General features: G+C 40.5%; 3 protein-coding genes and 2 pseudogenes across 8 annotated transcripts in view; 3 read left to right on the forward strand and 2 right to left on the reverse strand.

Annotated features, from left to right (window-relative positions):
- Positions 1–4006: 4006 nt before the first annotated feature.
- OLR1 (oxidized low density lipoprotein receptor 1) lies at positions 4007–13678 on the forward strand. Of its 2 annotated transcripts, none has more exons than XM_036300545.1 (6): positions 4007–4250; positions 6774–6875; positions 8335–8580; positions 12114–12253; positions 12871–12986; positions 13219–13676. In XM_036300545.1, the coding sequence occupies exons 1-6, from the start codon at positions 4109–4111 to the stop codon at positions 13358–13360; spliced, it is 888 nt and encodes a 295-aa protein (XP_036156438.1). In that variant the 5' UTR covers positions 4007–4108; the 3' UTR covers positions 13361–13676. The 2 variants fall into 2 exon arrangements, with proteins under 2 accessions (XP_036156438.1, XP_036156439.1); XM_036300546.1 differs by having other exon boundaries at positions 4017–4250; positions 8324–8580; positions 13219–13678.
- Positions 13679–16588: 2910 nt separating this feature from the next.
- LOC118651404 lies at positions 16589–17655 on the reverse strand (annotated as a pseudogene).
- Positions 17656–36430: 18775 nt separating this feature from the next.
- On the forward strand, positions 36431–49135 carry CLEC7A (C-type lectin domain containing 7A). Of its 4 annotated transcripts, XM_036301366.1 has the most exons (6): positions 36431–36633; positions 39051–39149; positions 40876–40995; positions 42041–42192; positions 43321–43439; positions 47719–49135. In XM_036301366.1, the coding sequence occupies exons 1-6, from the start codon at positions 36531–36533 to the stop codon at positions 47849–47851; spliced, it is 726 nt and encodes a 241-aa protein (XP_036157259.1). In that variant the 5' UTR covers positions 36431–36530; the 3' UTR covers positions 47852–49135. The 4 variants fall into 4 exon arrangements, with proteins under 4 accessions (XP_036157259.1, XP_036157261.1, XP_036157260.1 ...); XM_036301368.1 differs by lacking the exon at positions 40876–40995; XM_036301367.1 differs by lacking the exon at positions 39051–39149.
- Positions 49136–51790: 2655 nt separating this feature from the next.
- LOC118652043 lies at positions 51791–52392 on the reverse strand (annotated as a pseudogene).
- Positions 52393–64664: 12272 nt separating this feature from the next.
- CLEC1A (C-type lectin domain family 1 member A) overlaps positions 64665–71510 on the forward strand; it is a 19284-nt gene continuing 12438 nt past the window's right edge. For both annotated transcript variants that reach the window (XM_036301561.1, XM_036301562.1), the window contains exon 1: positions 64665–65166. In XM_036301561.1, coding sequence (XP_036157454.1) covers positions 65052–65166 — 115 coding nt within the window. In that variant the 5' untranslated portion in view covers positions 64665–65051. The remainder of the gene's footprint in view (positions 65167–71510) is intronic.

Consider the following 71510-nt stretch of genomic DNA (forward strand, 5'->3'; position numbering starts at 1 on the left):
CTAAGACTTGTATGGTTTTGCAACTTACATTTAAGTTTTTTATCCATCTTGAGTATATTCTTGTGTATGGTGTAAGTTGGTGGTCTAGTTTCATTTTTTTGCATGTATCTGTCCAATTTTCCCAACACCATTTATTGAAGAAACTCTCTTGACTCCATTGTATGCTCTTGCCTCCTTTGTCAAATATTAATTGAGCATAATGGCTTGGGTCGATTTCTGGGGTTTTATTAGTTCTGTTCCACTGATATATGCCTGTTCTTGTGCCAGTACCAGGCTATTTTGATTATAGTGGCTTTGCAGTATAACTGGTATTGTGATCCCTCTGACTTTGTCCTTATTTCTCAAGATTGCTGCTGTTATTCGGAGTCTTTTTGGTTCCATATAAATTTTTGGAGTGTTTGTTCTAGATTTGTGAAATATGATGTTAATATTTTAATAAGTATTTCTTTGAATCTATGGATTGCTTTGGATAGTATGGACATTTATTTTAAAATTTATCTTTATTGTTAAAAGTATTACAGATGTAGCCTTTGTGTTTTTTTCTCATTGACCCCATCCACCCCACTTCTGCCCCTCCGAGGCCTTCACCACACTATTGTTTGTGTCCATGAGCTATGCATATCCTATATACTAAGAGAGGAATATGCTAATTAGCTGTTATGCCCCGAGGCGTAACGACTAAGGGCATTACAACCAGATCAGGGATCAGCAGGAGGGTGGGCCAGCGAGGTACAAGCCGGCTGGGGAGAGCTACAGGAGGGGGCAGGGCAGCAAGCTATGGGGGCGAGGGGGAAAAGAGGAAGGGGGGCTACAGGAGGGCAGGGTAGTGGGCAGAGAGCTACAGGAGGGCAGCAGCGACCTACTGGCTATAAGCCTGCGGCAGAGAGCTACAGTACAGGGCAGGGCAGCAAGCAGGTGGGAGGTGGAGACCTACAAGAGAGGGCAGGGCAACAAGCTATGGGGGGTGGGCAGGGGAGCTACAGGAGGGCGGCAGTGACTTACTGGTGCACAGCACAGATTCATGCACAGGGCCACTAGTATGCATATAAATTCCCTGGTTAATCTCTCCCCACCCACTACCCCACCTCTGCCTTCCCTCTGGAGTTCATCAGTCTGTTCCATGCTTCTATGTCTTGGTCCACCAATTCATGAACACAGTATATTCTTCCACTTGTTTATATCTTCCTCTACTTATTTTTTTCAATGTTCTGTATTTTTCTGAATACAGGTCTTTTACCTCCTTGGTTAAGTTTATTTCTAAGTATCTTTTTTCTTTTTTTTTTTTGTTACAATGGTAAATGGGATTGTTTTTTTAGTTTTCTTTCTGAGAGTTCATTATTGGTGTATAAAAATGCCATCAATTTCTGGGTGTTAATTGTGTATACTGCTACATTGCTGAATTTATTTATTAAATCTCATAGTTTTTTGGTGGAGCCTTTAGGGTTTTCTGTGCACAATATCATGTCATCTGCAAATAATGAGAGTTTTACTTCCTCCTTTCCAATTTGGATGCCATTTATTTTTTCTTCTTATCTGATCATGGTGGCTAGGACTTCCAGTTCTATATTGAATAGGAATGGTAAAAGTGGACGTGCCTGTCTTGTTCTTGTTCTTAAGGGAAATGGTTTTAGTTTTTGCCCATTGAGTATGATGCTGGCTGTAGGTTTGTCATATAAGGCCTTTATTATGTTGAGGTATGATCCCTCTATTCCCACTTTGTTGAGAGTTTGTATCAAAAAAGGATGTTGGACCCTAACAGGTTTGGCTCAGTGGCTAGAGCATCAGCCTGTGGACTGAAAGATCCCGGGTTTGATTCTGGTCAAGGGCATGTACCTTGCGGGCACATCCCCAGTAGAAGGTATTCAGAAGGCAGCTGATCGATGTTTCTCTCTCATCGATGTTTCTAACTCTCTATCCTTCTCCCTTTCTCTCTGTAAAAAATAAATTAAAAATATATTTAAAAAAAAAGGGTGTTGGATTTTATAAAATGCTTTTTCTGTATCAATTGATATAATCATGTGATTTTTGTCTTCCAAATTGTTTATGTAATGTATTACATGTATTGATTTGTGAATATTGTATCAGCCTTGCATCTTTGAAATAAATCCCACTTGGTCACGGAGTATGATCTTTTTAATGTATTTCTGGATTCAATTAGCTAATATTTTGTTGAGGATTTTAACATCTATGTTCATCAGGGATATTGGCCTAGAATTCTCTTTCTTTGTAGTGTCTTTATCTGGGTTTGAAATTAGGCTAATGCTGGTCTCATAAAAAAGGTTGGAAGTGTTACTTCCTCTTGGATTTTTTGGAATAGTTTAAAGAGTAGAGTTAGTTCTTTGAATGTTTGGTAAAACTCCTTTGTGAAGCCATCCATCTGGTCCAGGGCTTTTGTTTGCTGTAAGTTTTTAAATTACTGCTTCAAATTCATCAGTAATTATCAGTCTTAGGTTTTCCCATTTTTTCTGTTTGAGTTTTGGAAGATTGTATTTTATAGGAATATGTCCATTTTGTCCAGGTTTGTTCAACTTGTTGGAATATAATTGTTCATAGCATTTAAAAAATATTTTTATTGATTTCAGAGAGAAGGAGATAGAAACACCAATGATGAGAAGGAATCATTGATTGCCTGCATCCTGCACATCCCACATTGGGAATCAAGCCAACAACCTGAAATCGAACCATGACCTCCTGGTTCATAGGTTGATGCTCAACCATTGAAACATGCCAGTCGGGCATGTTCATAGTATTTTTTTTATGATCATTTGTATTTCTGTAATGTCAACTGTTACTTCACCTCTTCTTTCTGATTTTTTTTTTTTAATTTGGGTCCTTTCTCTTTATTTCTTAATGAGTCTGACTATAATTAATCTTGTTAACTGATCTTTTTGTATTGTTTTTATTTTAGTCTCCATGTCATTTATTTCCACTCTGATCTTTATTTCCTTCCTTTTACTTACTCTGGGCTTTTCTTGTTATTCTCTTTCTAATTATTTAAGTTGTAGGGTTAAATAATTTATCAGAAGTTTTTCTTGTTTTTTGAGGTAGGCCTGTAATGCTATGAACTTCCCTGTCATGACTGCTTTCACTGTGTCCCATAGATTTTGGATTGTTGTGTTCATTTTCATTTGTTTCCCAGAAGTTTTTTATTTCTTCCTTGATCTCTTTGGTAACACATTCATTGTTTAATAACATGCTATTTAGCCACCATGTGTTTTAATGGCGGGGCAGGGGGGGAGGGAGAAAGAAAAAAAGTGAAATGGTATTCACCTCAACAGAGTTTAGTGCCTCCTGGTATCTCTCTTTGGATCCTGCTCTTCTGATGACTGACTGACTGTTCTGTCCGCCAATTCTGGGCTTTCTAGGAGATACTTAGGTACTAACCACTGTCAGAAACTGTCCTCCTTTGGCTTCCACCAACCTGCTTGAAGTTCCAAGTGACCCACAGTTTACGTCTGTCTCCATAGGACTTGGCTGCATGCAGAAGGGGTCAAGCTGCCCTATAAAGTAGGTTTGTTAGCAGCATGGGGTGCAGGTCTGGGCCAGTAAGCTTCCGCAGGCTCTCCAGGCTCTGCCTCTGCCTGCCTTTGCTTGACAGGTCATTCTTAATCACTGAAAAATCTGTTCCTGAAAGGGGTTTAGGCAGAATCAGGAATCTAGACCTCTGGGCCTCCCATAAGGGGGAGGTGCTGTTCATATTTCAGGGCAAGTGGCAAATATGTTTCACTGTCCCAGAGCTACTCCTCTGGGAGTGGCTTGGAATGTTACTCTGCCCTTGGCTGGGCAGAGACCCTTGTAGGCAATCCAGTGAGATCAGCTGGAAACCTGTAGTTTCTATCAGCTCTCCCGCATGGGGGCGGCACCAGTCAGGTTCTGGGGATAATGGGGCAGATGGTCCCACCCCCAACCCAGTCACAGGCACTCCCTGAGACTGTTCAAACCCTTAGGCTTGGCCTCCTGCTGCATTCTCCTTTGCACACGTCAAGCTGCAGGGTGTGGCAGTCAGGGCTCCTGAGGGTGGGGCAGGCTATATCACCTAGGGAAGAGTTTTTCCTTTTCCTGAGCTTCAGCTATTGGGAGCAGCTAGCTAGCCCCTCTTAGGAAAAAAATGGCCCTTTCGGGTTGGGAGCCTGTGACGGAATGCAGCCCTCCCGACGGCTGCTTTTCCATGTCTCCCTCCAGCGCTTCCCACTCCACCCTCTCCTTAGTCACCTCGAGTCCACGCCGCAATCCCTGCACCAAAGCCTTGGGTAAGTAGCTACAGATGAAAATCCCTACGCTCTGGGGCGAGGCGTGGGGACAGACACTGAGGTTTTCTCTCCGACTGGCTCCAGTCTATGGGCTCTGGACTCCGCTGCAGCCAACGGCCCTGTCGCCTTTCAGGGCTGGATGTTACATGGGCCACTGGTCTTGGGTGTGGTGCTCCGAGCCGTGGAGCCCAGACTGGGTTCTGGGGCCTCCGTCTTGTAAGGGAAAAGCCCCTCCAGTAGGGATCCTTCCTCACTCTTGGCCTGCCGCAGGGCTGCTGGGTCAGCCCCTCTCAAGACGTCGCCCTTCCTACTGGTCTCCAGGTGTTTTCTGTCCTTCTTTTTTTTTTTTTTTTTTTTTTTTAAATATATTTTATTGAGTTTTTACAGAGAGGAAGGGAGAGAGATAGAGAGTTAGAAACATCGATGAGAGAGAAACATCGACCAGCTGCCTCCTGCACACTCCCCACCGGGGATGTGCCCGCAACCCAGGTACATGCCCTTGACCGGAATCGAACCTGGGACCCTTCAGTCCGCAGGCCGACGCTCTATCCACTGAGCCAAACCGGTTTCGACTTCTGTCCTTCTTCATACAAGTCTCCCCCTCAGCTGGACCTCAGCTGGTAATTCCAGGTGTATGTTCCCCACTTTAGCTTTATTTCCAGTCTGGCCCTTGAAAGAGGTACAAGAAAGGTCTGCCTATCCACGATTCTCTCTCATTGATGTTTCTGCCTCTCTCCCTCACCCTTCCTCTCTCTGAAATGAATTTTAAAAAATGTATTAAAAAAAAAAAGAGGTCTGCCTATTTGGCTGCCATTTTCTCTCCTCTCTCACATCATCCAGAAATGCTTTTGACACATGAGAGAACTCTGTGAATATATTTGATCGTTGATTGATTGATTTATGTCATTACATGTTTACACTGGATAAAGACCTAAGTAGGGATCTTAATGTATGTGTGATTTTAGCAAGTCACTAAACTTTTCAGTTTGCTTATTTGCATATACAAGGTAACATCAGTGCCTTACTTATTTATCTCACAAGATGAGAAGTCCAAATACATTATATGAGATGTTTTCCTGCTAAACCAAAATATCTGTGCTTTTTTAGTGGTAGAATGCATAATTAGTCATACACAAATATGTGAGTTACATAATTTTGCTTCTATATTAATAGTGAATATTTTTCTTATAACAACAGGGCCACAGCTGGTGTTAATATAGAACATGGAATTAATATAAGTCAAATGAATATTGAGGTTTCATTTCCAGTTTTCTTTGCCCAGTAATCTCAGTTCCAAGATGTAATTTTTTTTAATATATTTTATTGATTTTTTACAGAGAGAGGAGGGGAGAGAGATAGAGAGTTAGAAACATCGATGAGAGAGAAACATCGATCAGCTGCCTCCTGCACATCTCCTACTGGGGATGTGCCCGCAACCCAGGTACATTCCCTTGACCGGAATCGAACCTGGGACCCTTCAGTCCGCAGGCCGACGCTCTATCCACTGAGCCAAATTGGTTTTGGCCCAAGATGTAATTTTAATGAAGAGTTGAATAGCACAAAATTATGTTTAACTCTGAAATGATACCAGTTTATTGATTAAAACTTATTTGCTTAACATCAAATATTCATATATATTATCCTAATAAAGAGGGAATATGCTAATTGACCTTCATGCCATCGCAAAGATGGTGGCACCCACAGCCAATAAGGAGGGAATATGCTAATTGACTGCCACACCCTCAAAGATGGTGGTGCCCACAGCCACAAGATGGCTGGCAGGGGAGGGCAGTTGTGGATGATCAAGCCAGCAGGAAGGGCAGTTGGGGGTGATCAGGCGATCAGGGGAGGGAAGTTTGGGGTGATCGGGCTGGCAGGGGAGTGGTTAGGGGGTGATCAGTCTGGCAGGCAGAAGCAGTTAGAGGCAATCAGGCAGGCAGGCAGGAGAGTGGTTGAGAGCCAGCAGTCCCAGATTGTGAGAGGAATGTCCCACAGGGATTGGGCCTAAACCAGCTGACAGACATCCCCCGAGGGGTCCCAGATTGGAGACTGGGCTGAGGGATACCGCCCCCCCCCCCCCAGTGCACAAATTTCGTGCATGGGCCTCTAGTGTTTTATAAAACACTGTGTGTGTGTGTGTGTGCGCGCGTGTGTGCACGCGCACACACAGATTTGGCCTACATTGAAAACAAGTTGATCCAATCAAGCCGGACTGAGAATTTCATTGTCAGGGGGAGTAAACAAAGTATAAGCTTTAGAATCAGATACTTAGGGTCAAATATCTGGTATTGAATCCTGGATCTTCAGTTGTGTCAGTTGTGTGGCAGTAAACTATTTAAGTTCTTTAATTGTCCAGATTTTTCATCTGTAAATATGGATAGTGCATTATTTGCAGAGTCTTTGGGAGGACTAAAAGTAAGTAATGCAAAGTGCCAGGTATACCAGTAGACAAGATCCAAAGAGTGATTTGATTACTTGCCTCCATCTTTTTTGTTTTTCTGATTCTATTCTCTGTCATTCTAGGTCTTCGTTGTCTTTCTTCTCAGAAGTGGTGCCCTGTGGCTGTGACACTGGGGATCCTTTGTCTGGGTTTACTGGTGACCATCATAATGCTGACAGTGCAATGTAAGTGCCGACACAAGGAAGTGATGGAGGGAAAAGATGAGAGTTTATAAGCATGGTTTGTAAATTGGTTTCAGAATACCTATAAACAGCCTTGACTTAGATACATTTTAAGCAAACTGTTTTTAGAATGAGTGGGAAGATGAATGGGTATATGGTGCTAGTCTCTCAAATTGGGGCATGGAATGAAGATTATGAATTGCAGGTTTTTGTTTTGAGTAGTTTTCACAGCTTCATGGATAGAGCCTACATAAACCCTAAAACAATGAGGGTGAAAATAATTTGAAGTTAATTATCCACAAGATCATCTGAGAGACCCAGAAGTAAAAGAAGCCTCATTTAGCTCCTGTTGAGTTTTAATAGAGATGATTAAATGCCTAATTAAAGTTAAGAACTGGAAACAGAATTTTAATAAGGACAACATTTTAATAAAATACTTCAAACTTATTGTATGGATATATTGGAAAGAGGTTATTTCTGGGGAAAAGAAATGAAAGGAGGATGAAAGTGGCCAAGCAGGAAAGAAAATGATGTCGAGTACCCACTTCATCCGCCTGTGTATTGAGATTGTAGATCTGAGTTATTTTGACTGTCTAGACCCAGGTATTAAGGCTTTTCAAGTACTATTTGTTTTTCAATTGTTGTTTGGGGTCACAGCCATTTACTTTTCAATCTCTGTAACACTAAGGCCTTTCCCGATGATGGGAGAAGTGTCTTTGACCAGTGGTGGTGATTGGAAGAGTCTTACTCTGAGGCTCTGATTACTTTACAACAAGCTCAAACCTGGCCTGCAAGGCAAGGAGACTGCTTTGTTACTGAATCATCAAGCTTCTAGAACTGAGATATTTGACCCTTAACATTTTTTTTGCCTGCTTGATTTCACAACTTTTATTGCATCTCCACCCTTCCTAAAATATGCTGTGGCAAAAAAAAATAAGTTTGAGACTCTTGTGACATAGCCACTTAAAATAGTCCTGCAGGAAGGTGTCTCAAAAAGGGTATCTTAGTTCTTGAATAAAATCAGGAAGTCTAGAAAATGTAGAAAGAGATGACAGAAGAATGAAGACACAAATATAGTAAACGATTAATGATTTTCCTACTAATAGTCATTAATTCTGGTTGGTGACTATTTCTAGATTGTCTATACTTTATTAGTGCCATTGATACTTATCTTGGTATTGCTTTTAACTTGTGTGTAACCCTCAGTAACAAGTAAAACCTTGATAATTTTTTTTAATCACAAGTGTCTGTGACAGTTCCTGATATAAAAAAAAAAATACTATAGGAATATCAAAGAACTTTCAAATCCATAATGTTTGAGTGACTTTTGGTCATTCTACAGCAATTTATCTGTTATCAAAATAGATTATTTGGTTTAGTTCTTTGATTTCTTAAATATCTAGTGGAGGGACTTTTATTGGGGATTAGAAATGAAATCTTTCTTAATCCAGCTGTAATTTAGTATCCCAGGTGTCTGATCTTCTAAAGCAACAGCAAGCAAACCTTACTTACCAGGAAAATACACTGGAGGGACAGAGTTTTGCCCAGAAACAGGAGGAAAAGACCTTCCTTGAATTACAGAGGGAACTCAAGGAAATGAATGAAAACCTTACCCAGGAGCTGGATAAGAAATCCAAACAACAAATGGAACTTCATCACCAGAACCTCAATCTCCAAGAAGCTCTGAAAAAGGCAGCAAATTTTTCAGGTATAAAGTTGGAAGCTCCTCTAATTAATCTTAGCTGTCTTTTGGAAAAGCCTCTAGGCACAAAATTGGCATATTGATATATGTATCATCTATATATACAAAAGCTTAAGCAACCAGCCAACTGGCCAACCATTCCACTGTCTGCCCAGTAGCTAGGATGTGCACTGATCACCGGGGGAGGGGGGGGGGGCAGGTGATCAACGCAGGAGCGGAAATCATAGCCATGGAAACATGGAACTGACTGATGAATCTCAGCGAGAAGGGGGGAGGGTGGGAAGAGATTAATCAAAGATCTTATATGCATACTAGAGGCCCGGTGCCTGGTCTGCACCCTCTCGCAATCCAGGATCCCTCAGGAGAACTGGTTTTGTCCAGGACCCCACAGGCCAGGCCGAGGGACCCCACCAGTGCACGAATCCATCCACCAGGCCTCTAGTTATTTACATAATGTTATAACTTCATTTCATAATCTTCTACACCAGAATTTCTCTATTTCTGTCATCCCCACCCTATCCTCCCTCAAGTTCTTGAGATGCCTGATTTCATTAAGCACACTTTTGTTGAATTTAAGTTTGCTTTCCTCATAAGAGTCTTCTTCCATTTTAAAATTTTAGTTTTGAGATTTTTCTGGAAGAATCCTTCTTCCCTTACCCCTTGCCACAGATTCTTATCTGCTTTCATTCCAATGTATCTCAGTCATTTTTTTTTTTTTCCTAAACAATCTCCTTTGTCCCTGGAACTCCTACCTCTGCATTAGCTTTGTTCTATGGCAAAATTCCTTAAAGTGTACTACATCAATTTAAATTGAATCAATGAAGATACACTGGCTTGGAAGTGTTAGGTAGGTACTTCAAATTAGACAAAAATATAACAGGCCCAGGGAGTTAGTTTATATGAGAAGAATTGAATTGATCTCAGCTATATAATGGACTCAGACTCTAGGAGGCAGGTAGAAATGGTAGCATCTACAAGAAGGAGATGACAATGTGAACTCAGGTTGTTACAGAAATTATCTGATTTATTTCGCCTTCCTATAATATGTAATTAAGTCAGGCATATGCTTTTAGTCATAAGGAGAATTAGAAGGTGTGAAATGAAGTATGTGGCTTCCTCGAAGGCATTGAATGAGTCCTACTCTAAGCATTAATAACTACCACTAGTAAAAAAAGATATCTCCAGTTCTTGCTTGTATAGCTCAGTTAATCTTAACCATGTGATTTCTTTAGATATTAATAACAGTCCACAGATAGCCACAGATTTCTTTATTTTATAGATGAAAACTTGAAACCCAGATAAGTTAAATGATAATAATAACTTGTTTTCTATAATGTTTTGCAGTTTATTAATCCCTTTAACATTTACAAGGTTATTTAATTTTTAAAATATATTTTTGTTGATTTCAGAGAGGAAGGGAGAGGGGGAGAGAGAGATAGAAACATCGATGATGAGAAATAATCATTGATCGGTTGCCTCCTGCAACCCCCCCTTTCCCCTACTGGGGATCAGGTCCACAACCCAGGCATGTGCCCTGACTGGGAAAGAAACCATGACTTCCTGGTTCATAGGTTGATGCTCAACCACTGAACAAAACTGGCTGGGCTATAAGGTTATTTAAACTTCCAAAACCAGCAAAAATTTTTAGACAAAATAACCTTTAGCTTTTGTCAAACATATCTAATCTCTTTAAGAAGGGAGTTATCAAGGAAATAAAAGAATACCCCATGTCAAAGAAGGCTTAAAGGAAGAAGCCTAGTATATCAAGGATACGAATGTTTATATAAGCAGACATAGCTACATTCCAGCCAAAGATTTATTTCACAGGTGGATCCATAAAAACATGTTTGTTTTTATCAATTGCATGGGATTAAATTTACGTCAGGACTACGCAGAGCCATCTCCCAGAGACACCAGTCATGGATAACTAATTTTCTATCCCTCTCTCCCTCTCATTTCCTCTCTCTGAAATCAATTTAAAAAAAAAACTTATTTAAAAAATATATCCTGCCTAACTGCCCAGGACTGGTGGCCATGCCTGTGGGAACCACAGGGGTGAAGGGCCAGGGCAGCTAGGGAGGAAAGTGCCTGGTGAATGCCAAGTGTTGTTAACTAAACACATAGGCATTGACAAATATTGCCTATTGCCTAAGTCTTCAGTTGAGGTTTTTGGACTCTGAGGATTTTGCAACTGAAAACTCCGTTTTCTGAAATCTTACTGAAATTAAGATGTTCACTTTATGTCAATATATTTTTCTCCCTAGAACATGTTTATTTTTTTTAATTTTTATTTAAAGTGTAACTTTATTTTATTTTTTAAGTATATTTTTATTGATTTCAGAGAGGAAGGGGGAGGGAGAGAGAAATAGAAACATCAATGAATGATGAGAGAGAACCATTAATTGGCTGCCTTCTGCATGCCACACATTGGGGGTAGAGCCTGCAACCCGGGCATGTGCCTTTGACCAGAATCGAACCCAGGACCCTTCAGGCTGCAGGCTGACACTCTACCCACTGAGACAATCCAGCTAGGGCTAAAACATCTTTATTTAATAGAAATATAGTATTGTCACATATGCAACATTAAATATTCTAGTAACCACACTTAAAAATTAAGATGAAACATAAAATTAACTTTAGTAACATTTTCTTTCACCCAATATATTTGAAATAACTCTTATTTTTTTAATTTAATTATTTAAAAATTTTATTTTTACTTTTAAAAATATATTTTTATTGATTTCAAAGAGGAAGGTAGAGGGAAAGAGAGATAGAAATATCAATGATGAGAGAAAATTATTGATCGGCTGCCTCCTGCACACCCTTTACTGGGTATTGAGCCTGCAAACCGGCATGTGCCCTTGCCCTGAATGGAACCCAGGACCCTTTAGTCCACAGGCTGACGCTCCATCCATTGAACCAAACCAGCTAGTGCTGAACTAGTTTTTGAACACTAGTGAGTATAAAAATTATTAATGGGATATTTCATATGATTTTTTCATACTAAATTTTCAAAATTATGCCTGTGTTTTACACTAATAGCACATCTTAATGCAGACTAGCCATGATTCAAGTACTTAAGAGCCACCTATGGGCTACTGCATATACAGCATGTGTCTTAAATAAGGAGGCATAGTATTTAAGCCTAAACCCACTATTCAAAGACATGAAGTTTTAAAATACATAAGCATAAGTTTTAATAGCAGACTGGCTATTAATTATTCATTTCCCTACTGTTCACTTCCATTATTCCAAACTTAACTTTAAAAAAAATAGAGCAGATTCTAAAATTACATCACAGCCCAAGCTTTGCTTTTTAGCAGCCTTACTTCTAATTTAGTTTACTAAAATCAGAATGCTTTTTCTTTTGCTTCAGAAAAGGGAGGTATTTGCAGAGTCTGGGTATAATCTAAGAAGAGATGGTATGAATTCTGAGTGGACACTTGATTTAAGAATTATAGGAAAAAATGTTTTTAAAGAATTATGGAAATATTTTCCTCAGGCATAACTCCACTGATGAGATATTCTACACTTCTTAGGTCCTTGTCCCCAAGACTGGCTCTGGCATGAAAAAAACTGTTACCAATTTTCCTCTAGTTCATTTAATTGGGAAAAAAGCCGGGAGAACTGCTTGTCTTTGGATGCCCAGATGCTGATAATTAATAGCACATATGATCTGGTGAGTTTTTATGGATGTGTGTCAAGGTGGTATATTGGTTTCTCTCAGCGGTTCTCAACCTGTGGGTCGCGACCCCTTTGGGGGTCGAACGACCCTTTCACAGGGGTCGCCTAAGACCATCGGAAAACACATATATAATTACATATTGTTTTTGTGATTCATCACTATACTTTAATTATGTTCAATTTGTAACAATGAAAATAGATCCTGCATATCAGATATTCACATTACAATTCATAACAGTAGAAAAATTACAGTTATGAAGTAGCAACGAAAATAATTTTATGGTCGGGGGTCACCACAACATGAGGAACTGTATTAAAGGGTCGTGGCATTAGGAAGGTTGAGAACCACTGATTTAGAGGGAAATAAATCAGGTTTAGGACCTGAGTGGAGGAGCCTTGTTTGAGAATCAGAATACCCATGTACTAGCCTAGCCATGAATTCCATACATGACCTTTGATGGACAGGTTATGGAGTAGCTATAGTTTTCAGTAAACCTTTCTGTAAAACCACCGAGAAGATGTCAAAGATCTCCTTTGGTTCTTTAGTTTTGTGACTCTGTAAAACAGCCACACTGAACTCCAACACCAACTCAGAAATGTTGCTCCCCACAGGAATTCATCAAACAACTAACTGCTCATTCTAGTGCCCCATTCTGGACGGGGTTAAGTAAGAGGAAACCAAGCACCTCATGGAGCTGGGAGGATGGCTCTCCTTTGAAGTCCAACGTGTAAGCTTTCCCTTCTTTGCTGAACCCACTAGTGAAGTTACCGCAGCATTCCCCACAATGTGCTCCTCTTGCCAGAGAGAAGCTTGGGGATTTCTGAGAGTCTCCTCTGGAGACTACCCTTCTTTGGAGTTTTCCTTCCCTCTTTTATTACAGATTTGAAACGTTGAGACAGGACCACATTCCTGCCACAAGGTGGCAGTAATCGACTTTTCTTTTGTGTCCCCACCTACAGGTTTAGATTCAGAGCTCTTCCCCAGAGGAATCCTTCAGACACCTGTGTATATCTACAAAGTGGAAACGCGTTTGCCGAGAGCTGCATATTAACTGCAAACAGTATATGTCAGAGGAAGGCGACTTTGTTGAGAGCACAGTGAAGGCTCCGGAAGAAAGGGAGGAGCCCATCTTTCAATTCTCTTCTGGAATTTAAGCTATTCTTCCTCACTTGGTTGCAAACTGTGAGAGCCCTGAGAACAGGTATTAGCTGACTGTCGAGCTCTTTAGAGAAAGTGGGGCCCCAGTTGCCTGATACCTTTATAGCAAAAGTTTTGACTCTATCTCTGTCTACATTTTTTCTTAAAAAAAAAAAGATATTTTATTGATTTTTTTTTATAGAGAGGAAGGGAGAGGAATAGAGAGTTAGAAACATCGATGAGAGAGAGATGAGAGAGAAACATCAATCAGCTGCCTCCTGCACACCCCCTACTGGGGATGTGCCCGCAACCAAGGTACATGCCCTTGACCGGAATCGAACCTGGGACCCTTCAGTCCACAGGCCGACGCTCTATCCACTGAGCCAAACCGGTTAGGGCTGTCTACGTTTTTTCACTTAGCTTGTCCAAAGCCTCCCAACCAGCCTTTGGTCCCTCTTCTTTTTTTTATTTTAAAGTTTTCCTCCTTTCCAAACCTTGGGAAACCTCTCTACATCAGTGCCATCATCCCCTCGCCCTCCTAAAACTGCATAGAAGATAGAACAGAGAAGAGCTGCCCAACTGCAGATAGAGGGCAATAAAGGGGAAGCGTGCATGGGAAACAGCCATGAAGAAACTGAAAAAGGGAAAGGTCATACTGGAATCCAGAAACGCACGTTCTCAATGTTAAAAGTGATCACTTGGTGGTCTTTGAAATTGTGGTCTCTCTCCAGACTCTCTCGCTCACACACACACACACATACACACACACACACACACACACACACACACCCCATATCTTCACATTAGAAAGTAATTAGAAATTGGGTGGTCTTTTCTGTGACCTAGTCTACAATTAAGTATCAGTTCCTGAATTAGTTATTTCTTCATCTTTTCTCTACCAAAGGATAGCTTAATACCTTTATTTTGTATTTGTTAGATTCATGAGTAGGATGGCCCAGAGGGAAAAATAGTTGATTTTTTTTCACTAAAATACAAACCTTATATTGATGAACTTTTCTTAATTCTGTTACACTACGCTATAATACAGAAACATACAGGATCAGAAACAAACGACAATCAATTCTAAAACAAACTGAGCCAGGTATGGAAATATCACTGAACAGAAACAAATGGAATTAAAAATATTCTATTTTCAATGTTTTTACTACTTTCTCCCACATCCTTTGCATCCTATGACACATAATCTAGCACCAATTTATTTTTAAAAAATCTCTATCATTCCTAGAAAAACAAGAGACATTTTCTTTTATTAACAGATTTATAATAAACAAGCATATGTAAAGTGCACAATCAATAAGTTTTTTTTATTTATATGCTGCTTTTATTTTTGTAAGGATACACTGAAACATTAGATGATATTAGCTAATGACAAAATGTAGAAATGAGGCATTGGCTTCTCTAACCATAGCTACAAGAATGTTAATATGTATTGTCATTACATGTTCACTTTGATATCATCCCATTCTATTATGTAATACTAGAGGCCCAGTGCATGAAATTCATGCATGGGTGAGGGGGGGTCTTCTCCAATCCGGACCCCTCAGAGGATGTCTGACTGCCTCTCACCATCAGGGATTGCTGGTTCCTAACCTCTCACCTTCCTGCCAGCCTGATCACCCCTAACCACCTCTGCCTGCCTGATCACCCCTAACCATCTCTGCCTGCCTGCCTGATTGCCCCTAACTTCTCCCCTGCTGGCCTGAGCACCCCTAACCTCCTTTGCCTTGCCCCATACCTGGGACCCAGGATTCCCTCCTCTGGCCAGTTGCAGGTACCCAGGACCCGGGCTGGCCACGGCCACAGGGGACCATGGGCAGACGACTTTGCCTGGGCCATAGCCGCAGGTGCTGGAACCTGGGACTGCTGGGAGGATGCCTTGTCCCTCTCCCAGGCCACAGCCTGGCTGGTCCCCATTCCTCTCTCCCCAGTGTTGAGTGTCTGAGCCATTACTGTGTGAGGACATGATGACCATTTGCATATTAGCTCTTTATTATATAGGATAACAACTAGATAGAATACAGAAAGTTGGTGATCCGGCATCTCAGGCAAGCACTACATGGAAATCTGCCTATGAGGACAGTGACCTCCCCACTTCCTGAGAAATCGAGCTAAGCTCTTGAGGAACAGACCTAAGAATTGCAAGAGACATTGGTGAGCCTCTAACAGATCAACAAAAGAGCAACCACCACTATGTTACAAGGGATTCAACTTGCCACTGTTTGGAAATGTCACATCCATGTCAATGACCGTCCTGATGCCTGCTCAGCTACCCCTCTAGAGATTTACGGTTACTTCTGCAGGATGACTTCAAACTGCAGGAACGTTCGAGGGGGCTAAAATGTTTTCATAAAAGTCTCCAAACCCATAGTCTATGTTGCAATTAATTAAAACAAAATAGTATTAATCAAAAAACACACACCCAACAGCTGGGTTAGTTTTGTTAAGCTTCCAGAAGTATTCACTGTGACGGTGTTCCTCTGAAACAGGCTTGCTCTCTCAGATCCGCCTACACTTTCCTCATCACCTGCATGTTCCGTGCTTGAAAGTAGGAATGTTCAGAAAACACGGCACACGGGGAACTCAAATGTTAGTACGGGGGAAAGGTCAGTTTAGCATCACAGCTAAGTTCAAATGTTAATTTTCTAGAAATTGGTATTAGTCGATCAAAGCACCAAAGAACAGAAGGAAGGTTTTGATGAGGAAGTTAAACCCTGCATTTCAGTAAATTCTCTTTCTGCTCACAGAACACAGGGTGAGCAGCGAGTTGAAGCAGCCGCTACAACTCTTGTGTGTCGTGTGATGACACGGTGGGTCCCTGCTGAGTCACGGAGGGCATCTCAGTGGGGGCTTTATTGCTTAGGCTTGTTGCTTACATCACTAAGCAGCTGAATGGTTAGCACTTTTCTGCTCTATGATAAACATGCAGAAGAGTCGAGCTAAGTGTTCATTTTTTAATGCAGCCATTGCAAAATTAACTTTGCTGCAGAGTTGGTTTTGCTAAATTCTAGAATGATCACTGGGCCCTTACTTGAGTAATACTGTAAAATGGGAGAAAAAACAGGAAGAACTTTGAAGAGGTGAAAGGCCGCTCTTTCCCTGTGGGTGGTAGAGGGCAGAGGGCGAGGACACAAATAACAAGACTCAATTCCATTTTTCAGGACAGGAGCCCCTGTCATTTTACAGCTTTTTGGCACAGTCGGGACAGTACACATGCTCCTGATGGAAAACAAAGCACTTGTTGGCCAGATTCACCAAGCGTTTTTTTGCAGTGGAAGCAGTAGTCATGCCAGGATTGTCCTTCATAAGTCACCACACTGGAGCCTTTACCAAACCCAGTGATGGGGTTCTTGCATCCAGCACACTTCTTGGCCACAAGTCTTGTAGCAATCCACGCAGTAATACTGGTCCTCCACAGCGGTGAAACTGCCCAGCCAGCTTCTTAGAGCAGGTAACACACACAAAGCACTTGGCATGCCAGGGCTGATCCTGGTAAGTGATTCCTCCAGATGTGATGGCCTTATTGCACTTCACGCAATGCTTGGCAAGTTTGGACTCAAGGCAAATCATGCAGAAGTCCTCCCCTTTCAGTAAGAAGCTTCCAGAGCGGATGACTTGCTTGCAGTTGCTGCAGTGAAGCAGTCTTTGTGCCAGAGGGTCCCCTTGTGCTCCACATTCTGATCTCCTGCCACGATTGGCTTGAAGCAGCCCTTGCACTTGGGGAGTCCTCCCGAGTGGTGCACTTGCTGCACAGGATCTTGTTGTCCTTGGACATAAAAGTCTCGTTGGCCAAGGGGTGCTGGCACTTGGCACAGCGGCAGCAGGTGTCGTGCCAGCAGCGGTTCTTGTAGTGTACCTCTTTGGGGTCCGCACCGATGGGCTAGGGGCATTCCACACAGGTGTTGGCGCAGAACTTGTCAAAGCACTTCTCGTGGCCATCCCTCTCCAGGTACTTCTTCCCCTGCAGGGGGTCCCTGCGGTAGTGGCAGTCGAACTTCTCAGCCATGGTGCCCACCTTGTACCTGGAGGGACCTCACACTGGATGTGTGGACAATGGGATGTATTTGGCAAGGACTGGATATAGTTGTCAAGTCCCAATGTGCCTGCTATGGAGGAACTACAACTTCAAACTGGAACTCCAACATTGACACATTGTATGGTCCTGGAACAGGTGCATGACCTCTTTGAGCCTCCTCTTCCTCACTGCCTGGGGATGCTCGCAGCGTAGTTGTCCTGGCAGCCGCCGCTACCTGCACTGAAACTGAAGCCCAGAGGCGGCGGCAGCGGTGGTGGGGGCGGCGGATTGAGCCCCCTCACCCAGGCCCAATCAATACATTTTTACATATGTAAACATGTTCCCTTGAAACCATCACCACAATCAGGATAGTGAGCATATCCATCTTCCCTAAAGTTTCACCCTGCTCCTCCCCAATATTTCCTTCCCAGACAACTACCAATCCATTTCAGTTTGCATTTGGTAGCATTTTACATGAATGAAATGATACAGTATGCTTCTTTTTCCTTTTATCTTTTTTGCCTAGCTTCTTTCACTTACCTTAATCATTTTGAGATTCATCTATCTTGTGGTTTATATCAATTTTTCATTCCTTTTTATATACTGAGTATTATTCTCTTGTGTGGCTAGACCACAAACTGATTATCCTTTTACATGTTGACACCATTGAGTTCTTGAAAAGAACTATCTACACTAATAAAAGGGTAATATGCTAATTAGACCAGACATCTTCCAGAGGTCCTTCTGGAAAAAGCCACGGTGGTGGGCCGAGGCAGAGGCAGTTAGAGGTGATTAGGCCAGCAGGGGAGGGCAGTTAGGGGCGATTAGGCAGTTAGGGGTGTAGTTGGGGGTGATCAGGCCAGCAGAGGAGCAGTTAACTTAACTAACTGTTAGAGGGTGATCAGGCCAACAGGAGAGCGGTTACAGGGTGATCAGGTTGGCAGGGGAACAGTTAGGGGACAATCAGGTTGGCAGGGGAGCAGTTAGGGGCATCAGGCTGGCAAGCAGAGTGGTTAGGGGCAATCAGGCAGCCAGGCATGCGAGCAGTTAGGAGCCAGTGGTCCCGGATTGTGAGAAGGATTTCTGACTGCCAGTTTAGACCCTATCCCACAGGCCTAAACTGGCAGTCAGACATCCCCTGAGGGGTCGCAGATTGGAAAGAGTGCAGGCCAGGCTGAGGGACCTTCCCTCACTCATGTACGAATTGCATGCACCAGGCCTCTAGTTACAAATAAAGCTGCTATGAACATGTGTGTACAAGTCTTTGTATGAACATAAGATTTCTCTTCTCTTGAGTAATGTGTGGATCATTCATTAGATCTATGTTTAGCTACTTAGGAGACTGCCACACTGTTTTCCAAAGTTGTACCATTTTACATTCCTACCAGCTGTGTATGGATGACACAGTTCCACCTCATCATTGGGTACACTTAGAATGTTAGCCTTGTAATTTTAACCATTGTTATAGGTATGCACTAGTATATTATTGTAGTTTTAATTTGCATTTTCTAAATGAAAAATGATTTTGAGCATCTTCTTATATGCTTATTTATTATATTTTCTTGGATAAAGTCAGCTATACTTTTTTGAGAATTTTTATTTGTTATTTGTTTTCTTATAATTGAGTTTTGAAAGCTCTTTGTACTCTGAATAAAAGTCCTTTATCAGAAATTGTCTTGATAATTTTTTTCAGTTTATGACTTGTTATTTTTTTGTTCTCTGAGTAGTATACTCAGAGAACCAGAAGTTTTTTATTTTAATAAAGCCCATGTTCATGTTTCTATTGTTGTTTCTAGAAGTTTGTTACTTAACTTAAAGTCACAGAAATATTCTCCTGCCCGCCGGCATGGCTCAGTGGTTGAGCTTTGACCTATGAACCAGGAGGTCACAGTTCAATTGCCAGTCAGAGCTCAATCCCCAGTGTGGGGTGTGCAGGATTCTCTCTCAGGTGTTCAGTGATTCTCTCTCTTTCTTGATGTTTCCATCTCTCTCCCTTCCCCTGTAATATCAATAAAAATATATTTTAAAAAAGAAATATTCTCCTATGCTTTCTTCTAGAAAGTTTATAGTTTCAGATTATACAGAGAAATCTATGACTTATTTTGGGTTAATTTGTGAGTTATGTATCAAAGTTTGTATTTTGCTTAAATATATTTAATTATTTTAGCAATATTTGCTGAAAAGATTAATTGTTCTTCACTATATAACCTTTGCACTTTGTCAACAGTTATCCATATATATATGTTTTGGTCTATTTCTGGACTCTGTTCTGTTCCATTGATCGACTTGTATATTTTTACACAACCATGCTATCTTGAAGACTGTAGTTTTTTTTTTTTTTTTTTTATTGTTTCAAGTATTAGAAATAGTAGTAAATATGTCTCCTTTTTTTTTTTTTTCCCCAACTGAGCTTCCCCAGCCTCCCCTACCCCCTGGCACATGTCCTCACCTCCCTCCCAGTGTCTTGTGTCCATTGGTTATGCTTATATGCATGCATACAAGCTGACAAAATAGACTTTGAAGTGAAGACCATAACAAGAGACAAGAAAGGCCACTTCATAATTCTAAAGGGATCAATACAAAAAGAGGATATAACTCTGGTAAACATTTATGCACCCAATGCAGAGCACCCAAATACATAAAAAACAAACAAACAAACAACAAACAAAATCTTCTGGAAGATATTAGGGGTGAGATTGACAGCAACATTAACATCACTGGCTAAGACTGTAGTTTTATAGCATATCTTGAAATAACATAGTGGTAGTCCTTCAAATTTTTTTTTCAAATTTGCTTTAAATCATCTATGTCTTTGCAGTTCCATGTTAAATTTTTAAAGTATTGTTTAAAGTATTACATATGTCTCCTTTTCCCCCCATTGACCTCTCCTCAGCCACTCCCATCCCCCAGAACATGCCCTCACCTCCCTAGTGCCTGTGTCCTGCCGGGAGCCGGTCCATCTTGATGTTTCAAGGGACCTGGCATATATGGCATACTGTTCTTAATATGTTTGCTCACCTATTTGGCACTATGTGTTTTAACCAAGGTCTCTGAGAAAGGTTGTTTTCCCAGGTAGGGATTTTCCCCTGAAGTTAGGGAGGGAATAAAACCTCTTAACTAAGTGCCAGGCAGGTAATTAATCACTTTAACTACGAACAATCATGCTTAAGCTACATAATCTTTACTCCCTGGAATGGAGATAAGAAACACCCTAACCTTTGGAATAGAGATTGATAGGATTGGAATCAACTGGTATAAATACAGATGTAACAAGACAGAACTTAGAAGACAGAACCAAGAGACACAGAACCTACACAGAACCTAGAGACAGAAGAACTTCGCTGGAGAGAACATGGCAAAAGATCCTGGACTGAACCTGACCACAGAAATTGGCAAGAGAACCTGACTAGAACCTGGTGAGTGAACCTGGCTGGAGAACCTGGACAGAACCTGGCTGGAGAACCTAGCAAGAGAACATGGACACAGAACCTGGCTGGAGATCCTAACCAGAACTTCACTGGAGTTCCAGACCAGAACTTGGCTGGAGATCCTGGCTAGAGATCCTGGCTAGGCTGCTGATCAACTGAACGCTGTCTCCATGTCATTCCTTCTTTGCCGACTCTGTCTACACCTTTGGGGACCCTCTGGACCTGCTGGGGCAGGACCCCAGCAGTGTCCATTGGTTATGCTTATATGCATGCATACAAATCCTTTGGCTGATCTCTTACCCTCTCCCCTCATCCTTCCCTGCCTTCCCTCTGAGGTTTGATGGTCTGTTAGATGCTTTTCTGTCTTTAGGTCTCTTTCTGTTCACTAGTTTATGTTGTTCATTATATTCCACAAATGAGTGAGATCATTTGATATTTATTTTTCTCCAACTGGCTTATTTCACTTAGAATAATGCTCTCCAGGTACATCCCATACTGTTGCAAATGGTAAAAGTTCTTTCTTTTTTATAGCAGCTTAGTATTCCATTGTGTAGATGTACCACAACTTTTTAATCCACTCATCTGCTGATGGGCACTTTGGCTATTTCCAAATCTTAGATATTGTAAATTGTGCTACTATGAACATAGGGGTACATATATCCTTTCTGATTGGTGTTTCTGATTTCTTAGGATTTATTCCTAGAAGTGGGATCACTGGGTCAAATGGGAGTTCCATTTTTAGTTTTTTGAGGAAACTCCATACTGTTCTCCACAGTGGCTGCACCAGTCTGCATTCCCACCAGCAGTGCATGAGGGTTCCTTTTTCTTCAGATTCTCTCCAGCACTTGTTGTTTGTTGAATGCTTGATGATAGCCATTCTGACAGGTGTGAGATGGTACCTCATTGTCGTTTTGATTTGCATCTCTGAGATGATTAGTGACTTTGAGCATGTTTTCATATGTCTTTTGGCCTTCTGTCCTCTTTCAAAAAGTGTCTATTTAGGTCCTTTGCCCATTTTTTTATTGGATTGTTTATCTTCCTTTTGTTAAGATGTATGAGTTGCTTATAAATGTTGGAGATTAGACCCTTATTGGATATAACATTGGCAAATGTGTTCTCCCATGCAGTGGGCTTTCTTGTTGTTTTGTTGATGGTTTCTTTGGCTGTGTAGAAGCTTTTTATTTTGACAGTCGCATTGGTTTATTTTCTCCTTAGTTTCCATTGTCCTAAGAGTTGTGTCAGTAAAGATATTGCTATGACATATGCCTGATATTTTGCCGACTATGGATTCTCCTAAGATTTTTATGGTTTCCTATCTTATGTTTAAGTCCTTTATCCATTTTGAGTTTATTTTTGTGTATGGTGTAAGTTGGTGGTCTAGCTTCATTTTTTTGCATGTATCTGTCCAATTTTCCCAACACCATTTATTGAAGAGACTGTCTTGACTCCATTGTATGCTCTTGCCTCCTTTATCAAATATTAATTGAGCATAATGGCTTGGGTTGATTTCTGGGTTCTCTGTTCTGTTCCATTGGTTTATATGTCTGTTCTTGTGCCAGTACCAGGCAATTTTGAGGACAGTGGCTTTGTAATTCAGCTTTGATCTGGTATTGTGATTCCCTCCAAGTTTGTTCTTCTTTCTCAAGATTGCTGCAGCTATTTGGGGTCTTTTTTTATTCCAGATGAATTTTTGGAGAGTTTGTTCTTGGTCTGTGAAATATGCCATTGGTAGTTTAATGGGGATTGCATTGAATCTATAGATTGCTTTGGGTAGTATGCACATTTTAATGCTGTTGATTCTACCAATCCATGAACATGGTATATTCTTCCATTTGTTTATGCCTTCCTCTATCTCTTTTTTCAATATTCTGTTGTTTTCTGAGTACAGATCTTTTACCTCCTTAGTTAAGTTTATCCCTAGGTATCTTAATTTTTTTGTTGCAATGGTAAATGGGAATGTTTTTTTAGTTTCTCTTTCTGTGAGTTCATTATTGGTGTATAAATAAGTCATAGATTTCTGGGTGCTACTATTGTATCCTGCTATGTTGAGCTGAAAGGATCCCTGGAAAAAATTCCAGTTCAACACTGGAAGATCATTTTTTGCCTCTGTGTCTGGTGCAGTTTCTATTTCTAAGTTGATGACAAAGCTTTATATATATACTAGAGGCCCGGTGCACAAAAATTTGTGCACTCAGGGAGAAGGGAGGGTCCCTCAGCCCAGCCTGTGCCCTCTCGCAGTCTGGGACCCCTCGGGAGATAACGACATGCTGGCTTAGGCCTGCTCCCGGGTGGCAGAGGGCAGGCCCAATCCCTAGGTGCAGCCCCTGGTCAGGCTCAGAGCAGGGCCGATTGGGGGGTTGGGGCACTGCCCCCTGTCACACTCAAGGCAGGGTCAATGGGGAGGTTGCGGCACCACCCCCTGTCATGCACAGAGCAGGGCCAATCAGGAGGTTGAGGTGCTGCCCCCTGTCACGCACAGAGCAGGGTCGATCAGGGGGTTGGGGAGCTCCCCCCTGTCATGCACAGAGCAGGGCCCATCGGGATTGGGGAGCTCCCCCGTGTCACACAAAGAGTAGGGCCGATAGGGGAGTTGGGGCACCGCCCCCTGTCACACACAGAGCAGGGCGGATCAGGGGCTTGGGGCGCCGCACCCTGTCACACTCAAGGCAGGGCCGATGGGGAGGTTATAGCTCTATCCCATCACACATAGAGCAGGGCCCGTAGGGGGTGGTTGGGGCGTTGCCTTCTATCAACCACAGAGCAGGGCTTATCAGGGGGTTGGGGCGCCGCCACTGTCACTCTCAGAGTAGGGCTGATCAGGTGTTGGGGCACCGCAGCCTGTCACACAGAGAGCTGCAGGGCGATCAGGGGGTTGGGGAGCTCCCCCCTATCAGGCACAGAGCAGGGCTGATCAGGGGGTTGGGGCGCCTTCCCCTGTCACGAACAGAGCAGGGCTGATAGGGAGGTTGTGGCCCCGCCCCCGTCACACACAGAGCTGCAGGGCGATCAGGGGGTTTGGGCACTGCCTCCTGTCACGCTGATCCGGTGCCGGGAGGCCTCGCAGCTCCGCTGATCCCGGTGCTGGGAGGCATATTACCCTTTTACTATATAGGTTAGAGTCCTTGTGCATGGGTGGGGGCCGGCTGGTTTGCCCTGAAGGGTGTTCTGGATCAGTGTGGGGGTCCCCACTGGGGTGCCTGGCCAGCCTGGGTGAGGGGATGATGGCTGTTTGCAGCTGGTCACACACCCTTCAGGGTGGGGGTCCCCAGTGGGGTGCCTGGCCAGTCTGGGTGAGGGGCTGAGGGCTGTTTTCAGGCTGGCGGGTGACTGAAGCTCCCAACTGCTCCTTTTTTTCTTTTTTTTTCATTCTGGGCCAACTTTAGCTCTGAGGCTCCAGCTCTTAGGCCTCCACTGCTGAAAGCAGGTTTCTGGCCTTTGTTTACCTTCTGTATTTGAAACAATGTTGCGATCCTGCTGGCTGAAGCCCAGCAACTAAAGCAGGTTTCTGGGGTTTTGTTTAGCTTCTATATTTGTAACATAGTTGCTTAGAGTTGCAGCTCAGAGGCTGGCAGTGGCAGGCGGGGAACGTTGGAGGCCTCCGTTAATGAAGCAAGCAAGCCTCATGTTTGCTTCCAGCTGCCTGGCTGCCGGCCGCCCATCTTGGCTGGCAGTTAATTTGCATATCACCCTGATTAGCCAATGGGAAGGGTAGCAGTCATACACCAATTACCATGTTTCTCTTTTATTAGATTAGATATATATAATTTCAGAGAGGAAAGGAGAGGGAGAGAGAGAGAGATAGAAACACAATGATGAGGATTGAGCCCACAACCCTGGTGAAATCCAGGCACATGCCCTGACTGGGAATTTAACTGTGACCTCCTATTTCATAGGCCAATGCTCAACCACTGAGCCATACCAGCTGGAAAATTCCATTAACATATCTTGCCGGGAGCCGGTCCATCCTTGCTGTTTCAAAGGACCTGGCATATATGGCATACTGTTCTTAATATGTTTGCTCACCTTCTTGGCACTATGTGTTTTAACCAAGGTCTCTGAGAAAGGTTGTTTCCCCAGGTAGGGATTTTCCCCTGAAGTTAGGGAGGGAATAAAACCTCTTAACTAAGTGCCAGGTGGGTAATCAATCACTTTAACTATGAACAATCATGCTTAAGCTACATAATCTTTACTCCCTGGAATGGAGATAAGAAACGCCCTAACCTTTGGAATAGAGATTGATAGGATTGAATCAACTGGTATAAATACAGATGTAACAACACAGAATTAAGAACACAGAACTTAGAACACAGAACTTAGAACACAGAACTTAGAAGACAGAAGAGAGAAGACAGAACCTACACAGAACCTTAAGACAGAAGAACTTCGCTGGAGAGAACATGGCAAAAGATCCTGGACTGAACCTGACTACAGAAATTGGCAAGAGAACCTGACTAGAACCTGGTGACTGAACCTGGCTGGAGAACCTGGACAGAACCTGACTGGAAAACCTAGCGAGGGAACATGGCTACAGAACCTGGCTGGAGAACCTGAACAGAACCTGGCTGGAGAACCTAGTAAGAGAACATGGACACAGAACCTGGCTAGAGATCCGAACCAGCACTTCGCTGGAGATCCAGACCAGAACTTGGCTGGAGATCCTGGCTGGAGATCCTGGCTAGGCTGCTGATGAACTGAACGCTGTCTCCATGTCATTCCTTCTTTGCCGACTCTGTCTACACCTTTGGGACCCCTGGACCTGCTGGGGCTGGACCCTGGCAGTCACAAGTTTCACCTCTTTTCTAATTCTTTTATTATGTTAATAGAACACCTGACAGATAATTTACAATTCTACTCTTAGAGAGTGAAAAAAACAATCTATACTAATAATAGTCTACGGCTGTCAAGACCAGGATGGACTACCGAACAGTGGGCCCCTGGCCACTGAGGCACGCAGGTGGGAAGGGTCTGTGGGCTCTGGGCCTCTGGGGCATGGCAGTGGGAGAGATCTGTGGGCTCTGGGCTGCTGGGGCGTGGCAGCGGCAAGAATGGTCTGTGAGCCCTGGGCCTCTGATGTGCAGCAGTAGTGAGAAAGGTCTTTAACCCCAGGCTGCTGAGGCAAGGAGGTGAGAAGGGTCTGTGGGCCCCAGGCCGCCAGGGTGCTGTGGAACTCTGGGTCTCATACTTTTGGGGGTGTGGCCGGCCTTCAAACTAGACTGTGACAAGTGGGAGGAGGGAGCCCCATTCCTCACAGAATCCACTGTTGGGAGAAGGGAGCCTGCCTGCCTGATTGCCCCTAACCACTCTGCCTGCCTGCCTGACGAGGGTTCTCGGATTGAGAGAGGGTTCAGGCCAGGCTGAGGGAACCCCATCCCCCTGCACAAATTTCATGCACTGGGCCTCGAGTAATAATATAATTTAAGTTCAATAAAGCATCCTATAAAACTGACAGCAGGCATCTACCTCAATGGATTCAGAAACATCAAGTCATCTGCCTTTGCTAAGGTCTTTTCTGAGATATGTTTAGATAGCACTACATTTTTTAAAAATAGATTTTTATTGATTTCAGAGAGGAAGGGAGAGGGGAAGAGAGATAGAAACATCAATGATGAGAGAGAATCATTGATTGGCTGCTTCCTGAACACTCCACAATGGGGATCAAGCCCACAACTGGGTTTGTACCCTGCCAAGGAATTGAACCCTGACCTCCTGGTTCATAGGTTGACACTCAACCACTGAGCAACACCGGCCAGATGATAGCATTACATTTAAAAAAATATATATTTTATTGATTTTTTACAGAGAGGAAGAGAGAGGGATAGAGAGTTAGAAACATCAATAAGAGAGAAACATCGATCAGCTGCCTCCTGCACACCCCCTACTGGGGATGTGCCTGCAACCAAGGTACATGCCCTTGACCGGAATCGAACCTGGGACCCTTCAGGCGGCAGGTCAACGCTCTATCCACTGAGCCAAACCGGTTAGGGCAGCATTACATTTTTTATTTATTTACACCAAATCCCAAATATTTTAAAAACACTAAATAAGAAACTTTTTCTAAATATTGTGCCCATCTTATTACACATGTGTATTGTATTTTGAAAATGATGTAGGATTCCTAATATATAATTTTTAAATACCTGATTATAGTCATGAGTGGCATAACAATGTTTCAGTCAACCATGAACCATGGTGGTTCATAAGATTATAATAAACTAAAAAATTCCTATCACCTAGTGACAACATGGCCATCATAATGTTGTAGTGCAATGCATTACTCACATGTTTGTGGTGTTGCTGGTATAAATAAACTAGGCTGCCAGTTGTATAAAATCACATACAATTGTGTATAATACATAATATTTGATAATGACAACTAGGTTACTGTTTGTGAATTTACTATACAATACTTTTTATCATTATTTTAGAGTAATTTTTTCTACTTATTGTAAAACAGTAGGCAATGTTATACTACTAGCAACAGCATACATGTTGTGTTTACTGTGTCTCCTGATTGCATTATTTCCTCTTGTGCTTGATCTAATCTCATGTTGTTTTGTTTATTGTGGCTCCTACATTTACAAAATCCACTGCTGATCTTGCCAGTAAGAAGCCACATCAAGTGATTGATCTGAAAGTAAAACTAGGACTACAAAAGTGGAAAATCTGTGATGGTTTTTCCTCACCAGTTAGGCATTCCACCATGGCTATGATCTTGAAGAACTAGAGCAAAGTGACAGACACTGTTAGAACATCAGCTTCATTGAAGGTAATCAGGCTAATATAAAATTTTGAGAAAGGCTCATATAAGCTATGGAGAAACTTCTAATATCTGGATTGAAGATCAGGCACAGAAATGTATCCCTCTCAGTACTATGGCAATCACAGACAAAGCAAAGAGTTTGTGATGTTCAAAGCAAAGGCTGGATCCACCTACAATATTGAATTTCCTGCTAGCTCTGGGTGATTTAAACAATTCAAGGATCATTATTTATTACACTAGAGACCTGGTGCACAAATTTATTCACTAGTGGATCCCTTGGCTTTGCCTGTGGGATTGGGCCAAAACTGGTTCTCCGACATCCCCCAAGGGGTCTCGGTTTGCAAGAGGGTGCAGGCCAGGCCAAGGGGCCCCACTGGTGCACGATCAGGGCCGGGGAAGGATGTGGGAGGCTGGCCAGCCAGGGAGGGACTGTGGGAGGGCTCCTGGCTGTGTCTGTTCCATCTCGCTCAGTCCTAATCAGCCAGACCCCAGCAGCAAGCTAACATACTGGTTGGAGCATCTGCCCTCTGGTGATCAGTGCATGTCATAGCGAGCAGTTGAGTGGCCTTAACATATCATTAGCATATTACACTTTGATTGGTTTAACAGATGACAGAAAGACCGGACACTTAGCATATTAGGCTTTTATTATATAGGATAATGTGAAAGTAAGTGGTGAGTCTCCAGTTCTGTTGTGAAGACAGTTGAAGAATTTTTAGGAACTCTAGATAAACTGATTGTGAAAGAAAAGAACTTGCCAGAGTAAATATTCAATATGGATAAAATGTCCCTATTCTGGAAACAGACACCTAGAAGGAGTTTCATCCATAAAGAGACCAAATCAATGCCAGGTTTTAAGGCTCTTAAAAACAGAATACCAGTCTTGCTTGGAGATAATGTTGCAAGGTACAAATTAAAACCCTTTGTGATCTGGCACAGTGAGAACCACAGGGCCTTGGAGCATATTAATAAGCACACACTGCCAGTGCACTACAGGAGCAGTAAGTCACGGATGGTCCAGCCCCTCTTCTACAATACCCTCTTGAATTGCTATGCCAGTGAAATGAACTACTGTTTGAAGAAAAACATAACTTTCAAGATTCAGCTTATTGTTGATAATATTCCTTAAATCCTCCTTTTATTGGTAATCTTCATCCCAATATCAAAGTGGTGTTTCCTGTTTCCCCCATTTAAATACCATATCTTTGATTCAACCAATGAATCAAGGAGATATAGCAATTTTTAAGGCCTATTACCTGAGGAGGGCTATTGTTGCTACTGAGAAAGATACTGATGCAATTCTGGAAAGATTACAACATCTATGATGGCATCATGAACTTTGCTTGGACTTGGGGTGATGTCTTGGTGACATCACCCCAATGACATATGGAAAAAATGGAAAAAGACACTCAAGAGGTTCCACCATGACTTCAAAGAATTTGCCAAAGATGGGGAAGTTGCAAAAATCAACAAGGCTGCAATTGAGATGCCAAACAATTTTAAGCTGGGTGTGAATGAGAATGACATTGAGGAACTCCTAAAGATAGTGTCTGAGAAATTGTCTGATGAGAAGTTATTGGAATTGGAGCAGGAATGCATAGCTCAAGAGGCAAGAGAAGAAGAACCCCCCCAAAAATTCACACTGAAGAGTTTATCAGAAGATTTGCAGACCTCAATAAGTTCCTTAAAAAGTTTTAAAACATGGGCTCCAACACCAAAAGGTTTCCATTATTAGAGAGAAAGTTCATGCTGCATTATCTACTTAAATCTATGACTAAATAAACCACACACACAAGTAAACCAGCATGGACATATTTCTAAAGAGTAATTAACCTCTTCAAGAAGAGCCTCAGGCAGGTCCTTCAGGAGGTATTCTAGAAGAAGGCGTTGTTATCATAGGAGATGGCAGCTGGAGATCTTCCAGTGGATAGGATGTGGAGGTGGAAGACAGTGATATCAATGATCCTGACCCTGTGAAGGCCTAAGCTAATATGTATCTTTGTGTTTTGCTTTTAACAAAAAAGATAAAAAGGCCGTAGCCAGTTTACTCAGTGGATAGAGCATCGACCTGTGGACTGAAGGGTTCCAGGTTTGATTCTGGTCAAGGGCACATGCACAGGTTGCAGGCTTGATCCCCAGTAGGGAGTGTGCAGAAGGCAGCCGATCAATGATTCTCTCTCATTATTGATGTTTCTATCTCTCTCTCTATCTCCCTCTCTGAAATAAATAAAAATATATTTTTAAAAAAGTTTAAAGAGTAAAAAAAAATATTTTTTAATTAACAACAGGGAAAAGCTTATTGCATGAAGATACAAAGAAAGAAAATAATTTTGTACAACTGTATAATGTGTTTGTATTTTATGTTTTATCACAAAAATAAAAAAGTTAAAAAATTCTGTAGTGAAAATTTACAGTAAGCAAAGGTGAACTTACTACCAAGTGACAAAAATGATTTTAATAAATGTAGTGTAGACTGTGTGTATAATGTTTACATAAGGTCTACAGGCATGTGTACTAATGTCCTAGACCTTCACACTCATCACCACTCACTCACTGACCCATTCAGAGCAATTTCCACTCTTGTGAGCTTCATTCATGGTACGTGCCCTATACAAGTGTACCTTTTTATTTTCATTTTTTTATACCATACTTTTACCGTAACTTTTCCAAGTTTAGGTACGTTTAGATACACAAGTACTTAACATCCTATATAATAAAAGACTAATAAGCAAATCAACCAAACAGCAGAACAACCAGTCACTATGATGTGCACTGACCACCAGGGGGTGCGCCGCCAGCCAGAAGCCGGGCTCATGGCTGGCAAGTGCAGCAGCAGTGGCAGGAGCCTCTCACACCTCTGTGGCAGCACTAAGGATGTCCAACTGACGGACATCCCCTAAGGACTCCTAGACTGCCAGAGGGTGCAGGCCAGGCTGAGGGACCTCCCCGAGTACATGAATTTTGTGCACCAGGCCTCTAGTTGTGTTATATTACCTACAGTATTTATTACAGTAACATGCTGTAGAGCAGTGGTTCTCAACCTTCCTAATGCCACAACCCTTTAATCCAGTTCCTCATGTTGTGGTGACCCCCAATTTCATTGTTACAAATTGAACATAATTAAAGCATAGTGATTAATCACAAAACAATATGTAATTATATATGTGTTTTCCGATGGACTTAGGCGACCCCTGTGAAAGGGTCATTCGACCCCCAAAGGGGTCGCGACCCACAGGTTGAGAACCGCTGCTGCAGAGGCTTATAACCTGGGAGCAATAGGCTAGACCAGGGGTGGGCAAACTTTTTGACTCGAGGACCACAATGGGTTCTTAAACTGGACCGGAGGGCCAGAACAAAAGCATGGATGGAGTGTTTGTGTGAACTAATATAAATTCAAAGTAAACATCATTACATAAAAGGGTACGGTCTCTTTTTTTTTTAGTTTTGTTCATTTCAAACGGGCCAGATCCGGCCCGTGGGCCGTAGTTTGCCCACAGCTGGGCTATATACCGTATAGCCTAAGTATGTAGTAGGCTATACAAGTGGTCGGCAAACTGGCTCACGAGCCACATGCAGCTCTTTGGCCCCTTGAGTGTGGCTCTTCCACAAAATACTGACTTATGTGCATGGGCCACGAAGTTTCAATCTCACTGTACGTGCACGCCCACAAGTGGGATTTTGTGGAAGAGCCACACTCAAGGGACCAAAGAGCCGCATGTGGCTCGTGAGCCGCAGTTTGCCGACCACTGGGTTATACCATCTAGGCTTGTGTAAATGCACTCAGTGATGTTCACACAACAACAAAATCACCTAATGAAACATTTCTCAGATGAAACATTTGACAAACAGATGTGCATTAGACATTTTTCTTACTTTTTAAAAATTTTATTTATTCATTTAACAACTCTCTATCACAGAGGTGGGAGAGGCTCCCGCCACTGCCACTGCGCTCGCCAGCTGTGAGCCTGGCTTCTGGCTAAGTGGCTTACCCCCTGGTGGTCAGTGCACATCATAGCAACCGCTCATTCTGCTGTTTAGTCAATTTGCATATTAGCCTTTTATTGTATAGGATGTTAAGCACTTGTGTATCTAAACATACCTAAACTTAGGAAAGTTATGGTAAAAGTATGGTCTAAAAAATGAAAATAAAAAGGTACACTTGTATAGGGCACGTACCATGAATGAAGCTCACAAGAGTGGAAATTGCTCTGAATGGGTCAGTGAGTGAGTGGTGAGTGAGTGTGAAGGTCTAGGACATTAGTACACATGTCTTCTTTCTTTAGTGCTAACAAGGTACTTACAGTCTAGTGTGGAGGAAGACAATGAACAATTAAATTAAATTAGCTACATATATACTAGTTTATTCGTTCATTTAATACATGCAAGTGCTTCTCTAAATGCTGGGAATTAGTAGTGACAAGTTCCCTGCCCTCTGGAACTTATGATATGGTGGCAGAAACTAAAAATAAAATAAAGAGCTTTCCCACCTGCTCTCCCCTCCCTCCGAGTGCCACAGCAAGTCCTAGCCACAGCAATCAGACAAGAAGAGATAAAAGGCATCCAAATTGGAAAGAAGGAAGCAAAACTGTCATTATGATCATTTTGGGGACCTCATCAGCCATGAGGAGATGTTCTCCGATATCTACAAGATCCGGGAAATCACAGACGGGCTGTGCCTGGAGGTAGAGAGGAAGATGGTCAGTAGGACAGAGGGTAACATTGATGACTCGCTTATTGGTGGAAATGCCTTTGCTGAAGCCCCTGAGGGCTAAGGTACCGAAAGCACAGTAATAGCTGGTGTTGATATTGTCATGAGCCATCATCTGCAGGAAACCAGCTTCACAAAAGAAGCCTACAAGAAGTACATCAGAGATTATATGAAACCAATCAAAGGGAAACTTGAAGAACAGAGAGCAGAAAGAATAAAGCCTTTTAGAGGAAGCTGATCTGTTATCAGCTTCCTCTAACTTGCCTCGAAATTTCTAATACAAAGCAGCAGATGGCACCACCATGTCATTCCCTCCTGCCTGGTTTTGATAACTCTTTTTTAATTAATTCATACTGACTTAGATCACACACCACAGGAAATCTATTTTCATCTTTTAGTTATCTTGCTCCTTTCTTACTCACCATACAAATATCCCCAAAGAGATTTAAGACCCATCATTATTTTACTGGTGAGGAAACCAGTAGAGAAAATTAAACAGCACATCTAAAGTCACTCAGTGACAAGAACAAAGCAACATGATGCATTTATTCGCTAGAACATGGACTCTGAATTTAGAAATTCTGCCAATAACAGATATTTTTTCCCTTATGCAATTAAATGGTCCTATCTTGTGCCCCACTCCCCTTTAAAAAATGAATGGAATATACCAGGTGAATTCCTTCCAAATATTTTGTGGGTTTAATTGCTTTATTTTCTAGATAAAATTATTTATGAAATTCCCAAATATAAAACAAGAAAAATCAGAGATGCTCTAGTCATATCAATACTGGGAAATCTACAGACTTTTCTGTTTGGCCTATCTTGCATCAAGTTTTGCTATATTTTTCTTCCTATTAGAGATGATTTTGAGTTAAAGGTCACAGGACAAAAAGAAATATAGCAAATATATTCAATTAACCAAAGCCTGGATACCTATTTAGTGACAAAATGCAAAGAAGAAGGAAGGGCCATTATGGATGGAAAAAAGAGGGATAATATCACATGTGACTTAAAACAAACAAATACACATACAAAAAACTTCCCACTTCAAAATAACACCAACCATTCTTAGTCTACTCCTTGCTTTCCAAAGGCAATGGAAGGACAACTTGCTAAAGTACAGCATAGAAAATATAGTCAGTAATATGGTAATAACTATGTGCGATGCCATGTGGTTACTGGAAATAACAGGGAGAACATTGTATAAAGTATATGATTGTCTAATTGTTATCAGTGGGTGCAATCTGTGTCCTCATCTATTACCGATGGACATGGAGTTCTTGTGATGTGGCAAGGAAAGGAATTTCCTGAGACTCATTTGGGAGGATGAGTGATCCTTATTTCCATGGAATTAAACCACTGGGTTTCCAATGTTGCATTTTCCTATGTCCTGCCATGGAAGAAGTCCAATCTTGTCTTCAGTAGGGCAAGAATTAAGACCACTTTCCAGAGTCTTCACTCCATATTAAAGCACAGTCCAGTCCAGCATCCTACATGTAGAGTCTGCATGGCCCTGGGCCATGGGGTTGCTTAAGATTACATGGCTATGGAGAGAGAACAGGCAAGTGCATGTGGCGAGTGTGGGTCACAGAGCAAGAGTGTCAGAGCACAAGAGCAGAACAAGAAGAGTAAGAAGGGCAACAGAGAAGGTGCTCATTGGGGCTTATAACAAGGAGCTTAATCCATTAACCCTTCAAGATTTCATGTGCTTGCAGTGGCTTCACCACCCATAGCCAAAATTATCTTTTTCCCAGGTTAGACTGACAAGCAAGCACCCTCCTTATGTCATCCAAACTTCACTGTGCATAAGCCCATCTCCCCTTTTGTTGGATCCATTCCCCTAGTGACCTGCGGGAAATGGACAGGTGGTTTTCTGGGGAGTGTGAAACTGTAGCTTTCTGGTGACACTGCCCAGATGACCATGCCTATAATGTCTGACCTCTCACTTTCTTTCTTCCTATTATTAATATTAATTACTAGTTAATCATGACAATAACATAACCATTATGCTACACCGGGTGTGGGGTGGGCAGGAGGCAGCCAATCAATGGCTGTCTATCATCATTGATGTTTCCATCACTCTCTCCCTTTCCCTCTCTGAAATCAATAGGCCAGTCAAGGCAGGCCCCCTGATCGCCCTGTTGGTCGCCCCTCAAAGGGAATCGACCAGTGGCGGTGGGAGGGGCAGGGCCAGCTAGCGAGAGGGCGGTAGCAGGGGACAGGGATGGTTGGTGAGCAGGCAGTGCCAGGCCGGCCAAGGCAGGTGCCAGCAGGGACCCCCTGATTGCCCTCCTGGTCACCCCACAGATAGGCCCTGATTGCCGGCTAGGCCTAGGAACCCTACACGTGCATAAATTTTGTGCACTGGGCCTCTAGTCTATATAATAAAAGCCTAAGCAACTGTTATGGCAGAACAACCGGAATGACCAGTGGCTATGATATGCACTGACCACTAGGGGGCAGATGCTCAATGCAGGAGCTGCCCCCTGGTGGTCAGTGTGCTCCCACAGGGGGAGAGCTGCTCAGCCAGAAGCTGGACTCATGGGGAGTTGGCCTAAGCCAGCAGGCGGACATCCCCCAAGGGCTCCCAGACTGTGAGAGGGTGCAGGCCGGGCTGAGGGACCCCCTCTAGTGCACATTATAAATTATTTACCTGCCCTTTAAGGTGTAAAATACACCACCCCAAACTTACTTCAAGGACCTTAGAGACATCTCCTTGAATGCAAACATTCAGGCAGTTAGGGAGATAATGCTTACTCTCCCAGTCCCTGTGGAAGGGAGGATAAGAGTGTGTAACTTCAGAGGAAGCACCACTCAGCTTCAACAGGTACCGTTGCTTCCTGTCATAAGGACAGACATTTCTTTCTCTTCTGGATAAGCAACAAATCCACATGATCTAGTCACATGGATTAACTCCCCTTAATGCCACTCAGCAACTTTTCCTTAGCACACTCCAGCCTTTAAAAAGTCTCTAGCCTTTTGTTTTGGGGAAGTTGCATGCAATCCAAGCTGGTCCTCTTCTCTATTTCTTTCAGTAGGAAAGAAAGATTACTGAAGGAAATCTGTCCTCATTGCTTCAATGTTACATTCCTCCTTCATTCTACTTGCTTCAAAGTCTTGTAAATGGGTTGAGTAGATCTCTAGTTTCCAGCAATGATAAGTATTTGGGGGGGGGGGGCATTACTATGGCACTTGGAATACAGGAAAAAAAAATCAAACATTTAGCATAATATTTCAGTCCCAGAATTCTCTATAATGTTACTAGCAATATAAGTGTATGAAATGGTGAATGAAGCAGTGTAGCAAAACAAAAAAGATCATACATTTTCCAGCAAGAGTAGATATTAGTTTGATGATTCCTTGCTTCAATATTTTTACTAGCTTCTTAAAACTGAGCAAGGGAGTAAAATTACTGTGTCTTAACTTTTTCATTTAAAAATAGGAAAAATAATACCTATCACATGGTCTTGTTGGAAAATTAAGGTTGAATGAGAAAACATGCTCACTGGCTAGTACTTAGCTTATAGTAATTGTTCAATAAATAATTATTACTTTGTATTATCAATCCCTGGCAAATCCCAAAGAAATTTGTTTAGTCTCTGTTGTTATAACAATGTACCTTTTTATAGCATCCTTCATATACCTATCTGTAGGTTTCCACTATGAGAGAATGAGTTTCTTCATTTATCCTTGTATTCAAGCTCCTGCCATTTCAAAAGATGGGCATTCAATATATGCTTAGTGAATGAGTGAGTACATGAATAAATGAATGAATGTATAGTAAAACAAAGTAATGATAAAATTACGGTACCAAAATTGTTTGATAGTTTACATAGGCCAAGCCAATTGGTGATGCAAAATTTATTTGTGACTGTAATGAAAACAGCATAAGATATTAATCTTTTTATGCTTCTTATTTTTGGTCTGAAATAAACACCTGTCTATGGTGCTGCCTTATAATTTTTTTAAGGCATCAGTCTCAGAAACAGGATCTAAAGATATAAATGGGAACTTACAACATAGTTTTCATTTCCTGCTTTTGCATAACTGGTTGGACTACTTACTTAAGCTCAACTTGTTAAAGCTCATTAAATGCATATCTCACATGACTTGCCTCATAGATCCTCTTTGGTCCACAGACAATTGTCTTAGAAGAGAGGGAAGAGCTCTCAAATATTGTGTCAATTGAGGAACTCCAGGGAACAATGGCATACGGATCTGAGCTAGAAAATTTGGATGAAGATGGATATACGCAGTTACAGTTCAGCTCCAGAGGCATCACCAAGATACCTGTGTCCTCAGAGAAAGGTATTTTTTCTTTCTGCCTTCCACATTTTCATTCCATCAACTAAGACACTTAAACAAGTGGAGAAAATTTGAAAGACTTGTGAATGTAAGGGTCTTAGTAATATATATATATATATATATATATATATATATATATGCACATATATATGTATATATATTATTTTTAAAAAAACTTTTACTTTTTAGAAAAGTTTTAGATTTAAAGACAAATTGCAAAGACAGTACAAAGTTTTAAAATATTAATATATTTTAAAAGGTTTTCCAAAGTCACTGAAGATAAGCCTTTCTTGTAGCAACCATTCGGTGACTAATTATTAATATTTAAATTAATTATGAGGACGATAGAAAGTACAATATCTGTTCTACAGAAATAGATTGATCAGCAGCGAGGAACTCGTTAATAAGTATGATAAGCTGCAAAGATGAAAGAATTTCAATAGGAGTGACTTGTCTGATAGAAGTAAATTGTAGAATGGAGGTCAAGAAAACTGAAAGTTGCCGAAACCGGTTTGGCTCAGTGGATAGAGCGTCGGCCTGTGGACTGAAAGGTCCCAGGTTCGATTCCGGTCAAGGGCATGTACCTGGGTTGCGGGCACATCCCCAGTAGGAGATGTGCAGGAAGCGGCTGATCGATGTTTCTCTCCCATCGATGTTTCTAACTCTCTATCTCTCTCCCTTCCTCTCTGTAAAAAATCAATAAAATATATATTTAAAAAAAGAAAAAAAGAAAACTGAAAGTGTATACATAAACCATATCAAGATATCAGGGATAAGAAAGACAAGAATGAAAAGATGGAAGATAGGTGAGAGATAAAGACAAACTTATGATTTTGTGGTAAAGGCCAAAGGGAAGTTAGAAGTTATAGGATTTAGAATACTGAACCTGATTTTTTATGTGTATGTGGTAAGAGCTGGGTTTGGATGTTTTTAAAAAACAAAAGAAATTCTTTGTAAACCAGTGAAGAAAAATATATGCATTAGATGAAAAGGTCCTATTAGTAACCCATGAGTCTTAAAGAAAATGTGAAAGAAGTGGAATATGGAGAAGAGCATTAAAAAATCTTTTTCTTCCATTTAGTCTCCTCTATAATTCTCCTATCTGACAATTCCCTTAAGTGCTCTTACTACTTATTCTTCGTTAAAGGGAAAACTATATTCTTGGAGTGGTGATGCTCACATAAAATGAGTTCCCTGTTATCAGGAAAAAGACTATCCACAAGGTTTGACATCAGAATTTGCTCTCTTCTGCTTTCTGGTCATTCACATTGCCCAATTATTTTGCTCTCACCACTTACACAATGCTTTTTTTGGGCAACCTGTTGGGGAAGAGTGGAGAAACTGGATGATGCAAGAGGTAGGGAGGTGGGTGTGTTTTCATGCATATGTATAAATAGACACACAGTGAGTTACCTATAATCTGCTAGTAGTCTCTACTAGCAAACTACGTGCTTTTCCATGTGTTAGCTTGCTTAATTCTCACAATAATTCTTTGAAATATTATTACCTCATTTTTTCACAAAGATAATTTTTTTTTTAAAAAAAGAAATAATTTGCCCAAAGTCATGAAATACCTACATAAAAAGGGAAGATCACCCGTAGTAATCAGTACTATTTCCTCCACATGAAGCTATCTCTTCTAAGAATGAGTGGGATTTCAGGAATCCTGGTAATATCAAGACTTACAGACATCAATGTAGAACTGAAATTAGGAGTGCATAATTATAAAGGCACTGTGCTGAAATTACAATTCCAGAACCCAAAGAGATATGTTAAAGGTGGGGAAAAACTCAGACTAACCCTAGATAACTAGATAATCAGGGTATTAGTGATTAATGATTCAGTTTAGAATTTGCCAGATTTGGATGAATTGTAGAATTTAAGTGTACCATGATCCATCATCCTATTTCTTTTTTAAAAAAAAATACGTTTCTGCCCTAGCTGGTTTGGCTCACTGGTTAGAGTGTCAGCCTGCAGACTGAATGATCCCGGGTTCACTTCCAGTCAAGGGCACATGCCTGAGTTGTGGGCTCGATTCCCAGTGGGGGGTATGAAGGAAGCATTGTCCCGTGCACCAAAGGGTCATGGTCGGTTCCCAGTCAGAGTACGTGCCCAGATTGCAGGTTCCATCTCTCCCTCTCCTTTCCTCTCTGAAATCAATTATATATACAATAAAATATGCTTCTATTGATTTCAGGGAGAGGAAAGGAGAGGAAGAGAGAGAGAAAACATCAATGATGAAAGAGAATCATCTATTGCCTGCTTCCTGCATGCCCCCTACTGGGGATCGAGCCCACAACCCGGAGGCATTTGCCTTGACTGGGAATCAAACCGTTCATAGGTTGACGCTCAGCCACTGAGTCACACAGGCCAAGCATCCTGTTTCTTTATCCAATCCCTGTTCCCTCTGTCTCCATCAGGACCTTGTGCTGCATCTCTTCCTTGGCGTTCCATTGCTGTGACTTTGGGAATCCTATGCTTGGTAATACTGGTGATAGCTATAGTCCTGGGTACTATGGGTGAGTACTACTGTAGATTAACAGCAACAGATATTGAGCAAGCATTTATAATGTGCCAGACATTCTTTTAAAAGCTTGACATGCATTATGTAATTTAGTCTGTATATTAACCCTATTCAATTGGTGCTAGTAATTCTCATTTTATTTATAAGGGAAGTAAGAGTCTGGCAGGCTATTTTACTTTTTAAGGACCATAAACTAGTCAGTGGTAGGACCATGATTAGAAATTTAGGCAATCTGTCTACAAAACTCATACGCTGAACTACATCGCTCTACTCTCTTCCTGGTTTCAAAGCTGTGGAATTTCTGGAACAAACTAATGGAAGGAAACCAGTGGAAGTGAAGAAGAAAGTACAAAGTCGTGCTATCTAATAAAATAAATTCCCTAATAAGACTACAAGCTATTCTGATATCTCATGATTGAAGAAAACTGTTTTATATCTCATCTTTAACAGAAATGCCATTGGGTAATAGCAGAAATCACCTGAGGCACTTACTAAGTACTAAGTAGATATTTTGTAATGGATGAATAAATCTCCTTAGATTTTATATCTCATGCATTCTACTGTCAATAAAGTACTATTTTGCCTTCAGAGAGTCTTTATTAGATTATTTAATTATCAAATGTTTATTGAGTACAGTCTACATTATAGGTACTGGGCAGGTTCTCAAGGAGCTCTCATTTTTAAAATGTGAAAAAAAACACACGAAGATTTATTATTCCAAATTTATCATGGTTCCAATTGACTATATTCTATGTGCTTTTTGCTTTCTCCTTAATATTCTTTCTTCTCTGTTTCATTTTTCCTTTTTTTACTATATCACCTTCATGGAAGTTATTTTCCTCCCATCTATTTAATCTACCTATCATCTATTTATCTATCAGCTATCAATCTTTACCTCTGTATCAGCAATGTGTTATCTGTTTATCATTAATAAAAAATGTATCTCTTTCCCTGGCTGGCATGGCTCATTTGGTTGGAGTATCGTCCCATGCACCAAAGGGTCACGGTCGGTTCCCAGTCAGAGTACGTGCCCAGATTGCAGGTTCCATTCCCTCTCTGGGCATGTGTGGGAGGCAAATGATCAATGCTTCTTGCATCAATGTCTCTCTCTCTCTCTCTCTCTCTCTCTCTCTCTCTCTCTCTCTCTCTCTCTCTCTCTCCCTCCCACCCTCCCTCTTTCCTTCCCTCCCTTTCCCTCTCCTTCTCCCTCTCCCTCTTCATTACTTTCTTTCTAAAATCAGTAAAACAACAACAAAAAACCATATCCTTGGGTGAGGATTAAAAAAAAAGTATCTCTCTGGCCATCATCAGTCTGCTCTCTATATCTAAAAATATGTTTCTATTTTACTTGTTCATGTATTTTGTTCTTTAGATTCCATATATACCTTAAGTGGAATCATATGGTATTGGTCTTTCTCTGTCTGACTTATTTCACTTAGCATAATATCTTCTAAGATTTCATTCTTTTTTTATGGCTTAGTAATACACACACACACACACACACACACACACACACACACACACGTATATCTCACAACTTTTTTGCCCGCTTGCTTGGGTTGTTTCTATATCTTGGCTATTGTAGATAAGATTGCAGTGAACATGGGATGCATATATTCTTTTGAATTAGTCTTTATATTACAACAAAAATATGGATTTTGGAGTTTAAATTTTCAAACATAGTAGAATAATCCTTTTGTCACTATTGTTGCTATATGAAGGTATTTGGAGATCCAATTCAGGAAGCAACTCATTGAAGAATGACAATTTTCCATCAAGAAAACCCACACAATCATCTTTAGAAGAGAGTGTGGATTCTCCCAAGGCTCTCACAACCACAGGCAAGGGCAAAGTTAAATGAGTAATGGAATTCTTGGTTTAGGAAGGTTAATTATTGGTGTTATGGCCTGGAAGGGTGGGGGAAAGAGAAAACCTTTACATGCAGTGGCTGTGCATTCAAAGAAAGCACACATTAGTATTATCCCAGTCTAAAATGCCCCTGTCTTATATACAATGAAGTTATATCATAAATATCCATGTACTTGGCTGAGCAGTTCTAAGTTGGATATTTTTTCCAAATCAGTAACTAATTTATCCCTGTCTATGTGTTTAGGCCTACAGGAGATTTTATAATTTAAAATATTTTATTTGCCTTTGGGGAACTGAAATTTTATAGTGATATAGTAAGAATAAAAAATAAGACATCAGAAAGGAAAAAAGGGAGAGATAAAGGAAAGAAGGAAACATGTTGGTGAGAATTAAGAGGCTAAATGACACACATATAGAAGAGATAGACCTAATAGATATATTCCTGAAAACTCTAGTTAAATTAATTTTTACCACACAATTTCACTATAATTTTACATATACTTGACCTTCTAATTGTATCATAATTGAATATGACAACACTTGTACTTCAGTTTTCCTTCTGTGTACCCAGCCTTCCTTATGATTTATATCAAGTAGCTAATATTACAAAACATCAATACTCTGTAATGTGAATAATTGTTCTTATACTTTTTTCATTTGGGAAATTGCCTTCTGAAATGGATGTCATACCTGTAAAAAAGTTAACATGAAATTACCATATACCTCAATGATTTATTTTGAGTTGATTTACCTTAAGAGGTATGAAGAAAGGGAGTTTCATGCTGAATTTGAAGGAATTGTGGACAAGAGAGAAAGGAAGGTTGACTGTCTAAAACACTTTTTATGATTAATTCATTTTTAAATGAATGGGGACATTTTAATATGGCCTATTTTGTAAAGTCATATTCTTATAGTTTGAATTGAAATGGAAATATTTTAATGGTGATTTATTAATTATTCTTGTGTCCTCAGGATGGATGGTGCTTGCACCACATCATATTTATTTTCTATTTCCAGGAGTTCTTTCCAGCTCTTGTCCCCCTAACTGGATTGCACACGAGAATAGCTGTTACCTATTTGGCACATCATTGAATTCCTGGAATGGAAGTAAAAGACAGTGCTCTCAACTGGACTCTTATCTCCTGAAGATAGATAGTTCAAAAGAACTGGTAAGTGTAGATTTCAATCATAGTTATCTGTAGTCTATATGGAGCAGAAAAATAGAGATAGATTTCAGGTAATGATAATCTTCCTTTGGAAAAAGTGATATTTATTATTCTCCATAATTATAGTAAGAGCATGCATTAAGTGGGTAATGTTTATAATTTATGCTTTTCATTTTAATTAATTTAAAAATAAGCACATTGTATTTTAAAACAAATCCTTTTGAATACACTGCAAGTTTGCATGATTATAATAATCAAGCAACTACTAATTTTTGTGGATTTGGATTTTAATTTTCAAATTTGGAGATAGAACATTATCCCCCTTGTCATCATAATTATTAAGAAAAATAGCTGCAATAATAATATACATTTATACATCACTTATTCCTTAAAAGATACTGGAAAAGGCAAAGAGGTGAAAAAAGTAAACTTGATATTGCAATGCTCATGTAATTTGTAAGAAAAAAGAAACAACAGCTGTTAAAAGTTAAACACTTGGGCTCTGTCTGGGTGTCTCAGTTGGTTGGAGCATCCTCCTGTACATCAGAAAGGTTGCGAGCTCAATTCCTTGTCAGGGTACATAGCTAGGTTGCAAGTTTGATCCCTGGTAATGGTGCACATGGGAGGCAACTGATCAATGTTTCTCTCTCTTCTTCTTCTTCTTCTCTAAAATCAATAAAAACTATCCTTGGTGAGGATTTTTTTAAAAAGTTAAATATTTGGTATTGGCAACAAATGTGATAGGAATTCAGAGAGAGATCCCTGTGGACATAAAAACTTTTACAGAAAAGGTGGAACTTACAATTCCTCATGAATGAAGGTTAGCACTTAGATGGCCTATAAGAAGGGTTAGTAATCAGGGAACATTCTACACTATGAATCTAAACAGTTATTTTGGTGGAAAGTTAAATAAAATGACTCTGAAGAAATGAAATATGCCTTTTGAGACAGCGACATTCAAGAATTGGCACTTCTCTCGAGGTTGATGTCAGTGTACACATGCATCCTTCACCAAGGTGATTCACGGTGTCTATAAGAGCATCTCTCTGTCTCTTCTCTGTCTTTCTATCTCTATCATCTCTATTTATCTCTCTCTTCATGACATGTATTTGTATTTATGTTTCCCTACAGGAATTTATAGTAAAGCAAGTGTCTTCCCAACCTGTTAAGTCATTTTGGATAGGGCTCTCTCGCCCTCAGGCTGAAGGACCATGGCTCTGGGAGGATGGTTCAAAGTTCTCTCCTAACTTGTAAGTATCTAGAGAGACAAATTCTCATACCCTTGCTCAGAAAGGGAAGAGCATATCAAGCAGTTAAGAATCTGATTTGCCTCTTCCACCCAGTTCCCAGCCCATCCCAGGCCTTCACCACCCTATTGTCTGTGTCCAAGGGCAATGCATATATGCATCTAAGTTCTTTGGTTAATCTCTTTCTGCCGTCCCTCCTTCCCTCTGAGAGATTACAGATATAAATTAAATCATATGGTATTTGTCTTTCTCCGTCTGACTTATTTTACTTAGCATAACATGCTCAAAGTCCATCCATGTTGTCACAACTTGCAAGATTTCAATATTTTATGACTGTGTAATATTCCACTGGATATATGTACCACCTCCTTTTCATCTAATCATCTGTTGATGGGCACTTGGGTTGCTTCAATATCTTGGCTATTGTAAATAAATCTGCAATGCACATAGGGGTGCATATATCTTTTGGAATTAGTGTTTCAGGTTTCTTTGAATAAATTCCCAGAAGTAGAATTGCTGGGTTATAAGGTAGTTCTATTTTTTAAAATATATTTTTATAGATTTCAGAGAGAAAGGGAGAGGAATAGAGAGATAGAAACATCAATGATGAGAGAGAATCACTGATTGGCCACTTCCTGCATACCCCACATTGGGGATTGAACCCGCAACCCGAGCATGTGCCCTGACTGGGAATTGAACCATGACCTCCTGGTTCATAGGTCAATGCTCAACCATTGAGGAACACTAGCTGGGCATAGGTAGTTCTATTTTTAATTTTTGAGGAATCTCCATACTGTTCTCCATGGTGGCTGCACCAATTTGCATTCCCACCAACAGTGAACCAGGGGTCCCTTTCCTCCACATTCTCACCAACACTTGTTTGTTGATTACTGATGACAGCTATTCTGACAGGTGTGAGGTGGTAACTCATAGTGGCTTTATTTGCATTTCTCTGATGGTTAGTGATTTTGAGCATCTTTTCATGTCTATTAGCCATCTGTATGTGATCTTTGGAGAAATGTGTATTCAGGTCCTCTGTCCATTTTTTTTTGGTATTGTTTGCTTTTTTATTAAGTTGTATGAGTTATTTATAAACTTTGGATATTAACCCCTTACCAGATGTATCATTGGCAAATACCTTCTCCGGATTAGTAAATTGCCTTTTCATTTTCTTGATTTCTTTTTTTTTTCTTTTTTTTTTTCTTGCTGTGTAAAGACTTCTTTAGTTTAATGTAGTCCCATTTGTTTATTCTTTCTTTTGTCCCCCTTGCCTGACAAGATATCCTGTATAATAAAAGTCTAATATGTTAAGTGTCTGGTCGGCTGGTCGGCTGTTCAACCAATCAAAGCATAATATGCTAATGATATGCTAAGGCTGCTCAACCATTCACCATGACATGCACTGACCACCAGGGGGCAGATGGTCTGACCGGTAGGTTAGCTTGCTGCTGGGGTCTGGCCAATCAGGACTGAGCGAGATGGGCCAGACATGCTCTGGAGCCCTCCTGCAGTCCCTCACCAGTTGGCCAACCTCCCCTTGAAATACATAGGGTTTTTCCCCCCTCCCCTTCTTTAAATGGCCTTTGCTATCTCTGATTCCTCATTCAGTTCTAGATCCCTTTCAGTAATAACTCTTCTACTTGATCTACTCACTAATATACCCAATAATAATTTCACTAAACTGTTGCTTTATTTGATAAATATATTTCTAGGAAAGAGTTTGATAGATAAGCAAAGAACTGCTTGTCTTTCCCATGTCCCTCCCCAGCCCTGGATGTGCACCAGTAGGGTCCCTTGGCCTGGCTTGCACCCTCTTGCAGTCCGGGACCCCTCAGGGGATGTCAGAGAGGAGGTTTCAGCCCGACCCTGCAGGCCAGGCCAAGGGACCACACTGGCACACGAATTCGTGCACCAGGCCTCTCATATTAGAAATAATGCTCTCTTATTTAAAATAAAAAGAGGGATTCAAAATTAATATTTTGATACATTACTATGCCTTGGTTTTCTGGGTGGCTGTAATTTAATCTAGGTCTGTCCATATCTAAAAAATCTCTTGGATGTCAAGTAAGATTTTTGGAGAACACTGGTCAGAATTCTCCCAGAGGCCTTGATCAAAATTGTTTCATGCTCTTAGCCTAGTCCTTTTTACAGAAGAATTCTCTCAATCCTCCAAGCACAGGGCCAAGGGAAGATAGATAAGCAAGATGAAGAGTATTATAGTTTTTACCCTGAGGCTCAGTGATGTCCTTGTAGCTTGAGTAATTAGTATTGCTACTTCAGGAGACTGAGGAGCAAATAAAACAAGAGACAGCCCTGGCCGGTTTGGCTCAGTGGATAGAGTGTCGGCCTGCAGACTGAAAGGTCCCAGGTTCGATTCCGGTCAAGGGCACGTACCTTAGTTGCAGGCACATACCCAGTGGGGAGGGTGCAGGAGGCAGCTGATCGATGTTTCTCTCTCATCGGTGTTTCTAACTCTCTATCCCTCTCCTTTCCTCTCTGTAAACAATCAATAAAATATATTTAAAAAAGTAAGCACAACAAAACAAAAAACAAGAGACATGCTTCCACTCACCCATGGTAGTTAATGTAATTGTCTGACATTGTATTCTTTTTTTATTTTTACATTGTATTCTAATATAATTCTGCTTTTAGGAGGCATTGAAATACATAGGGTTTTTCCCCCCTCCTCTTCTTTAAATGGCCTTTGCTATCTCTGATTCCTCATTCAGTTCTAGATCCCTTTCAGTAATAACTCTTCTACTTGATCTACTCACTAATATACCCAATAATAATTTCACTAAACTGTTGCTTTATTTGATAAATATATTTCTAGGAAAGAGTTTGATAGATAAGCAAAGAACTGCTTGTAGAATATTAACTGTTTTGTCTGAAGCTTTATTTAATTTTATGCAAGTAGTACTATTTCTTAAAATCATAAGCAGACCTTTAGAAAAATGAAATAAAACAAATAAAAATAAGAACAACACATAAGCAGACCCAGTACCCATCAATAGGTGAGGGGATAAAAAGGCTGTGGTAGGCCCCTAACTGGTTTGGCTCAGTGGATAGAATGTCAGCCTTCAGTCTAAATGGTTGCAGGGTCAGTCCCCTAGCCCTGGTCCAGGCATGTGCGGGAGGCAACTAATTGACATATCTCTCTCACATCAATGCTTCTCACTCTCTGTCTCCCCATCTCCCTTCCATTCTCTCTAAAAATCAATGGAAAATATCTTCGGGTGAGGATGAACAACAACAACAAAAAGCTGTGGTATATTTACACAATAGAATACTAGTCTGCCATACAAAAGAAGGAAATCTTACTTTTTGTGACAGCATGAATGGACCTGGAGAGTACTGTGCTAAATGAAATAAACTTGTCAGAAAAAGACAAATACCATATGAGTGCATTCATATGTGGAATCTAATAAACAAAATAAACTAACAAACAAAATAGAAACAGACTCATAGAAAATGAGAACAAACTGACAGCTGTCAGAGGTGAGAGGGGTTGGGGAGCTGGGTGAAAAAGGTTAAAGGATTAAGCAAAACAAAACAAACAAACAAACAAAAAAAGAATACAGACAACAATATGTTGCTTGCCAGGGGGTAAATGGAGTGGGGAGAGGTGGAAGAAGGCAAAAGGGGGATAAATGGTGGTGGAAAGAAACTTGACTTTGGGTGGTGAGTGCACAATGCAGTATGCAGATGATGTTTTATGGAGTTGTACACTTGCAACCTATATAGTTTCACTAACCAATGTGACCCCAATAAATTCAATAAAAAACATTTTTTAGTCACTTTTATACTTTAACTAGAGGCCTAGTGCACGAATTCATGCATGGGTGGGGTCCCTTGACCTGGCCGGGTATCGAGGCCTACTGGGGTGCTGTGGGAGGGGCTGTGGGAGGTTGGCTGGCCCGGAGGAGGGAGGTGCCATAGGAGGTTGGCTGTGGGAGCACACTGACCACCAGGGGGCAGTTCCTGTGTTGAGAGTCTGCCCCCTGGTGGTCAGTGCACGTCATAGCGACTGGTTGACCGGTCGTTCTGATCGTTCTGGTTGTTCGGTTGTAACAGTCACTTAGGCTTTTATATATAGATAGATAATGAAGGATATGTTGTCATTTGAGAACTAATACAATCTAAATTCAAGTCTCCTTTTCCAATAAGTGTAGACACTTCAGAACTCTTTTACTAGTATCCTCACCAATTTATTTCAGCATTGTGTGACTAGTAGTCTGTATTATGTTTGTTCTAATTATCTCATTGCATTTTATTTTAATAGGTTTGAAATCAGAAGCACAGTTACACAGGAAAACTCATCCCACAATTGTGTGTGGATTCATGTGCCAATAATTTATGACCAGCTTTGTAGTGTGCCCTCATATGGTATTTGTGAGAAGAAGTTGTCGATATAATGATGTGGGTGTTGACATGGAGGAGCAGAGTGAAATATATAAGACTAGAGACCCAGTGCATGAAATTATGCATGGTTAGGGTCCCTAGGCCTAGCCTGCAAATACCCTAGCCATCTTTCACTCACTTGCCAGTCCCCAGTCCCGCCCCTCTGCCACCCTCCCCGGTTCCCCGTGGTTCCTTGTTGACCATCCAGCAATTGGAGCCTGTGGATTGGGGAAAGGGACTGAGAAGTGGTCAATGCACCTCATAGCAACTGGTCGATCGGTCATTCCAGTCATTACACTGTTATGGTTGCTGGTCTTTTATTATATAGGATAGTAAGGAGGGGAGAAAACAAAACACAAATGAGAGGTATTTGAGCTCAAAATAAATGCTGGAAATATCAAAAGAGCTCAGCCAACTTTAATCTTAGCTGAGAGACAGGAAGGAGACTGTGATTTCTATATGTTAACTCAATTGGTAATCCAGTATTATGTTCTAATGGAGCTAGTATAGCATAACTTGAATTTTTATTCTATAATTGACCTGGCATTTACTTGGGATTAATCAGAATTCCTTGGTGTTTCAGGAGATCTTAACTTCTGGCTATAACAAAGTAATTCTTACCTTAAAAAGTGCCATGGGGTGTTCCTGCGATTTGTTCCTCCACATTTAGCAGTGCATTATCAGAAACATGTCGAAGGCACAATATAATTCTGAATAGCTAAATAAAAAAATAAAAAAATAGCTTCACTATAATCAGAGCTATTTTTTTTTTATTTTGTTCATCAATATGATGATAATTGTGACCAAACACTTCCATAAAAAGCAGGAATTCTATCTTTTTTCCCCTTTTCAATTAAATAGCCCAGAAAATATGTCTGCCACATCTCTAATTACTAAGATCTCCTGTAATGTGTAATTGTAGGGGAACTGCTCTTAAAAGAAAGCTTTCTCCATTTTTGGTTATTTAGTCACATTTTTAAAATTTTAATACTTTTATTTTTCAATTACAGTTGACAATCAATATTATTTTATATTAGTTTCAGGTGTACACCATGGTGGTTAAATATTTATATGCTTTACCAAATGATACCACTGGTAATCCTATACCCACCTGGAGCCATACATAGTTATTACAATATTATTGACTCTATTTCCTATTCTGTACTCTACATCTCCAGGATTATTTTGTAATTATCAATTTGTACTTACTAATCTTTCACCTTTTTCACCCAGCCCTCCACTCCCCTTCTCAGTCTGTTCTCTGTATGTATGAGCCTGTTTCTGTTTTGTTTGTTTATTTTGTGCTTTCAATTAAAAATACAAATAAAATAAATTGGTATTTCTCTTTCTCTGTCTGACTTATTTCACTTAACATAATACCCTCAAGGTCCATCCCTATTGTCTCAAATGGTAAGATTTTTTATAGCCAAGTAATATTCCATTGTATATGTACCACCTCTTTTTCTTCCAATCATCTATTGATGGACACTTAGGTTGCTTCCATATCTTGGTTACTGTAAATAATGCTACAATGCACATAGGGGTGCATATATCTTTTGGAATTAGTGTTTTGGATTTCTTTGAATAAATTCCTAGAAGTAGAATTGCTGGGTCATAATGTACTTTATTATTTTTAAAATATATTTTTATAGATTTTAGAGAGGAAGGGAGAGGGAGAGAAAGATAGAAACATCAATGATGAGAGAGAATCAGTAATCGGCTGCTTCCTGCATGCCCCTGACTGGGGATTGAGTCTGCAACCCAGGCATATGCCTTTGACCAGAATCAAACCCAGGATCCTTCAGTCCAAAGGCCAACGCTCTATACACTGAGCCAAACCAGCTAGGGCAAGGTAGTTCTATTTTTAATTTTTGAGGAATCTCCATACTGTTTTCCACAGTGGCTGCACCAATTTGCATTTCCACCAACAGTCCCTTCTCTCCACATCCTCACCAACACTTGTTGTTTGTTGATTATTGATTATAGCCATTCTGACCGGTGGTATCTCATGGTGGTTTTAATTTGCATTTCTCTGATGGTTAGTGATTTTGAGCATCTTTTTGTATGTCTATTAGCCATCTGTATGTCCTCTTTAGCGAAATTGTATTCAGGTCCTCTGCCCATTTATTTGTATTGTTTGCTTTTTTTTATTAAGTTGTATGAGTTATTTATAATTTTTTTATATTAACCCCTTATCATTGGCAAATATCTTCTCAGGATTAGTAAGCTGTCTTTTCATTTTGTTGATGTTTGTTTGTTTTTGCTGGGTAAAAACACTTTTAGTTTGACATAGTCCCATTTGCTTATTCTTTTTTGTTTGTTTCCCTTGTCTGTGGGGATATATCAGAAAATATATTACTAAGAGCAATGTTTTACAGCTTACTGTCTACATTTTTTCTAGGAGTCTTATGGTTTGGGGATTTACATTTAAGTCTTTAATGCATTTTGAGTTTAGTATTTTATATGTTGTAAGAACATGGCCTAATTTCCTTTTATTTTTTGCATGTATGTGTTTAATTTTCTCAACGCTATTGAATAAACTGTCTTTGGTTTGTTGTATATTTTGATCTGTTGTCATAGATTAATTGACCACATAGGCATGCGTTTATTTCCAGACTCTCTAGTCTGTTCCATCAATCTCAGACTGTTTTTATGCCAGTATCATGCTTCTTTGATTACTATAGCCTTGTAGTATAGTTTGTTATGAGGTAGCATGATATCTACAACTTTTGTTGTTCTTTCTCAAGATTGCTTTGGCTCTTCAGGATTTTTTGTGGTTTCATATAAATTTTAGAATTATTTCTTCTAGTTCCATGAAAAATGCCATTGGTATTTTTTTAAGGAATATAAAACTATTAACCACTGTTTACCAGTATTTACAATAAAGTAAACAGTATACATTGGGTAACATTCTGTTTACTACAAAGCTGTTGTTTTTCCTGGCTTTTGTTGAACCAGTACCCCAAACACTGAGACTTGAGCCTGCATGTAAGGACTGAGTTGGAGCAAAGAGAAAACATGCAGATCAAGAGTTTGGATTACAAAAAGTTTGTTCACCCATTTATTCCAGCAGGTCCCAAATTGCCAAGGTCTCTAACGATCTGATTAGGTATCCATGAGTGAAGTCTCACACATTCCTTGACCCTAATTTTTTAGTCAGTATAGCACAGGGATTTCAACTTCTTGTAAAGGAACATTTTAAGAGGTGAAACCTTTAAATTAGTGTTGCTTACCTAATTAAAACACATCAGGGTTTGCCTAGTTTTCTCATTTGGGAGAGGAGGTTATTGGCAGTGATAAAATTTTCCTTTCAGGGGTTTTGCAAATAAAATTGCATTTATGATTGTAAATGTGGATTCTGATGTGTCTACTTTAAATTGTCCAATTTAAACTGCTTACATTATATTTGAACTGTCCAATTAATTACAAATTATCTAATTTCAAAGGTTAAAAACTTCAGGAAAAATTTTCAATTTAACTTCAAATGATTTTTTTCTTAGGTTGCTGAAAGTGATGGCAGCTCAGAAACATGAGCTTATCTATAGTTGTGTTTTGGTTAAAAAAAAAAAAAAAGAAAGAAAGAAAACCATTTACATATGTGTACACACCTGCTCTCTCTTGCCCCCCCCCCCGCCCTCCCCCCCCCCCCCGCCCCCGGCAATAAACAAAAAACCCACAATGATCCTTAGGCACACACAAATCCTGACTGAGTAATGACTATGGAGATTTCTCCCAACATTTAGAAAAGTTTCTCTAATGCAGAGGAAAAAATACAACATGGTATTAAATGTTCTTTTCTGATAAAGGAAGCAACTACAGAAAGCTTTTGTTCAAAGTAACCAGTGCTATCGATGCAACCGCCCCAACAACTCCCCAGCACTACTTCAAAACAAACATATCAAACTTGATTTTCATTATAATGTAGTTCTTTCTTCACTAATAAAATTAAAAAAAAACAAGACCCAGATTTTATACATATGTATAAATATATATAAGAAGCAATGCAAACAATTATTGGGCTTCGTCTTTGGGACAAGAATGCCAAGTTAGTCTTTCTTCATAGAAAGCAATTACAATTTGAGGACACTTCGTCTTTGCCAGCACCAAATCAGCCTCACCTGAGTCTTTCCATTTCATGAGAAACATTAACTCTCCGCTGCTGTCTGTGGCACCAATTGTTCCTTCAGGACCAAGACCTCTGGCAAAGCCACTTAGTTTATCAGTTTATCTCTTTTCTTCTTTGATTTGCTATCATCGGATTCACTGTCAGATAAAGACTTGCTTTTTGTACCGTGTTTTTCTTTACCAGCTTTTTGAGGAATGCTTCAATGAACTCTGGACAATGTAAGGTTTCTTCAGTTTCCCAAGTATTGTCAGCATCTGTGAATCCTTTCCACTTCAGGAAATGGTCCTCCTTCCCATTCACTACACATCAGGCCAATACATTTTCCACTAAAAATTCTTTCGGCTCTGCCTCTTCAAATTTTTTACTCTTTCCATTCTGTTTCTTTCCCATTTTTTGCAATGTAGTTTTATTCGAGCTCATTTTTTATTGCAGACTGGAAGAGCTATTATTCACTGCCTCCATGCAACTCCCCGTCCAGTCCCGAGTCTCGGGCTGGGCTTCTCCATTGTCTCTGGCCCTGCCCACCTTCAGCTCCAGCCACTTACCAGGGGGAAGGGGCCAGAAAAATGTGCTTGGGACTGCTGGTGGGGCTGCGCCTGGAGAGGGATTGGCATCGCCCACGCTAGGTGACAGTGAGGGGCCATGCCATAGGTATTTTGATAGAGATTGCATTGACTCTATAGATTGCTTTGGATAGTATAAACATTTTAATATTTTTTTCTATCCATGAACATGGTATATGCTTCCATTTATTTGTATCTTCTTCTTATAATTATTTTTCTGAGTACAGGTCTTTTACCTCCTTGGTTAAATTCATTGCCAGGTAGTTTATTATTTTTTTATGCAATTGTAAATGGAATTATTTTCTTAATTTCTCTTTCTGCTAGTTTGTTATTTATATATAAAAATGCAATCAATTTCTGAATATTAATTTTTTATCCTGCTACTTTACTGAATGCATGTATTAATTCTAATTGTTTTTTTGGTGGAATCTTTAGGATTCTCCCTATATAGTATCATGTCATCTACAAATATTGTGACAGTTATACTTCTTCCTTTCCAATTTGGATGCCTTTTTTTTTTCTTTTTTTTTGATTGCTTTGACTAGGACTTTGAGTACTAAGTTGAATAAAAGTGTGAAAGTAGACAACTTGTCTTTTTCTTGATCTATTTTTCTTTCTTTTATTTTTTCATCACCATTTATCCCCACTGTACCTTCTCCTACCTCTACCCACCTCTCTCCACCCTGCAATCATCACACGGTTGTCCGTGTCCATGCGTTCTTTCTTTCTTTCTTTCTTTCTTTCTTTCTTTCTTTCTTTCTTTCTTTCTTTCTTTCTTTCTTTCTTTCTTTCTTTTTTTCTTCTCAATTCCTTGTCCCTGATCTTAAGGAAATCACTTTTAGCTTTTCCCTGTTGAGTGTGATGTTACTGCAGCTTTATCATATATAGCCCTCATTATGTTGAGGTATGTTCCCTATATTCCCACTTTGTTGAGAATTGTTATCATAAATTATTGCTGATGTTGTCAAATGCATTTTTTTTTAGATCTGTGGATGTGATTGTATAACTGTTGAGTGAGACTCCTTCCACGACCCGCATGGAGTAGGGTTCAGTATCTGAAAGAGGAGCCGCACAACAAATGAGAGAAAAAGACACGAGATAATTTTGCAATATTGGGGGACCAGGCGGCAAGTCCCAAAGGACTTCCTTCGTGCTCAGGCCTCACCAAGCTTTTATTGATCTGGGATGCCCCCATAGCATAGCCCTTAGGCAGGTGACCCCCTAGTAACAAGCAGACTAGCCCATCAGCAAGGATTTACATAATAATAAATGGGGGAGTAGTTTCAGCTACCACTGTCTGGACAAACAGAGGTGGCGCCTAGCTCTGACCTTTGCTAGGGCTTCAAAGGCACCCAGCCTTCGGGGAGTTTCGGGGAGTTCTCTGTCTATGCTTATCAGATAGTGAAGGCAATAAACAGTTTCCCACATCTCCCCCTTATTTTTTCTTTAAAAAATAATCAAGTCCCAATTTCAATGTCCAAAAGTTCTGAGTCCATGTTTCAATGTCCAAAAGTTCATGTGTACATGCCAGCAATGAAATGCTGGTTCTGGATGGTGGACAAATGCAGGTCCGGTCCTCTCTGGTTTGGTCCTGGGCACCCTGCAGTGACGCACAGCTGCTGACTGCTAGCATGGCAAGGTGTCTTCCACCATCTCCATCTCTGAACTGTCTTTTCTGTCTTTGTGGCTGGCTTTCTGTGACCCATTGTTACAGGAATCCACATGGTCTTGTAGCTGTTCTCTGAAAGTATACAAACATATTCTCGACCAAAGGTTAAAGGAAAAAAAAAAAACACCTTACTTGGAGTCTTTTCTTTAACATGATCTTTCCCTGGCTTACCCTGGCATAATGTGTGTTTTTTCTGGGTGTCTCACTATTAGCATTATAAAAGAAAAATTTTTTTCTCTAAATGTAATTTAGTTACAGGATCTATTTCCTTATATGGTATTCTTCCACTATATTTTTCCACTATCCCCCTTTTTTTTTAATTTAATTAGGAGACTTCTTGGAAATTTTATAATGCAGTCTAGATAGCTTTAAATATTAATTTTTTGCACGCAAAAAAAATGAACCTGAACATGCTTTAGGTTCATAGCATGTTTACCATGAAATGAAAATTTTTGTTAATACTTTTTGAATAATTACTTATTTCAAATAGCCAAATTTAATTAATTTGAAAACTTGAATTTAATTAATTTGAAAACTATTTTGCTGTCAAATTTAATATTTTAACAATAATCTTAATTTACACTGTAAATATTAATGAAAAGGATCACTTTACATCCCTGTGAAGGCTCTGAGCATTCCTGTTGTTAGGCTAGGTTTAGACATAGGGTCTGTTAGCCAAGCCTCCATTTTTCTGGGTACTGATTTCAGCTGGACCAAATCTCTTCTATTTGGTTCCTGATCTGGGCTGGGCATGGGAAGCAAGAAGCAGCCATGGGGACAGGAGACCTTCCTCAGAAGGGGCGAGTGTTCAAGCCCGTGCACCATTGGGGGGGGTCTGTGCCCCACCTTTGTTGCACCCCAAGTTTTCTCCTACTGGCCCCTGACTGTGCCTGTCTTAGGTCACCCCACCCTGTGGGGTCTTACCCGTCTTTGACTACCAGCCATCTCTGGGCCAAGTAGGGTGATGTGAGGTTCAGTTCTGTCTCCTTGATAGCCTATGTCCCTCTGGCCTCCATGCCCAGCAACTGCCTTTGGATCCCCTTGCCTGCTGGTGGGGCTCCGGCACTGATCATAGGGAACCCAGGTTTCTCCTCCAGAGAGGGCCCAGCTTACACCATTGGGCCAGAGACAGATCCATGGTACCAGCTTTTCGTGATCCCAGCTTGAACAGAGAGCTCAGGTAACAGCTGTAGGCAATTGGATTCCTCTTGGCAAAAAAAGTCAAGATAGGTCAATACAGAATGCTTAAGTGCCTTCCCCAGGAGGCCCTCCACACAGTGGAAAGGAATAAATCCCTTCATATAAAACATTCAAATTCATTTGTAAATTTGTTTGGGATAAATGCATAATATACTGTTGTAAAGCATCAAAAATTATTAATAAAACTTGTAGAATAATACCATGTAAGAATATTCTTTGCTCTAGGTCATGACAACTTAATTTTAAACTCAAGGTTTGGAATGAGGAACCTAGTTTTCAAAAAAAAAGAAGAAATTTACAGAAGCAGAGACAGTATGCTATCTAAATTACAGTTCTGGGTCTCCAGAGCACTGAGTTGACACGCTAACTGGATCCTTCTGACTTTGGGATAGCTGTGCTGTCCCTCCCAGGTACAGGAAAAATGTGCCTTCTAAGACCAGTATGAAGCTATAGTTTTTACCTGAATTAATTGTTACCATACTTCACTTTACCATGCCCCAGGTGGTCTCTGGGCTGTTGGTTGTCTGGTTTGTCTTCCTCCTACTGGATTACACTTGGAGAACTTTAACTTAAAAAAGAAAAATCTTTCTTTTTTATACCAAGTAACCTATAGGATTACTTCTTGGATGTTGATTGATAGTGCCGCAAGGCCATGTATTCCAAGTCAAAGTCATTAAACATTTATGGTGACCATACTTATTTACAGATTTGGTATTTTAACAGCAAATCATTAGATTATCCTGTAAATATTAGTGGAAGATATTTCAAAATATTAAAATTTCTCCTTTTTATTAAATTTAAAATAATGTTTTTAAACAGCATTCCCTTTTGGCTTATTTGCATATACAGAGGGATCATGGGAAGCCTTCAGTAACTTTTTAGAAGAATTTTACTTTACTAGGATTCAATTGCTTACAAAGATTAGTAAATTTAAGTATTTTTTAAAAAGCAAAGCAAGTAAATTTAGTATTTAGTAAGCTTCTGATTCACAAGGGGCAAACGCTGCACCACTTCCAGCCTAATTTAAAATGCAGTAGTGAGGAGCTTTTAAATAAAAGGCATTGCTAGTTTAAATAAAGACTTTGCTACTAATAAATCAATTTTTTCTTTTATTTGGCAGAAATTCCTTATGCAACCAAGCATATTATATTTTGAAATATTGCACTCGGGAAAAACTTCCAAATACATATCTAATTGAAACATTTTCAACACTTTTTAAACAGTTCTCAACATAATAGGATCTAGTCTTGACCATGGAATCAATTACTCTTAATTTGTTTATGATATATGCATAACTGTGGTTCTACTGAGAATTTAAGATATCTTTTAAAAATGTATCTACAAGCCTTTTAAGAAATATGAGCTCTATTTTCGGCCCTTATAAAGCCAACTTCTTAAAACATTGGTCTATCATACCACTGAAATTATATTAAGACCATGATTGCTAATTTATTAAGCATTAAAAATATCTTCTTAAAAATAGTATTAAATAAATCTGAGAGGCAAGCACACTTTCTGCCCCATCCGCATTTCCTCAGTAAAACTCCACCTTAAAACTTCACCCCTGAAATCCCATCCTGCCTCAGTGAGCAGACATTCCTTCTGTGATTGGCTAAGTCAGAGGGAGGAGTCTTTGCTGTTCCAAGATGGCGGCCCCCAGGGGCGCGGTAAGCCATGCGGCCAACATGGTGGCTGCCAAGTCAGGCAGCTCAAAGTGGTGGCTGTCTAAACTGTTCTCTGACAGAAAAGATGATTTCCTTATTCTCACAATAAACAAGGGAAGAGCAAACCAAAATCCCTAAAAGATAGATGGCCAACATTATATTGTAGACAAGCAGAAATCCCATTAGCTGTTTATACCTTTTATAATTATCTTAAAGAATATCAATCAAATTTAAACTGGTTTTTGTATTAAAAATTTCAGTTGAGATCTTAAAAATTAATCCTCTTTTTTTAAAATCAGACCAAGAAGTAATATATTTTGAATTCCTAATCATTTAAGAGAAAAGACATTTTATTTTTTCAAAAACAAGTTATACATTAGATATTTAATTAATTTTTCCTGATTCAATTTGCACTTTAAAGTTTCAGAGCTTTAAATCTGAGGTAGCAAATTAAATACTTAGCATTTTTCAAATCAATACTTTTGCATTTAAGGATACATTTCAAATAAAATATAAGGCATTTTCAATTAATAGATTAACTTCTATCTTCTAGACTTCATACTAGGCATACTCAGATCAACATTTCAGTATTGTAAATCTCAATACTTTTAGATGATTTGAACTTAGAAGTTTTAAGTTTCCAGCCAATAAGCCTGGCATAGCTGCTTAATTTCAAAATGGTCACAATTTTCCTGCTGGGGAAGTCAAGAAGCAAAACCATAGCTATTCACATGTAAACTTGACTATCAACTTCCTGGTGGTACTTGCCTCAGGGTGGGAAATTTCAAAAGAGCTACTTTAAATCGCCTTGGGAAGCCTGTCTGCATTTCTTTCTCAGGTTCATCTCCGCCATTTTTAAGGCCAAAACAGTCTCGGGTTTTTATTCTGTACACAGCAAAAGGTCAAGTTCAGCTCAAAACTATGCGCACTCGTTTTTAAACTGGCCTTTTCCCTTTACATGTGCACAGAAATCCTGGATGCATTTATAAATTTGTAAAAGCTATTCAATTACAAGAAGGACTTTAATTTTAGAATACTTGGGGAGGGGGCGTCCACACTGGATCGCCACGTGCTCCTTCTTCCCTTTCCCCACATCCTGCTTTGGGGGAAGTTTCAGCAAATGACTCAGATGGTGTATTTACCCAAAGTCATGCTTAATTGAAAAAGACATTTTAAGTTTTTCCCTATTTTGCTTTCTAAAGTCATGGCTAGCACCCAAGGTTATCTTAGCCAAAGTTTGGTTGTCATAAGATGTTCTCCGGTAATTTTTAAATAAAACATTAAGTAATCTCATTGTGGGAGAGCTTATAGCTCTGCCTTTTCCTGCCACCTTCGAATCTCTCCACACCAGAGGTGGACTCGGCAGCCGGGTTTCATTTCTTATTACAGATTTTAGATTCCAAATACAAATTAAGATTTTAATTTGGACAAGAAACCACATTAAGATGGCCATGGCACTCTTTTTTCAGCCTGATTTTAAAAAGTACCTTTTAATATTCCAATTTCTTTATAAGTTGGCCTTTTTGCACAGGTGATTCTATTAACGGTAAATTAAACATATCAGGATTAGGACATGGAGGTGGAGGGAGCCATGAAGGCCATTCCTCCCATTTTTTCTTTTCTTTCTGCTCCTTTTAAGGAGCGGAGGGTGCAAGGGGAGGAGATTTATCCTCCTTGACCTCTCCTAAAGCCTCTAGCAAATGAAATACCGTGTTCCACAAGGGGAAACAATTTTTGGCAAGTTCTGATTAACTTTTTGGCAAATTTTTAAGATCTAATGTCTTACTTTTTTTTTAAAGCCAAATATACCTTTTTAAAGCCGAATCTACTTTTTTAAAGCCAAATCCTGCCCTGTTTGTTAGCCTGGTTAAGAAAACGTTCCCAGTGTACTTACAGACCCAGGCTTCTGTAGTTGATCCTGGGCATTGCGTGCGGTAGACTTCCCCTCACCTTTTTTCGGTGAGTTTTCCACACCTTTTCGGTGAAAACTTCCTTTTCTCACTCCAGCGAGGCCTGCACTTCCAGATTACCCGTTGGGCGCCAGATGTTGAGTGAGACTCCTTCCACGAACCGCGTGGAGTAGGGTTCGGTATCTGAAAGAGGAGCCGCACAACAAATGAGAGAAAAAGACACGAGATAATTTTGCAATATTGGGGGACCAGGCGGCAAGTCCCAAAGGACTTCCTTCGTGCTCAGGCCTCACCAAGCTTTTATTGATCTGGGATGCCCCCATAGCATAGCCCTTAGGCAGGTGACCCCCTAGTAACAAGCAGACTAGCCCATCAGCAAGGATTTACATAATAATAAATGGGGGAGTAGTTTCAGCTACCACTGTCTGGACAAACAGAGGTGGCGCCTAGCTCTGACCTTTGCTAGGGCTTCAAAGGCACCCAGCCTTCGGGGGGTTTTGGGGAGTTCTCTGTCTATGCTTATCAGATAGTGAAGGCAATAAACAGTTTCCCACATGTGACATCTGTACTTCATTTTTTATGCAATATGTTTTATTAATTGATTTGCGGATATTGAACCAACTTTGTATCTCAGGAATAAATCCTACTTGGAAGTGGTAGATGATGTTTTTAATGTCGGGATAGGGAAGTTTTCGGTTATTATTTCTTCAAATAGTTTTTCAATCCCTTGTTCTTTCTCTTCTCTTCTGGTATTACCCATGATGTAAATGTTGTTATGCTTGATGTTGTCTCAGAGGTCCCTTAAACTATTCTCATTTTAAAAATTCTTTTTTTATTTTTGCTGCTTTGATAGAATATTTCCTGGTAACTTGTCTTCCAAATCACTGAATTGATTTTTTCCTGTGTATTTTTTAAAATATATTTCTTTATTGATTTCAGAGAGGAAGGGAGAAGGAGAGAGATAGAAACATCAATGATGAGAGAGAATCATTGATTGGCTGCCTCCTGCACACCCCACACTGGGGATGGAGCCCACAATCCAGGCATGTGCCCTTGGCCAGAATCTAACCTTGGACCCCTCAGTCTGTAGGCCGATGCTCTATCCACTGAGCCAAGCCTGCTAGGGCTTTCCAGTGTATTTTTTAAAATTTTTTTTATTAATTTCAGAGAGGAAAGAAGAGAGAGAGAGAAAGATACAAACATCAGTTATGAGAGAGAATCATTGATCAGCTGCTTTCTGCATGCCCCACACTGGGGAATGAGGCCACAATCTGGGCATACCTTGACTGGGGAATGAACCATGACCTCCTGGTTCATAGGTTGACCCTCAACCACTGAGCAATGTCAGCAGGGCACTTCAATGCATTTTTATTTCAGTTACTGTAGTCTTCATTTCTGACTGGCTCTTTTTATGGTTTCTATGTCCTTTTTTTATGCTTACTATTTCTTTGTTGAAGTTCTCACTAAGTTCGTTGAACATTCTTATAACCATTGTTTTGAATTCTGTATCTGATAGATTGCTTCCCTCCATATTATTTTGTTATTTTCCTGTCTATTTCTTTTGTTGTTTCATTTTCTCCTCATTTTGGCTTCCTCTCTGTATTTACTTTTTCTATATTATTTAGATCTATTAAGTCTTCCCACCTTGGCAGGGTGGTTTTATGTAGTAGATGTCCTGTTTTTGCACAGTGGTACAGACTTCCTGATCAATGAGCTGCATGTTTCAGGGAAGTCCCTTATGTGGGTTGTGTGTGCCCTTCTGTTGTAGTTAAGCCTTGATTGCTGTTGGCATGTCAGTGGGTGGGATTGATCTTCAGGCTGACTCACTGTGAATGTTGGTCATGACCACAGCATACGAGCTGTTGTGTAGTGTTTACCCACAGAGCAGGATTTGCCACTGTAGGGTCTGGTACTTGCTTAGACCACCTCTTTGGATGTGCCATTTGTGCTGCTAATCAGGTGGTGCTCTGCTGTGGTCTGAAGTTGGCCATTGGGAGTGTTGGTTCTGAGGCCTCTTGGGAGAGTCTCCGGTGCAGGCCAATGCCAGATACTGCCTATAACTGGCCTCAGTATACTTGCTAGGAGCCACTAAGTCAGCAGTTCTCAACCTGTGGGTCGCGACCCCTTTGGGGGTCGAACGACCCTTTCACAGGGGTCGCCTAAGACCATCGGAAAACACATATTGAATATATAATTACATATTTTTTTTTGTGATTAATCGCTATGCTTTAATTATGTTCAATTTGTAACAATGCAAATACATCCTGCATATCAGATATTTACATTACGATTCATAACAATAGCAACATTACAATTATGAAGTAGCAACAAAAATAATTTTATGGTTGGAGGTCACCACAACATGAGGAACTGTATTAAAGGGTCACGGCATTAGGAAGGTTGAGAACCACTACACTAAGTGATATGTCTTGATAGCTGCCTCTGCTGGACCTGGATGTGTGTGGGGAAATGCACACTGTGAGGCCAGCTTCCACCAGTACTGGGCCTAGGGCAGGTCAGCAGAGGTCACAAGGCACTTTGAGATCTGTTGCTGCCTGCCTGTTGCCTGTAAGGCTCAGCCTTTGAAAGGCTTGGAATGGTAAGCAGAGGCTCTGGGAGTCATGAGGGTAAGATGAATCATGTTTACCAGGTTCATCTAGATTTAGATATGGTGCTAGTGCTGAGCCTGAGGCCACTCATCAAATGTCACAGGGTACACTGAGGCCAGTCACTCATTGCCTGGAGCCTACAGACCTTTGTGGTGGGTTGGAGTCCCAGGGAGCCATCAGGTTGGAGAAAGTGGAGTTCACCAGATTCAGGTTCACGTGGGGGGAGGGCTCAATACCAGGACAATGGTGACCCTCACTCTAAAGCCACAACAGCTCAGCTTTCTCCCTGTATGTCTCTGGTATCCTCTGAGCTTGACTGGGACTCCTGGAGAGTTCTGTGTGTGTGTGTGTGTGTGTGTGTGTGTGTGTGTATTTTTTTTTTTTTAAATATTTTATTGATTTCAGAGAGGAAGGGAGAGGGAGAGAGAGCTAGAAACATCAATGATGAGAGGGAATCGTTGATTGGCTGCCTCCTGCACACCCCACACTGGGAATCGAACACAACCTGGGCATGTGCTCTAATCTGGAATCGAACCATGACCTCCTGGTTCATAGGTCAACACTCCACCACTGAGCCATGTGGGCAGGGCAATTGCAGTAATTTTAAAAGTAGTCTCACAACATCTGCCTTGTCCTCTGTTTATTTTCAAACATAGCAGAGTGATTCCATTACATTTAAAGCAAATCATGTCAGCCTTCAACGAAAACTCTGTGATTTCCCATATACCTCAGAGTGAAAAAAAATCAAAATAAAGAGCAAAAAATCTTTAAATTGTCTATGAGACAATTACTGTGGCATACTTTATTCTTTTGAGCCAATCTATTCTTCTCTAAATTCATTCCATTTAGGACACTGATTTTTCTATTGTTTCTCAACTAGAGCTGGCATGCTTCCCCTTCATACCTTTTCAGCTCCCTGTTCTCTTTATCTGACTGATTCTTACCCGAGAAATTTCCAGGCTTACCCTCCCATCTCTTTTACGTCTGCAAAAATATCACTTTCTTAATGCGGCTGACTCTCCTTCATTTAAAATGAGCAACCCTCCTTCCTATATATCCCTGATCTCTCTTATCCTCCGTATATTTTTCATAACTCTTATCAGAATCTAGTAAACTCTACAATTTCCTTATTTTCTTGTAGGTCATCTGCTTTCCTCCATAGAATGTAGTCTCTAAAAGGAAAGAGAGTTTTATTTTATACTGATCTGTCTCAGATAATAGTACCTGCATTCAAAGAATATTTTTGTCATTGTTGAAAAAAATTATTTAAAGATAAGTAGTAAAATTCTAATGTAGATAGTTTGGCAAAAATTGTCAAAGATCGATCTGAATAACTGAAGTTTGGAAAATAGTTTTCATTGCCATTTCATTAGAATCATAATTATCAGTATCTCCTTTTTGTATATATTTTTAGGCCCCTGTTCTGATTTCTAATATTCCATCTTTCTGCTTCATTCTCATATGTGCTTCACTTACTGTTTCCTTCCATTTTTTTTACTGCCTCCTCTTCTATAACCCCAATGAAAATTACCAAATGATTTTTTATTTCCTACTTTTTACAAGGCATCATGCAAGAGAAAGGTCTCTTTACATTTGCTTTATTTAGAATAACCCCCTAAACAATACATAGGTTGAGATGCATGATTAATCCACAATATATAATTCCTGACCCATCCCTCATAAGGGTCGGTGGCCCTAATCCAAGCATTTTCCACACTCTATATTTAGTGTGCTTGATTTAGCCAAGCTGTCACCCCCAAATATAGAAATATATTAGTAGAATAATATAGTTCTATTATACTGATTTGGGAAGAATTTTTGGACATTATCTAAAACAAACTTCTCATTTCCTTCTCAACTTAGGAAATGTAGGCACAAATTGTTACTAGCTTGCTAAAGTCACACGTAGTTAGTAATAATTCTAAAAGTCTTTACTTCCAGGAAATTGTGTCCATGATCATGATGTACCAGCCTATCTAATAAAAGAGTAATATGCAAATAAACCATCACTCCACAACAAAGATGGTGGCGCCCACAGCAGCAGGGGCAGGACGCTGGCAGCATCACCACAGCAACGTGATCCCAGCAGGCATTGCCACAGCAACCCCCCGAGCAGGCAAGCGCGGCCCACAGGCAGCACCCAGCAAGGCCTGCTTGCCCGTGGCCATGGTGTGGAGCAGGCAGGTCCTGAAGAGAGCAGAGAACCATGGGGAGCAGGCCCAAGCCATCAGTAGGACATCCCCTGAGGGCTCCCGGATTGGAGAGGGTGCAGGTCGGGCTGCGGGACCACCCCCTTTTGCACGAATTTTGTTCACCGGGCCTCTAGTGTGATATAAAATGCTAAATTGAGTCTTCATACTATAAGAAGAAAGATTATTGAATTGAACTGACAACCAGAAAGTGCTTCTTTCTTTCTTTCTTTCTTTCTTTCTTTCTTTCTTTCTTTCTTTCTTTCTTTCTTTCTTTTTTTTTTTCTTTCTTTTTTTCTTTTTTTCTTTTTCTTTTCTTCTCTTTTTTCTTTCTTTCTTTCTTTCTTTCTTTCTTTCTTTCTTTCTTTCTTTCTTCCCTTTTTTTAAATTTTATTAATCCTTACCTAAGGATATGTTTAGAAAGAGAGATAGAGATAGAGATAGAAAGAGAGAGAGAGAGACAGGGAGAATGAAAACTTAATCTGTTGCTTGTCTTATGTGCCCTGACTGGGGATTGAACCCACAACCTTTTAGTGTATGGGGACAACACTCCAACCCACTGTGCCACCCAGTCAGGGCCAGAAAGTGCTTTCAAGTCTAGTTCTGTCACTAAGCAGCTATGTGACTTTAGAGGAATTTCTCACCTAGCTAGGCTTCAATCTCCCTTTTATAAAAAAAAAGAATAGGATCAATTAGATATCCTCAAAAGGACTCTTTTGTGCTCACATTCCTTGTATAGGATGCTTTATACTATAGCCTCGGAGAAAGGAAGAGGCTGAACCTGTAGTCTCTTCTGTTTTCTCAAAGGCCCCGAGAGGTGAAATTTGATATAAGTGCCTCAGTGAGTGTATGATGGGTAAGAAAGTAGGTAATATATCCCTCTGACTGATGATTGTTTTGAAGATTCTGAAAATTGTAATTGACTCTCTGCAATTGTAAGGTCTTGCCTTCTTTACACAGTTAAACAGGAAGTACAAACAGATGAACAAAAGAGATCCGAGAAGCACCACCGCTTCGGTAATTGTTCAGACGGAGACCGCCCAAAGAGAAAACACATGCTATTTCCCCTTCGCCTGACCAATTTGGCATTCAGAGTACAAGATTACAGGCGAGGGGCTGGGCCTCTCCAGGCAGGAACTGGAGTCAGACGCTTCCCTGCTACTTGCTGGGAGAGAAGAACATTAGGAATGCCTTTCAGTGCCTGCGTTCCTGAACTGTCCCTTAGAAGCCTGGCAGCTCGGGGAAATCCAGCCACAGCTCACCCACAACCTTGCAGGCGTCCTGATGCAGGCCAAATACTACAGCACGAACAACATGTTGGATGAGGAATGGGGCACCACCTTGAGCCTGCATTCTCAAGCCTCTACTCCAGCCCAGCGCCCAAAGCATGGGCACACAGGTACTCTGTCCTCTGGAGTCCAAATTGACCAGACCCTTGAGAAATGCATGAGATAAGCTACCTCTCCGAGGAATGTACAAAATAGGGGAAAGACACGTGAATGTTTTCATGATTTACAATCATGTGAACTGTTCACTTTCCACCACTTGTGTTCCACTTCCTTTAAGAATATCTGAAAAAAATTAAACTCAGTATATACTGAGTTTATACACTCAGGTGTTTGCTGTTCTAAGGTTCTCTTGCTGGCAGAGGGCTTTGCGGTTGAGGGTGTGTTGTTTTGACCAGTTAGGTATGTCATACAAAGTTGAGATTGTGTATACGAGTAAAGCGTTGTCCCTTCTCCTTCTCCCCATCCCACGAGGGCCAAATCCAATGCTGTTTTATTTACCATCTGTGATCTGCTCTGGAAAGTTAGATTTTTAAAGGCTACCTTTTGGTTAGTTTTGAACTCATGGCTTTGGAGGAAGTTTTCCAAGCAGATACACCAAACCTGGTGTTTTGCTATAATTGTTCTGCACCCTGAAGTTGTGAGGCCTTTGGAGAGTCCTATCAACATCAACTGTTTGGCTTTATCATCTGTGGAATGAAGGGGATTAAAGCAAATGCCTCTTAGGGTCCCTTCAACTCTGACATTCTGTGATTCAGTGATTTAAATGGTGCCTTCAGGTGCAATTACATCCTATTTCTTCCTTCCCCTTTGTTCTATTGAGTTCCAGAATATTATTGAGATGATTGAATTGAATTACAAAAATATTTAATTTCAGTTACGTTTAGCTTCCATCTGATGCTTTTATTTCCAATAATTTACCCTGTGACATGTTAATAAAATATTATATATATATATATATATATATATATATATATTTTAATGTTAGTATATATTTTTCAGTCCATAGAAGAGATAGTTCATATATGTAGAGAAGGATCTTTTTTGTTATTGTTGTTAATCCTCACCTGAGTTATTTTTCCATTTATTTGCCTCTCGCACTCAGGATGGCTAGGGCTAGAGAAAGATCTTATTTCCCAGGCAACTCAGCCAATCTAAGGCAGACATGTGTGCTGAGGTCTAGTAAAAAGGCCTCATACTGTCATACTGTCATGTAGATGAGACTAGATTCTAACACCTGGAAAGTCACTTACTAACTGTGTGATATTGGACATGTTACTTAAGTATTCTAGGCCTCAGCTTCTTCATTTATAAAATGCTAGTGGTGATAAATATTTAGACATTGATTATTACGTGTCTGGCATTGTTTTAAGTGCTTTATACATATTACTGGTATTTCATATGAACTTATAACAATGTTACATAGAAGTAGCAAAACCTCTCTTATAAGGTGGCTGTTAGTACTAAGGTTGATGAGCTGTGCAAAGTCCTTGGTACACTGCAGGCATACCAAACATGTGAGGGTTTTTTCTTTTTTTCTTTTTACTATTCCATTCCTGGAGAATTCCTGAAGTGTTTTGTTTAACATTTTTGTGTCAGTCTGTATCAGAGAGATCCTTGTTCGAAGTCTGGATCTGAACGTGCCCTCCCTCTCTTGACCATATCCAGGTTGTCTTCCCTTTTGTGAATCTGCGCACACACTTTTCCCCTGCTCTCTTCCATTTCTCTTCATCTAGGTTTTCTTCCTTTCTCCTCTAAAGTTTTCCACACACTTTCTATTTATGGAATGATCTGCCTCCCGAGACTCACTGATGTGGCTTCCCGTAACCTGTGAGGGGAGCCTGGGGGATTTCCAGCCTCCTTGATGTAAAACACAGTGGCGACTTTGGGATGTCAGCCTCTGCGGCCACTGGATATGTGCAATAGGATATGATATGTTTTCCTCCAACAGATCCTGTGAAGAGATGGCCCTTAGGGCTGTGGTTTTTAAGTGGCTTGTGTTTAACTTCATTTTTCACTTTTGACAAGAGCCAGGAACTCTCACAGGATTAGTGATCAGCATAATCAGGAACAGGGTGTACAAATAAGTTCTCTAGAGCTTGGAGGGTGGAGAGGGAAGGGTAAGGGATAAAATACTACTGAAACATCTGGCAACTTTTTTTGTAAGAAGTGGAAATTGAAACACTAGGAGTAGAGGCTAAAAGCAGTGTCTTCCAGGAAAACATCTGAAAATAGTTATTTTACCCTACGTATATGATGTCTTGTTTTCACCTTGTGATAATGCAGACATTTAGAGCGATGTCCCAAAAGAAGTCTAATTATTTCTCAGGAAAATAGGTTTGAAATATTCTTGCTCTTAAAAAAACAGAGTAAAAATCACTCTGGGATTTTTATTTTTTGGCAATGCAGATGATTCAGATTCCACATCATTTATGGCAGAATTATAACTGGAATATTTTAGAATTAACACAAATAAACAATATACATTCATTTATTTTCTAAACTTTCATCTTTTCAATATAAAGTTATGTATGCTTTTTTTTTTTCTAAACAATTATAAAGATAGAAAGCAAAGATATAAGGTAATACCCTCATGCCTTCTTCCCACAAATTATATTGGGGGTTATGCTACCCTAGGCCTGTTGCGAAGTACAGGATATAATGCCAAATATGATATGACCTCTGTTTATGCGGAAACTTAACGTCTAATACAGTTCTCAACTCAGCAATAACTGTGGTAAGTGCCATGACGAAAGCATTCACCTGGTGCAATGGAGACCTTGGTTGCCTCTATCGGGTAAGGGTCAAAGGGATCAGGAAAGTTCTGAGAGAGGGAGTGACCACTGAGCTGAGTTGACTTTAAGATGTTCCTCATGGTGCGGAAGCAGAAATGGGAAGGTTTAAGAGGCTGGGGCCTCACAGGCAGACAGACACCTGGTACAAAAGCCAAGGAGTCTTCGATAACTTCGTTTGTCAGAGAACTATAAGCGGTATATGACGGCTCAGAAGTGAAGTTGGAGGGGGGCTTGATCAGAGGCTAAGTCTGGAAAGGCAAGGAGGACCTATTGTGTCACACGGAGGTATTTTGATTCTATTCAGTGGGTAAAATGAGTTAACTAAAGGATCTAAACGGGTAGGAACATAATCAACTTTGTGTTTTCGGAAGACCATCTAAGTTGCCATGAGGAGGATAGATTGAAGGAGTATGAAACTGGATGAGCTGATACAGAGTTTGCACTAGTATGAGCATGGGATTTGGGAACCTGAACTGAGGTAGTACGGGAATGAGGAGGCAGGATCAGATCTGAAAGATGTTAAGGAGGTAGAATTTAAATTATTGGTGACAGGTTACAAGTGGGAAGACAAAGGGAGAACATAGGTTGGCTAAGTTCCATCTGATAGTATGCTGGTGATGCTGCCATTATCTGAGGTGGAAACTACAGAAAGAAGAGGAAAGATAATGAATTCAGTTTGAGTCTGAGATGCTAGATGAGAAGGGACATGCAGTTGGTGCTGCCCAAAGACACTTGTACTAGTATCTATCCTAATAAAAGGGTAATATGCTAATTAGACCAGGAGACCTTCTGGATGTCCTTCTGGACAAAGCCATGGTGGCAGGACCAAGGCAGAGGCGTTTAGGGGTGATCAGGCCAGGAGGGGAGGGCAGTTGGGGGTGATAAGGATGACAGGGAGGGGGGCAACTGGGGGCAAGCAGGCTGGCAGTGGGGGCCAGTTGGGGTGAGCAGACCGACGGGGGGGGGCAGTTGGGGGCAAGCAGGCCTGCAAGGGGGGGCGTTGGGGGTGAGCAGGCTGGTGGGGGGGCAGTTAGGGGCAATCAGACCAGTGGGGGGGCAGTTGGGGGCAAGCAGGCCAGCAAGGGGGGGCAGTTGAGGGTGAGAAGGCTGGCGGCGGGGGGGGGGGCAGTTGGGGGCAAACAGGCCAGCAGGCAGAGTGGTTAGGGGCAATCAGGCAGGGAGGCAGGTGAGTGATTAGGAGCCAGTGGTCCTGGATTGTGAGGGGGATGTCCGGCTGCCTATGGGATTGGACCTAAACTGGCAGTCGGACATCCCCCAAGGTCCCAGATTAAAGAAGGTGCAGGCCGGGCTGAGGGCCACCAGCCTCCCCCCCCCCCGCCCCCCGCATGAATTTTGTGCACCAGGTCACTAGTATACAGTATGTAGATCGGAAGTAAGGATTCTGAGCTACATATTTATGTGAAAATTGTCAACATTTAGGTAGGAATTACTAGTAAACTTTCTGAAAATGAGTGATATCACTGAGGAAGAGAATGTTAAATGAAAAGACAAAAAGAAAGTGAGAAGAAGAATGCCAACGAGAGAATTTTAGGGAATACAATATTGAGGGGAAGGATGAGCAAGAGATTTCAATAAGAGCTACTAAGAATGAATGGTGGACAGTGGTAGAAGTGGACCAGGAGAGAGAGTCATCGGGAAGCCAAGAGACAGTAACTTCAAAAGAAATGGAAAAGTCAACAGTAGTGAATAGTGAATTTTAAAAATAATAATGAATGCTGCCGAGAGTTTAAATAAGAGGAGTGCTAAAAACAATGTATTGTTTTAACAATAAGAAGGAAACTAGATTATTGCTATTTTTTTAATAGCATGAGTATGAAAGCAACTAGTAGTTAAGTAGGAAAATAAATGTTTGTCATTTTCCCATTTTTTAAAATGTTTTCTCTTCTTTTATGAGGAGCCTAGGTATAAAGAGAAAAAATAAAGTGTTAGAGCTGAGTATTATGGGATTGCATGAATACTTTTAAAAAATTATTCTTAAGGTGTAGGAGACTCTAATTCAATTGTAGCTTTAAAAAATACAGTTGGAATACTTCACAGTAATAATATACTAGAGTGAGAGCAAATGAAATAACTGATAATTCAAAGTGCCTGCTAAAGATTAAATATAATCCAACAAAAGACTCTGAAAACCTATTTTGGTTTAAGGAGAAAAATTATTGATAAATTCAAGTTTTCACTTTTCCTTATTCATATTAATTACAATATTCTCCAATTTGTCTTAGGCTTTTAGCTTTATTTTCTCATCTCCAACATAACCCCTTCCTTGAAGAGTTATGGCATAAATCACATCTAATCAATTCAATAAAACTTTAATGCATACCTACTCAATATGAAACCTTATTCATGGGGTCCCTGAGCCTGGCATGAGGGAATCAGGCTGAAACTGGCAATCGACATCCCCCGAGGGGTCCCAGAGTGCAAGAAGGCACTCTGCAAAGTTGCTGTCCTTTGGCAGCTCTTGCATTGAGTGTCTGCCCCCTGGTGGTCAGTGTGAGTCATAGCTACCGGGCGGTCAGGTGGTCGGGCAGTTGGCTGATCACTCAGGCTTTTATATAGAGGCCCGATGCATGAAATTTATGCAAGAGTAGTCCTTCCTTCCCCCAGCTGCAGGCACCAGCTTCCCTCTGGCACCCAGGACCCTGGTTTCCCTCATAGCCCTGGCTTCATCTAGAAGGCAGTCCGGAAGGACTTCTGGAAGGACATCTCGTCTAATTAGCATATTATGCTTTTATTATTATAGATAGATGTTATGTAGTGCTATGAAATATATGTAGGAGGCCACAAAAGCAAATAGGCATGAATAACTTACTGTGTTATTCATGAGCATATCTTTGAAGGAGGTGACATTTGATCTGGTCTGTAAGGTTGAATCCAAGTTTTGCAGATAGAGCAAGATGAGGCACTGGGTGGCTTTTCCATTGTGAATACCACATGTGCAAAGGTAAAAACAGAGAGGTAAGGAACTAGCTTGGTGCAGTGTGTTAATGGTTAAAATTAAGAATGACTAGAGTTCAGAGGGAAAAGTTGAAGTGTTAGTTTTGGATTGGAATTTAGATCAGGATAAGACAATTTTGGAAATTATCAACAGTGTGAAACATGGTGACAAGGTAGACTATGGGGAATGTTAGTCCTTGAAGGGAGGGGTGAATGAGGAAGATCTGGGCAGATAAGGCAAAATGTAGGATGAGATCCTACTATGCAGGGGTTTATAGAGTATGCTAAGAAACTTTGTTTCTTAAAGAAGATATTACACTTATACTTTATAAAGTTCACTTTGGTGATAGAGTAAAAATGTATTATTTAAAGTGCGTCTTATTGAGATATTTCACAATATAGAAGTGGAAATTCACAAGTGATAAAACTCTAGAGTCTTTCTATGATTCCGTATGGAACTGCCATATAAGGCAAATATTAATGTGAGGTTTGTTGGGAGGAGAAGAAAATGATTTAAAACATTCAGCTCTGGCCCTAGCCAGTTTGGCTCAGTGGATAGAGCGTCAGCCTGCGGACTGAAGGGTCAAGGCTTCAATTCAGCTCAAAAGCATGTACCTCAGTTGCAGGCTCGAACCCTGGCCCTGGGTGCAAGAGGCAACCAATTGATGTGTCTCTCACATTGATGTTTCTCTCTCTCTGTCTCTCCC

The sequence above is a fragment of the Myotis myotis genome, unplaced genomic scaffold (genome assembly GCF_014108235.1).
Source record: "Myotis myotis isolate mMyoMyo1 unplaced genomic scaffold, mMyoMyo1.p scaffold_m19_p_3, whole genome shotgun sequence".
Taxonomy (NCBI): domain Eukaryota; kingdom Metazoa; phylum Chordata; class Mammalia; order Chiroptera; family Vespertilionidae; genus Myotis; species Myotis myotis.

What these genes read in the sequence shown, in the direction of transcription:
- CLEC7A (XM_036301366.1), top strand. Translation starts at nt 36,531, where the DNA reads ATGGCATACGGATCTGAGCTAGAAAATTTGGATGAAGATGGATATACG. An exon ending in CAAGGCTCTCACAACCACAG is followed by an intron (nt 40,996 to 42,040) that starts GCAAGGGCAAAG and finishes TTCTATTTCCAG; the next exon opens with GAGTTCTTTCCAGCTCTTGT. An exon ending in TAGATAGTTCAAAAGAACTG is followed by an intron (nt 42,193 to 43,320) that starts GTAAGTGTAGAT and finishes GTTTCCCTACAG; the next exon opens with GAATTTATAGTAAAGCAAGT.
- OLR1 (XM_036300545.1), top strand. Translation starts at nt 4,109, where the DNA reads ATGGCCCTTTCGGGTTGGGAGCCTGTGACGGAATGCAGCCCTCCCGAC. An exon ending in CATAATGCTGACAGTGCAAT is followed by an intron (nt 6,876 to 8,334) that starts GTAAGTGCCGAC and finishes GCTGTAATTTAG; the next exon opens with TATCCCAGGTGTCTGATCTT. An exon ending in TTAATAGCACATATGATCTG is followed by an intron (nt 12,254 to 12,870) that starts GTGAGTTTTTAT and finishes TGCTCCCCACAG; the next exon opens with GAATTCATCAAACAACTAAC.